Source organism: Pristiophorus japonicus, chromosome 19, assembly GCF_044704955.1.
Source record: "Pristiophorus japonicus isolate sPriJap1 chromosome 19, sPriJap1.hap1, whole genome shotgun sequence".
NCBI lineage: Eukaryota > Metazoa > Chordata > Chondrichthyes > Pristiophoridae > Pristiophorus > Pristiophorus japonicus.
Window position 1 is genome coordinate 1,539,507 of NC_091995.1, and position 71,766 is coordinate 1,611,272.

The 71,766-nt window shown below is 49.4% G+C and overlaps 1 protein-coding gene and 1 non-coding gene across 2 annotated transcripts; one reads left to right on the plus strand and one right to left on the minus strand.

Moving 5' to 3' along the window:
- Positions 1-2,372: 2,372 nt before the first annotated feature.
- LOC139230327 (zinc-binding protein A33-like) lies at positions 2,373-32,297 on the minus strand. Its single transcript, XM_070862156.1, has 6 exons — positions 31,809-32,297; positions 28,180-28,275; positions 17,461-17,694; positions 16,673-16,695; positions 16,461-16,576; positions 2,373-3,795 (listed from the first exon to the last, which is right to left on the minus strand). The coding sequence occupies exons 1-6, from the start codon at positions 32,211-32,213 to the stop codon at positions 3,242-3,244; spliced, it is 1,428 nt and encodes a 475-aa protein (XP_070718257.1). The 5' UTR covers positions 32,214-32,297; the 3' UTR covers positions 2,373-3,241.
- Positions 30,196-30,395, plus strand: LOC139230701 (U2 spliceosomal RNA). The gene has a single exon (XR_011587961.1). It is a non-coding gene; the product is annotated as a U2 spliceosomal RNA (small nuclear RNA).
- Positions 32,298-71,766: the final 39,469 nt, after the last annotated feature.

Here is a 71,766-nt window from a genome sequence, read left to right on the forward strand (position 1 = left end):
ACACACACACACACAGTGTTGGTAATTACACACACACACAATGGTGTAATTACACACACACACAATGGTGTAATTACACACACACACACACACACAGTGCTGGTAATTACACACACACACAATGGTGTAATTACACACACACACAATGGTGTAATTGCACACACACACACACACACAATGCTGGTAATTACACACACACACAATGGTGTAATTACACACACACACACACTGTGCTGGTAATTACACACACACACAATGCTGTAATTACACACACACACACACAGTGTTGGTAATTACACACACACACAATGGTGTAATTACACACACACACAATGGTGTAATTACACACACACACACACACACAGTGCTGGTAATTACACACACACAATGGTGTAATTACACACACACACAGTGCTGGTAATTACACACACACACAATGATGTAATTACACACACACACAATGGTGTAATTACACACACACACACACACACACACACAATGCTGGTAATTACACACACACACACAATGTGTAATTACACACACACACACACTGTGCTGGTAATTACACACACACACAATGCTGTAATTACACACACACACACACAGTGCTGGTAATTACACACACACAATGGTGTAATTACACACACACACACACACACAGTGCTGGTAATTACACACACACACAATGGTGTAATTACACACACACACACAGTGCTGGTAATTACACACACACACAATGGTGTAATTACACACACACACACACACAGTGCTGGTAATTACACACACACACAATGGTGTAATTACACACACACACACAGTGTTGGTAATTACACACACACACACACACACAATGGTGTAATTACACACACACACACGCAGTGCTGGTAATTACACACACACAATGGTGTAATTACACACACACACAGTGCTGGTAATTACACACACACACAATGGTGTAATTACACACACACACAATGGTGTAATTACACACACACACACACACAGTGCTGGTAATTACACACACACACAATGGTGTAATTACACACACACACACACAGTGCTGGTAATTACACACACACACTGTGCTGGTAATTACACATACACAATACTGTAATTGCAGATATAGCCAAGGCCCATTACACAGATGACAAAAAAAAGCAACTTATATTTATATCGCGCTTTTACCAGTAAAACATCCCAAGGTGATTCACAGGGGTGTTATAAGACAAAAAAACTAGACACCAAGCCATACAAGGAGAAATTAGGGCAGGTGACCAAAGCCTTGGTCAAAGAGCTAGGTTTTTGATAGAGAATTCAAACAGGCTGCATTTAGACAGGCTGTGAAAATTCACAGACACCAAGTCAAAGATGCTACGTGAGTGGGAGCATATTGCATTAAGTCATCAATCAACTTGACATTTTAGGACCTTTGGGTAGCGAGCCAATTAAAAGGTTAAAAGACTATTAATTGAGCCAATAAGGTCAAAGAAGGCGAGTTCTTTTCTGTAAATTGATCCAGGTATAAGTACAGTCATGTTGACCATGTGGTCTCAGAAGGACAAAGATCTGGCTTAAAGCCAAGAGCTTCTTACTGCTGCCAAAAATAAAGTGACACTAAAACTACAATCGGAGTTCATATTTCATTGGAAATTAAGAGATCTAACAGTTTTAAGGAGCATCTTAGGCAGACAGTTCTGTCAGCGAGGGAGTTCCAGGATTGTGACCCAGCGACGATGAAGGAACGGCCGATATATTTCCCAGTCAGGATGGTGTGTGACTGGGAGGGGAACGTGGAGGTGGTGGTGTTCCCATGTGCCTGCTGTTCACAGGAGACATCACACAGAGCAGATAATCATCAGCAGAATTTATCATAATACTTATCTGCAAAATACAATCCAGCTGCATTGATACTGGATATCAACCCTTTCACACACTGCACGGAGGGGCCATGCTTGACCTCCAAGAGGGTGAGGAGAGTCTAGAGGTGGAACCAGATTGTCATGACTGCAGCCCTATGAAACAATGCAAGGCATAACTCCAGAGTCATGCCTTGATCACTTCCTATGCAGGTCACATAGTCCGCATGCCAGACACGAGACTCCCAAAGCAAGCGCCCTCCTCAGAACTCCTTCACGTCAAGCGAGCCAAAGGTGGGCAGAGGAAACGTTACAGGGACCACCCTCAAAGCCTCCCTGATAAAGTGCAACATCCCCACCGACACCTGGGAGTCCCTGGCCAAAGACCAGTTCGCCCTAAGTGGAGGAAGTGCATCTGGGAGGGCGCTGAGCACCTCGAGTCTCGTCGCCGAGAGCATGCAGAAACCAAGCGCAGGCAGCGGAAGGAACGTGCGACAAACCAGTCCCACCCTCCCCTTCCCTCAACCACTGTCTGTCCCACCTGTGACAGGGACTGTGGTTCTCGTTCAGTCACCTAAGAACTCATTTTACGAGTGGAAGCAAGTCTTCCTCGATTCCGAGGGACTGCGTATGGTGATGTTAGGGACCTTAAATTACACCCAATTATTATCAGTCGAAATATAGGAGTGTGTTACCAAACTCAGTTTGAAAAGTGCCGAAGGAGCTTCATAAACTTAAGCTGCGGCTTAATGCTTTAAAAAAAAATGATTTGAGGCAGACGGTCCCAATCGTGGCATTGACACATTTGCCGGCTGGGAATGTAATTCACAACCCGCAGGTACCGCTGACTACTGTCAGTCTGGGCCTGGGTAACCATGAGACTTGGTTGGGGGCAGACACTGGGAGGGTCAGTGGCCCACTGGGGTTCAGAGTGGAAGGTCGGGGGGAGAGAGGGGGTCACAGCCATGGCGCGCACCATGATGGTACCATCAAGAGCACCACTCAACACCGAGCCTGCGGCCAACATCTCGCCGTAGGCAACTTGGTCCATACAGCAGTGCCTGGTCTTCAGTCGCCCTGGACCCCCCCCTTGTCACTGGACCAAGACCTTGCTCGGCTAAGCCCGTGTGGTAGCTGGTGTTCAACGGCCACCCCTTGTTAAATGAACTCACGCACAGGCATCTTCCACCCCTCTAACATGACTCATGTTAAGAGTGGAAGCAAGTCTTCCTTGAATCCTTGAGGGATTTCCTACGACGATGAAGATGAGGTTAACCACAGCCTACAGCTGCCCAGATGGGGCAAGTTGGGGATGAAGGACAAAAGGAGGCAGGGGGGGGGAGGGGGGAGGAAACACACACACACACACACACACAAACAGACCCCTATTTCTGCGGGTGCCTTTTAATTGAGCAGATTTTGAGATCCGCACCATTTCTGCCTCCTTCGTTCAAACAGGGGCTGAGATTGAGGTACAGCTTCTCGGTGAAGGTGTGGGTGAAGGTGTGGAGATGGGACATGTTGTCCGCATTGTAAAACGACACCTGTCCGCCCTCGTAGTCCAGGTACACCCCGATCTTCCAGGGCTTCTCACTCGGGGCGAGGTGGGTCGGAGGTCGAGTGTAAGCCTCGTACTGGTCGTTCCTGAGGCCCAGAAGCCAGTATCCCGTCGCCGGTCCTGGTCTGATGATGCCCTTCCTGTTGATGGACCCGTTCACCACGCCGATATCCCACTTGATTTTGTCGGCCACTTTCACCTCCCAGTAGTGCCGGCCCGACGCGAAGGCCTGAGCCCCGAGCACACTGACGCACTGGTCAAACCTCTCCGGGGTGTCCGGCCTCTCGTGCCAGCGGTCACTGTGCCTCACGCTGGTCAGGTCTTCGGACAGGGTGAGTTCAGGGTGAGCCGTGTTCGGGTCCAAGGCCAGGGAGGCTGGAGCTTTTGGGAAACACAGAAATGGAACACAGAAAAAAAAAATTATTGTTTCTGAGAGCGGTTACACAAAAGTAAAATATTACATAGAAACATAGAAAATAGGTGCAGGAGTAGGCCATTCGGCCTTTCGAGCCTACTCCACCATTCAATAAGATCATGGCTGATCATTCACCTCAGTACCCCTTTCCTGCTTTCTCTCCATACCCCTTGATCCCTTTAGCCGTAAGGACCACATCTAACTCCCTCTTGAATATATCTAACGAACTGGCCTCAACAACGTTCTGTGGTATAGAATTCCACAGGTTCACAATTCTCTGAGTGAAGAAGTTTCTCCTCATCTCGGTCCTAAATGGCTTACCCCTTATCCTTAGACTGTGACCCCTGGTTCTGGACTTCCCCAACATCGGGAATATAGAAACTTAGAAACACAGAAAATAGGTGCAGGAGTAGGCCATTCGGCCCTTCGAGTCTGCACCGCCATTCAATATGATCATGGCTGATCATGCAACTTCAGTACCCCACTCCTGCTTTCTCTCCATACCCCTTGATTCCTTTAGCCACAAGGGCCACATTTAACTCCCTTTTGAATATATATCTAGCGAGCTAGCCTCAACAACTTTCTGTGGTAGAGAATTCCACAGGCTCACAGTTCTCTGAGAGAAGAAGTTTCTCCTCATCTCGGTCCTAAATGGCTTACCCCTTCTCCTTGGACTGTGACCCCTGGTTCTAGACTTCCCCAACATCGGGAACATTCTTCCTGCATCAAAACTGTCCAATCCTGTCAGAATTTTATATGTTTCTCTGAGATCCCCTCTCATTCTTCTAAATTCCAGTGAATATAAGCCCAGTCGATCCAATCTTTCTTCATATGTCAGTCCAGCCATCCCGGGAATCAGTCTGGTGAATCTTCGCTGCACTCCCTCAATAGCAAGAACATCCTTCCTCAGATTAGGAGAATAAAACTGAACACAATATTCCAGGTGAGGTACAACTGCAGTAACACCTCCCTGCTCCTATACTCAAAACCCCTCGCTATGAAGGCCAGCATACCATTTGCTTTCTTTACTGCCTGCTGTACCTGCATGCCAACCTTCAATGACTGATGTACTATGACACCCACGAAGGTCAGTGTAAAATATTGATTCTGAATATAACAAGGAACCCATGATGATTAGCTGTGTCCCAACCTCTTGTCGAGCTACAGTACGCGGACGATGCCTGCGTCTGCGCACATACAGAGGCTGAACTCCAAGTCATAGTCAACATCTTCACCGAGGCGTATGAAAGCATTGGCTATACACAAAACATCAGTAAGACAAAGGTTCTCCACCAGCCTTTCCCCGCCGCACAGCACTGCCCCCCAGTCATCAAGATCCACTGCGCGGCCCTGGACAACGTGGACCATTTCCCATACCTCGGGAGCCTCTTAACAAAAGCAGACATTGATGACAAGATTCAACACCGCCTCCAGTGAGCCAGTGCAGCCTTCGGCCACCTGAGGAAAAGAGTGTTCGAAGACCAGGCCCTCAAATCTGCCACCAAAGTCATGGTCTACAGGGCTGTAGTAATATCCGCCCTCCTGTATGGCTCAGAGACGTGGACCATGTACAGTAGACACCTCAAGTCGCTGGGGAAATACCACCAGCGATGTCTCCGCAAGATCCCGCAAATCCCCTGGGAGGACAGACGCACCAACGTTAGCGTCCTCGCCCAGGCCCAACATCCCCAGCATCGAAGCACTGACCACACTCGACCAGCTCCGCTGGGCGGGCCACATTGTCCGCATGCCAGACACGAGACTCCCAAAGCAAGTGCTCTACTCGGAACTCCTTCACGGCAAGCGAGCCCAAGGTGGGCAGAGGAAACGTTACAAGGGACACCCTCAAAGCCTCCCTGATAAAGTGCAACATCCCCACCGACACCTGGGAGTCCCTGGCCAAAGACCAGACTACCCTAAGTGGAGGAAGTGCATCCGGGAGGGTGCTGAGCACCTCGAGTCTCGTCGCTGAGAGCATGTAGAAACCAAGCGCAGGCAGCGGAAGGAGCGTGCGGCAAACCAGTCCCACCCTCCCTTTCCCTCAACGACTATCTGTCCCACCTGTGACAGGGACTGTGGCTCTCGTATTGGACTGTTCAGTCACCTAAGGACTCATTTTTAGAGTGGAAGCAAGCTCCCACAAACAGCAGTGTGACAATGACCAGATTTTGGTTATGTTGATTGAGGGATAAATAATGTCCAGGATATCCCCACTACTCCTCTTCGAAATAGTGCCGTGGGATCTTTTACGTCCACATGAGTGAGCAGACAGGCCCTCGGTTTAACGTCTCGCCTCCGACAGTGCCACACTCCCTCAGCACTGCACTGGGAGTGTGGCACTGTCTAGATTTTTGTGGTCAAGTCCCTGGAGTGGGTCTGGAACCCACGACCTCCTGACTCAGAGTGGCGTGTGCCACCTACTGAGCCACAGCAATTAGTACAACTAACAACTAGTAATTATAACTAACAACTAGTAATTATAACTAACAACTAGTACTTACAAGAAGAACATAAGAAATAGGAGCAGGAGTCGGCCATTCGGCCCCTCGAGCCTGCTCCGCCATTTAATACGATCATGGCTGATCTTCGATCTCAACTCCACTTTTCCTCTCCATCCTCATAACCCCTGATTCTCAATAAAGAATATTGCGATAGATGTCCTGTTTTTCTGCACTTGATTTATCCTATTTTTGTCAGAAAGTAAGTTGTATGTGTTTTTTACTTTTTGTGTTTATTATTACAAGAGGATTTGAGTATAAGAGCAAAGATGTCTTACTGTAATTATATAGGGCCCTGGTGAGACCGCACCTGGAGTATTGTGCACAGTTTTGGTCTCATAGAAACATAGAGAATAGGTGCAGGAGTAGGCCATTCGGCTCTTTGAGCCTGCACCACCATTCAATATGATCATGGCTGATCATGCAACTTCAGTACCCCATTCCTGCCTTCTCTCCATACCCCTTGATCCCTTTAGCCGTAAGGGCCACATCTAACTCCCTTTTGAATATATCTAACGAACTGGCCTCAACAACTCTCTGCGGCAGGGAATTTCACAGGTTCACAATTCTCTGAGTGAAGAAGTTTCTCCTCATCTTGGTCCTAAATGTTTTATCCTTAGACTGTGACCCCTGGTTCTGGACTTCCCCAACATCGGGAACATTCTTCCTGCATCTAACCTGTCCAGTCCCGTAAGAATTTTATATGCTTCTGTGAGATCCCCTCCCAAAGCGAGCGCTCTACTCGGAACTCCTTCACGGCAAACGAGCCAAAGGTGGGCAGAGGAAACGTTACAGGGACACCCTCAAAGCCTCCCTGATAAAGTGCAACATCCCCACCGACACCTGGAAGTCCCTGGTGAGACCGCACCTGGAGTATTGTGTACAGTTTTGGTCTCCTTACCCAAGGAAGGATATACTTGCCATAGAGGGAATGCAACGAAGGTTCACCAGACTGATTCCTGGGATGGGAGGGATTGTCCTATGAGGAGAGATTGAGTAAACTAGGTGTATATTCTCTAGAGTTTAGAAGAATGAGAGAGGATCTCATTGAAACATACAACATTCTTACAGGGCTTGACAGGGTAGATGCAGGGAGGATGCTTCCCCCGGGCTGGGGAGTCTAGAACCAGGGGTCACAGTCTCAGACTCAGGGGTCGGCCATTTAGGACTGAGATGAGAAATTTCTTCAGAGGCTGTTGAAACGTTGGAATGCTGTACCCCTGAGGGCTGTGGAGGCTCAGTCGTTGAGTATATTCAAGACAGGGATCGATAGATTTTTGGATATTAAGGGAATCAAGGGATATGGGGAAAGTGGAGTTGAGGTTGAAGATCAGCCATGATCTCACTGAATGGCGGAGCAGGCTCGAGGGGCCGAACGGCCTACTCCTGCTCCTATTTCTTATACTGGAATGACTTATATAGGCACGTACTTGGTGAACGTTTGTGTGTTGTCTGATAAGCTGGTCAAGTGGCGTTAGTTACTCAAACAGAGCATCTAAGAAACAGACATTGCAAGGAGGAAAGTGATTAATTCTGCTGCGTTTCTGCTGCCCTTCTATTCAGTGCTTCCTTTTAATCTGATTTTCAGTGAATTTAGTGCCACCAAGACTCTGGGCTGGATTTTTGGCCTTGCTCATTTTGGGGCGGGGCGGTAACGTTTGCGCCCGGGAACAGTTTGCGTCTCAGTCAGCAAAATTGGTCGGCTGGGCCCCGAGTGTGGGGCGCTAAGGGAGGCTTTGCACACCTCTCTTAGGGCGCTAGGCCAGCTGAGCATGGGAAGATCCCAAGCCTGAGCGCGCTCTGAGGGAGACCTCGGTGAGAGAAAAAAAAACCTGAAACCCCCCCACTCCCCACCAAAAATCATCATCATAGGCAGGCCCTCGGAATCGAGGAAGACTTGCTTCCACTCCTGAAGTGAGTCCTTTGGTGACTGAACAGTCTGATACGAGAACCACAGTCCCTGTCACAGGTGGGACAGACAGTGGTTGAGGGAAGGGGAGGGTGGGACTGGTTTGCCGCACGCTCCTTCCGCTGCCTGCGCTTGGTTTCTGCATGCTCTCGGCGACGAGACTCGAGATGCTCAGCGCCCTCCCGGATGCACTTCCTCCACTTAGGGCGGACTGGTCTTTGGCCAGGGTTATCCCAGGTGTCGGTGGGGATGTTGCACTTTATCAGGGAGGCTTTGAGGGTGTCCCTTGTAACGTTTCCTCTGCCCACCTTTGGCTCGTTTGCCACGAAGGAGTTCCGAGTAGAGCTGTAGAATTTGCCAATATTTCGCAAAGATTCCTGGTACCTTTCCCCTGCAGAGGAGAAGAATCCCTTTCTGGACTTTTAAAATGGAAGGAAAAACTTCGGAACACAAATGAGTTTTAAAGGGGCAGACAAAGTCTGCAGGGGATAAAAGGGGATGCATTCATGGAGACTCTCCCCAGTGTTTGGACTTTTTGAAAAGAGAATTCAAAATGGACCTAAATTACAGAAGCCTGAGTTCCCCTAAACATCTATGGGAAGGAGCATAGCAATTTTAAGATTCTACAACATTTTGGCTGCGAAAAAGAGTTACCGAATACAGGAGGTGGGGCCAACCTCTGTGAAGCAAGTTCGTGTATTAAGGATCCCAGACTGTCTGGGGGAACTGTGCAACACCAATTCACCCCCTAAGAGATAATGAAATTACCCAATCAAGCACAATGAAAATCATGGGCCCAACTCGATGGTCAGGAAACTGGACAATCCTAAAACAATGCAAAACCGGTAATAGCACATTCTCACACCCTCATCGAGTTACTAGCCCACCAAAAAACACTGACAAAGGAGACATTTGAAAATCAATGGACAGAACAGTTTAAACAAAGCCCAAGAACTGATTTGGCGTAAAAGGTAAGGAAGCCTGTTTTAGTATAATTGAAGGCCTGTTCTGGCAGTTAGGTGTGCTTCTAGAGACACTATTAAGTTAGCAGTCTTGTTGCTAAGTTCTACACCAGCCTCGAAAAATGGGACCCCGAAACATCGGCGAAAGAGAATCTCTAAACTCAGAAGGACAGCACCACGACAGATAACAGGCTGTCAAATCGACTATCGGAAAGTTGCGGGCCATCGCGACCAAACAAACAGTCAACCGGAACCAACCCGACAAAACCGAAGAAAAACCGAAGATTTTCCACTCTACAAGCTGGTCCTACGCTACCAAGGGGTACAGACTACAGAACGTGGACAACTAAGGCGAACCCCGAAGTTGGAACTGTCTAAAGGGGATTGGTGAGCATGGCCCCTGAAACCTCAGAACTATAACTTAGTTAGTTAGGGGAATTGGGAGTGGGGAGGCTGGGATAACTTGTGTAAATGTATCTACATTCTCCTCTTTACCCCATTTAGAGTTTAAGCTGTATTCTTTTCCCCACAGGCTGTAATCTGACACTTTATTCAATGTGTTGTACCCCTCAGTGTGTATTGGTCTGTGTGTGTTATTAAAGGTGTGCCTTTTACTTCTTTTTAAACACAATAAAGCCATACCTGCTTCCTACCTTGAAACCGATTGTCTGTCCAAGTCTGTCACAGTCCCTTCATAATCCCAGTGTCTAGAACCAAGGGTGTGGGAGCGATTCGGAACCGCTCATATAAGGTCAGAAGGGAAAGCTGACCCCCTGAAAATAACCCCTTACAGAGCGCTTGCTTTAGGAGTCTCGTGTCGGGACATGTGGACAATGTGGCCCGCCCAGCGGAGCTGATCGAGTGTGGTCAGTGCTTCGATGCTGGGGATGTTGGGCCTGGTCGAGGACGCTAACGTTGATGCGTCTGTCCTCCCAGGGGATTTGTCGGATCTTGCGGAGACATCGTTGGCGATGTCATTCCCAATAAATACCCTACGCCAGCACAACATAAATTGCAACAGAAAACAATCACACTTCCCTGAGGCCCGGCATCACTTAACTCACTGCGACCACTACAGGCCTTCCCACCGGGGGGGCGCTGCGGGGCGCTATGGATCGGGCGGGAGGCAAAGGTCAAGCTGGTGTCGCGACCAGGGGCGTTGCACGCCGACTCGCCTCTCCCGGGCGGTAATGCCCTGCCGAATCCGGCCCTGAAAACCCCAGCGGGGCGCTGGAAACTGGCCGCCCGCCCGGAAGAGTTCACTGTCAACATTGACGCCCCTCCGGGGCGAAAACAAGAGACAACAACAAGTGGAAAATCGAGTCCCAGGTTAGTAAAGAGTGGAATACTTTCCAATCACAGACCCCGGCATGTCAGCACCAAGTGCGTGTCGGTCAGATGTGGCACTGCTTCGCTAGTAAGTGGCTTGGCATTGTCCCGCTCATTCCTGCTCATCCCCAGCAGAGAGAGGGGGGAGAACACTTATCCCTTCGGCCTCGACTGGATTAGAAACTATGCCCCAGAACTGAAAGGAAAAGATGCCAACCTACTGTGCCGTCCAGTGCAACATTACCCAGGAGCGAAGGGGTCGTGACCCAGGAGTGAAGGGGTCAGAGCCCAGGAGCGAAGGGGTCGTGACCCAGGAGTGAAGGGGTCAGAGCCCAGGAGCGAAGGGGTCGGGGCCCAGGAGCGAAGGGGTCAGAGTCCAGGAGTGAAGGGGTCAGGGCCCAGGAGTGAAGGGGTCAGGGCCCAGGAGTGAAGGGGTCAGGGCCCAGGAGTGAAGGGGTCAGGGCCCAGGAGTGAAGGGGTCAGGGCCCAGGAGTGAAGGGGTCAGGGCCCAGGAGTGAAGGGGTCAGGGCCCAGGAGTGAAGGGGTCATGGCCCAGGAGCGAAGGGGTCGTGACCCAGGAGTGAAGGGGTCGGGGCCCAGGAGCGAAGGGGTCGGGGCCCAGGAGTGAAGGGGTCAGAGCCCAGGAGTGAAGGGGTCGGAGCCCAGGAGCGAAGGGGTCGGGGCCCAGGAGTGAAGGGGTCATGGCCCAGGAGCGAAGGGGTCATGGCCCAGGAGTGAAGGGGTCAGAGCCCAGGAGTGAAGGGGTCAGGGCCCAGGAGTGAAGGGGTCATGGCCCAGGAGCGAAGGGGTCATGGCCCAGGAGTGAAGGGGTCAGAGCCCAGGAGTGAAGGGGTCGGGTACCAGGAGCGAAGGGGTCGTGGCCCAGGAGTGAAGGGGTCAGGGCCCAGGAGTGAAGGGGTCGTGGCCCAGGAGTGAAAGGGTCATGGCCCAGGAGCGAAGGGGTCATGGCCCAGGAGTGAAGGGGTCATGGCCCAGGAGTGAAGGGGTCGTGGCCCAGGAGTGAAAGGGTCGTGGCCCAGGAGTGAAGGGGTCGGGGCCCAGGAGTGAAGGGGTCGAGGCCCAGGAGTGAAAGGGTCGTGGCCCAGGAGTGAAGGGGTCGGGGCCCAGGAGTGAAAGGGTCGTGGCCCAGGAGTGAAGGGGTCGGGGCCCAGGAGTGAAGGGGTCGAGGCCCAGGAGCGAAGGGGTCGGGGCCCAGGAGTGAAGGGTTCGGGGCCCAGGAGTGAAGGGGTCGGGGCCCAGGAGCGAAGGGGTCGTGACCCAGGAGTGAAGGGGTCGGGGCCCAGGAGCGAAGGGGTCGTGACCCAGGAGCGAAGGGGTCGTGACCCAGGAGAGAAGGGGTCGAGGCCCAGGAGAGAAGGGGTCGAGGCCCAGGAGCGAAGGGGTCGAGGCCCAGGAGCGAAGGGGTCGAGGCCCAGGAGCGAAGGGGTCGGGGCCCAGGAGCGAAGGGGTCAGAGCCCAGGAGTGAAGGGGTCGTGACCCAGGAGCGAAGGGGTCGGGGCCCAGGAGCGAAGGGGTCGTGACCCAGGAGTGAAGGGGTCGTGACCCAGGAGAGAAGGGGTCGAGGCCCAGGAGTGAAGGGGTCGTGACCCAGGAGAGAAGGGGTCGAGGCCCAGGAGAGAAGGGGTCGAGGCCCAGGAGTGAAGGGGTCGTGACCCAGGAGAGAAGGGGTCGAGGCCCAGGAGAGAAGGGGTCGAGGCCCAGGAGAGAAGGGGTCGGGGCCCAGGAGCGAAGGGGTCAGGGCCCAGGAGCGAAGGGGTCAGAGCCCAGGAGTGAAGGGGTCGAGGCCCAGGAGTGAAGGGGTCGTGGCCCAGGAGCGAAGGGGTCGTGGCCCAGGAGCGAAGGGGTCGAGGCCCAGGAGCGAAGGGGTCGTGGCCCAGGAGCGAAGGGGTCGTGGCCCAGGAGCGAAGGGGTCGAGGCCCAGGAGCGAAGGGGTCGGGGCCCAGGAGCGAAGGGGTCGGGGCCCAGGAGCGAAGGGGTCAGGGCCCAGGAGTGAAGGGGTCGGGGCCCAGGAGTGAAGGGGTCAGGGCCCAGGAGTGAAGGGGTCGGGGCCCAGGAGTGAAGGGGTCAGGGCCCAGGAGCGAAGGGGTCGGGGCCCAGGAGCGAAGGGGTCGAGGCCCAGGAGCGAAGGGGTCGGGGCCCAGGAGCGAAGGGGTCGGGGCCCAGGAGCGAAGGGGTCAGGGCCCAGGAGTGAAGGGGTCGGGGCCCAGGAGTGAAGGGGTCAGGGCCCAGGAGTGAAGGGGTCGGGGCCCAGGAGCGAAGGGGTCGAGGCCCAGGAGTGAAGGGGTCGAGGCCCAGGAGCGAAGGGGTCGAGGCCCAGGAGTGAAGGGGTCGAGGCCCAGGAGCGAAGGGGTCGTGGCCCAGGAGTGAAAGGGTCGAGGCCCAGGAGTGAAAGGGTCAGGGCCCAGGAGTGAAGGGGTCGAGGCCCAGGAGTGAAGGGGTCGAGGCCCAGGAGCGAAGGGGTCGGGGCCCAGGAGCGAAGGGGTCGGGGCCCAGGAGCGAAGGGGTCGTGGCCCAGGAGTGAAGGGGTCGAGGCCCAGGTGCGAAGGGGTCGTGGCCCAGGAGTGAAGGGGTCGAGGCCCAGGTGCGAAGGGGTCGTGGCCCAGGAGTGAAGGGGTCATGACACAGGAGAGGTGCAGCATATAACAACAGTGGGGTCGTGGTCCAGGGATGGTGCAGCAGAGCAGGTCTCCAGTCGTTTGGTTAACCCTTACCACTGGACCAAGACCTCGCTCTGTCAAGCCCCGGGTGGTGGCTGGTGTGCAACGGTCACCACACGTTAAATAAATCCACCCACAGGCATCTTCCACCCTTCAGGATGCAGCTTATTGAAACACCTGTGAACTCATCTTTTTTTGGTGTTGAAGTGGGTCATCGACATGAGGGACTGCCTCATACTATCCCAGTGCAACAACGTTATATACCGCAATTCTCCTTTCTTGCTGAATTCAGTGCAAGCCACAGTGAAGATGTATCTCGCAGTATAACTCTGGTCTGGTGGCTGTACAATGCACTACATAGATACCAATTTTACTCTGAGAGCGGAGGTGGGTTCCCACACCTTCTGGCTTCTGGCTCCAATGACATTGTTAACCTGACTCCTGGAGTACGCTGGAGCATTTGCTTCGAGATGTACCTGAAGCCATGCTCTGTGGGCAAGAGATCACTGCAATAATGGCTTGGTTTATAAAAATAAAACCCACCTGACCATGAGCCGGTAGGAACAGCCAAAGAACATTAGAGTGAGTATTCAGGAGTCTTTTCCAAATTGTAAAACAACAGCCACTCATCATGTGCACGGAATTGTTGTCGAACAGCCATCATATTTTGGTCGTAAAACTGTAATAGCTCTCAGGATTGGCGTAGGTTGAACACTTTCCATTCATGTCAATGCTTTGAGTTCGCTAAAGTGTCAGACTGCTTGTCCGACATTCAGTACGGGATGAGCAGAAATTTTCTCCAATTGAATATTGGGAAAACCGAAGCCATTGTTATCGGTCCCCGCCACAAACTGCGTTCCCTAACCTCCGACTCCATCCCTCTCCCCAACTCCTGTCCGAGGCTGAACCAGACTGTTCACAACCTCGCTGTCATATCTGACCCTGAAATTAGCATTTGACCACATATCTGCGGCATAACTAAAACCGCCTATTTCCACCTCCGTAACATCGCCCGTCTCCGCCCCTTGCCTCAGCTCATCCGCTGCTGAAACCCTCATCCACGCCTTTGTTACCTCTAGACTTGTCTATTCCAACGCACTCCTGGCTGGCCTCCCACATTCTACCCGACGTAAACTAGAGGTGATCCAAAACTCGGCAGCCCGTGTCCTAACACGCACCAAGTCCCGCTCACCCATCACCCTCTGTGCTCGCTGACCTACATTGGCTCCCGGTTACACAACACCTCAATTTCAAAACTCTCATCCTGGTTTACAAATCCCTCCATGGCCCTCGCCCCTCCCTATCTCTGTAACCTCCTCCAGCCCCACAACCCCCCGAGATGTCTGCACTCCTCTAATTCTGCCCTCCTGACCATCCCTGATAATAATCGCTCCACCATCGGTGGCCGTGCCTTCAGCTACCTGGGCCCCAAGCTCTGGAACACCCTCCCTAAACCTCTCCGCCTCTCCACCTCACTTTCCTCCTTCAAGATGCTCCTTAAACCCTCCCTCTACGTGGAGCGGGCGGGTAAGTGGAGCTGAGTCCACGGCCAGATCAGCCATGATCTTGTTGAATGGTGGAGCAGGCTCGAGGGGCTAGATGGCCTACTCCTGTTCCTAATTCTTATGTTCTTATGTTCTCTTTGACCAAGATTATCTGCCGTAATTTCTTCTTATGTGGCTCGGTGTCAAATTTTTGTCTTATAAAACTGCTGTTGGATATGTTACCCGATGTTAAAGGCGCTATATAAATACAAGTTGTTGTTGTTTTTGAACACAATAAAGAATTTCCAAGTTCAAGCGAAAATATGCAAGAGAGTGTAACTACTGGGTGAGAGATTCACATTTATATAGCATTCTTAACATCATGAAAATTCCCAGACATTTCACAGGAGCGTTATCAGACAAAATTTATCACCCAGCCAAAGGAGGCATTAGGAGAGATGAGCAAACATTTGGTCAAAGAGGTCAATTTAAGTAGAATCATAAAGGCAGAGAGAAAGAGGTGCAGAGGCAAAGCAGTTTGGGGAGGGATTACCAGGCCTTAGGGCCAAGACAGTTGAAGGCACGGCCACCAACAGCAAGGCAAAGGGGGTGGGTGATGCACAAGAGGCCAGAACTGGAGTAAAATTGGAGTGCAGAGATATCAGAGATAGGGAGGGTTGTAGGGCTGGAGGTTACAGACTTAGGGAGGGATGTAGGGGCTGGAGGAGGTTACAGAGATAGGGAGGGGTGTAGGGGCTGGAGGAGGTTACGGAGATAGGGTGGGGTGTAGGGGCTGGAGGAGGTTACAGAGATAGGGAGGGGTGTAGGGGCTGGAGGAGGTTACAGAGATAGGGAGGGTTGTAGGGGCTGGAGGAGGTTACAGAGATAGGGAGGGGTGCAGGGGCTGGAGGAGATTACAGAGATAGGGAGGGGTATCGGGGCTGGAGGAGGTTACAGAGATAGGGAGGGGTGTAGGGCTGGAGGAGGTTACAGAGATAGGGAGGGGTGTAGGGCTGGATGAGGTTACAGAGATAGGGAGGGGTGTAGGGCTTGAGGAGGTTACAGAGAAAGGGAGGGTTGTAGGGGCTGGAGGAGGTTACAGAGATAGGGAGGGTTGTAGGGGCTGGAGGAGGTTACAGATAGGAAGGGGTTTGGGGCTGGAGGAGGTTACAGAGATAGGGAGGGGTGTAGAGGCTGGAGGAGGTTACAGAGATAGGGAGGGGTGTAGGGCTGGATGAGGTTACAGAGATAGGGAGGGGTGTAGAGGCTGGAGGAGGTTACAGAGATAGGGAGGGGTGTAGGGGCTGGAGGAGGTTACAGAGATAGGGAGGGGTGTAGGGGCTGGAGGAGGTTACGGAGATAGGGAGGGATGTAGGGGCTGGAGGAGGGTACAGAGATAGGGAGGGGTGTAGGGGCTGGAGGAGGTTACGGAGATAGGGAGGGGTGTAGGGGCTGGAGGAGGTTACGGAGATAGTGAGGGGTGTAGGGGCTGGAGGAGGCTACGGAGATAGGGAGGGGCGAGGCCATGGAGGGATTTGAACACAAGAATTAGAATTTGTAAATGGAGTGGTTGGCAATGTCGGTCAGCGAGCTCCTGGCTGATGGGCAAACAGGACTTGGGGTGAGTTAGGACATGGGCAGCCGATAGATAGATCCCGAGGCAGGTTCCATTGTCAATGTGGTTTAAAGTTATAATGGCATAAGTTGATAATGTGACAAGACATGAAATGCATGCAGACATAAGATTTTCGTTATGGGTAATATTGCTTACCTGGACTAATTTGATATATCATCTCTTTCCACACTTTATACTGTAACGGTCCTTTGAAATCTCCCAGAGGTAGATGTCCATGTACCAAATCCAGCGATTTATACTCTTGCATTTTTCTGTAATGCCAAAATACAGATTTAAAAAGAGATCGAAAACTATGCCAGGCGACTTCAGTGATACCAGACAAGCTTATTGTAAAGTGGAAGTCATACCTGCTCACCTCACTGCTTTCCTCCTAGAAAAGAAACACAGTCAGGGTCAGTCTTGAAATGACAGCTAGACTCAGAAGTACAAGATCCAATTGTAAAGGCAAAAGGTTTGCGGATTAAACTGCCCTGGTCTGGGTGAATGCAGGTCTATGGAGATAAGGGGGATGGAGTATAAAAGCAGGGAAGTCCTGCTACAACTGCACAGGGTATTGTTGAGACCACACCTGGAGTACTGCGTACAGTTTTAGTCTCCTTATTTAAGGAGGGATATCGTTGCTTTGGAGGCAGTTCACGAGGTTGATTCCTGAGATGAAGGGGTTGACTTATGAAGAAGGGTTGAGCAGGTTGGGCCTATACTCATTGGAGTTTAGAAGAATGAGAGGTGATCTTATTGAAGCGTGTAAGATTCTGAGGGCGGCTCTACAGGGTAGATGCAGAGAGGATGTTTCCCCTCGTGGGGGAATCTAGAACTAGGGGGCATAGTTTAAGAATAAGGGGTGGCCCATTTAAAACTGAGATGAGGAGGAAACTGAGAGCATCGTAAATCTGTGGAATTTCTGCCCCAGAGAGCTGTGGAGGCTGGGTCATTGAATATATTTAAGGCGGAGATAGACAGACTTTTGAGCAATAAGGGAGTGAAGGGTTATGGGGAGCGGGCGGGGAAGTGGAGCTGAGTCCATGATCAGATCGGCCATGATCTTATTGAATGGCGGGGCAGGCTCGAGGGGCCGTATGGCCTACTCCTGCTCCTATTTCTTATGTTCTTACAAACTAATATCTCGGAGCCTTACCTTCAGAAAAGTGAGTGGGTCCTTTTCGTCGAGTCGTCTTTGCAATTGCAACATTTCGAGCTTTATGGAGTCCAGATCACATTGAACTTGCTGAAGGTTCTTATGTATTGTCTGTAAAATGTTCTCTTCTCTCTCTTTCAAATCGTGGATTAAATTGTTCTCTTTATCATTGAGAATCAGTCGCAGTTGTGTAAACTCCGACATAATGTGGCTCAGGAGACTACTTGACTGATCCTGCAAATATCATTTTTATAGGAGTTAAAATACTGGAAACACACAGCAGGGAAGGTCAGTGCCTGAAAGCAACCATGACTTGAGATCTTTGGGATTCCTACATTGGGTCAGGAGGGGGACAGGACTTACCTGTGGAAGTGTCGATGTACAGAGGGACCTGGGTGTCCTTGTACACCAGTCATTGAAAGCAAACCTGCAGGTGCAGCAAGCAGTTAGGGGCAAATGGTATGTTGGCCTTCATTGCAAGAGGGTTTGAGTACAGGAGCAAGGATGTCTCACTACAGTTATACAGGGCCTGGGTGAGACCACACCTGGAGTATTGTGTGCAGTTTTGGTCTCCTTACCTAAGAAAGGATACACTTGTCACAGAGGGAGTGCAGCGAAGGTTCACCAGACTGATTCCTGGGACGGCAGGACTGTCGTATGAGGAGATGTTGGGTTGACTGGGCCTGTATTCATTAGAGTTTAGGAGAATGAGAGGGGATCTCATTGAAAGGTATAAAATTCTGACGGGGTTGGACAGACTGGATGCGGGGAGGATGTTTCCCCGGGGCTGGGAAGTCTAGAACAAGGGGTCACAGTCTCAGGATACGGGGTAGGAAATTTAGGACCGAGATGAGGAGAAATGTTCTCACTCAGAGGATGGTGAACCTGTGGAATTCTCTACCACAGAAGGCTGTGGAGGCCAAGTCACTGAATATATTTAAGAGGGAGATAGATAGATTTCTAGACACAAAAAGCATCAAGGGGTATGGGGAGAAAGCGGGAATATGGTGTTGAGATAGAGGATCAGCCATGATCATATTGAATGGTGGTGCAGGCTCGAAGGGCCGAATGGCCGACTACTGCTCCTATTTTCTATGTTTCTATGATACTGATAAGAAGCAACAGAGAGGACACACAAGATGCTACATTCAAAGAGAGGTATGCATTAGGCTTTTGAAATCAGCTGCTTTTTATCAGCGCTGGGACCCTAACTATTTACAATCTATATTAACAACTTGGAAGAAGGGACTGAGTGTAACGTAGCTAAGTTTGCTGACAATACAAAGATGGGAGGAAAAGCAATGTGTAAGGAGGAGACAAAAAATCTGCAAAAGGACATAGGCAGGCTAAGTGAGTGGGCAAAAAGTTGGCCGATAGAGTATAATGTTGGAAAGTGTGAGGTCATGTACTTTGGCAGAAAAAAATCTATGGTAGGAGCAGGAGTAGGCCATACGGCCCCTCGAGCCTGCTCTACCATTCAATACAATCATGGCTGATCTGATCATGGACTCAGCTCCACTTCCCTGCCCGCTCCCCATAACCCCTTATTCCCTTATCAGTTAAGAAACTGTCTATCTCTGTCTGAAATTTATTCAATGTCCCAGCTTTCACAGCTCTCTGAGGCAGCGAATTCCACAGATTTACAACCCTCTGAGAGAAGAAATTCCTCCTCTTCTCAGTTTTAAATGGACGGCCCCTTATTCTAAGATTATGTCCCCCTAGTTCTAGTCTTCCCCATCAGTGGAAACATCCTCTCTGCATCCACCTTGTCAAGCCCCCTCATAATCTTATTCGTTTCGATAAGATCACCTCTCATTCTTCTGAATTCCAATGAGTAGAGGCCCAACCTCCTCAACCTTTCCTCATAAGTCAACCCCCTCATCTCTGGAATCAACTTAGTGAACCTTCTCTGAACTGCCTCCAAAGCAAGTATATCCTTTCGTAAATATTGCCATCGATGCATTACGTGCGCGCAATATAATCCAGGCAGGCTCATTAAAATTAAAATGGGACACCAGCCCCTTCCACGGGGGCCATGGGAACATTTACAAATTGATTTCACAGGTCCTTTGCCCCCATCCCATGGACAAAGATATTGCCTAATGATTATAGATCAATTTACCCGGTGGGTGGAAGATTTCCCCACACGTGATTGCACTGCCTCAACAGTGGCGAGGATATTGACTGAGCAGGTGATTCCCCGATGGGGAGTGCCTCAACAGTGGCAAGGATATTGACCGAGCAGGTGATTCCCCGATGGGGAGTGCCTCAACAGTGGCAAGGATATTGACCAAGCAGGTGATTCCCCGATGGGGAGTGCCTCAACAGTGGCAAGGATATTGACTGAGCAGGTGATTCCCCGATGGGGAGTGCCTCAACAGTGGCAAGGATATTGACCGAGCAGGTGATTCCCCGATGGGGAGTGCCTCAACAGTGGCAAGGATATTGACCAAGCAGGTGATTCCCCGATGGGGAGTGCCTCTTCAGATAGATTCCGACCAAGGCACCCACTTCACTGGGAAGATTGTAAAAACAGTATGCCAGCTGATGGGCATAAAACAAAAATTCCACACCCTCTACCACCCGCAGAGTTCTGGGATGGTAGAGCACATGAACCGTACCCTTAAGAACGCCCTGGCAAAGGCCATGCAAACATCAGGAAGAACGTGGACAGAAGTATGACCTATTATATTAATGAAGTTAAGAGCCACGGTAAACTGGACAACCGGATTAACCCCTTATGAACTAATGACAGGAAGGGCGATGCAATTACCAGACAGCATCATAACAGGTGGGGCCGACGTAAGCCCATTAAAAGACAAAATTAAACGGTATGTTTTGGAACTAAGCACTCAACTCAAAGGGATGCGTAAATTAGTAAGAGACAATCAGGAAGAGAGGGACACTCAGAAAGAGCTTGAAAGGCTCCCTGACGTCCCGATGACCTATTATATTAATGAAGTTAAGAGCCACGGTAAACTGGACAACCGGATTAACCCCTTATGAACTAATGACAGGAAGGGCGATGCAATTACCAGACATTACCTGAAAAACCAGGGTTTGCACCAAAATGGAATGGCCCATATGTAGGACTAGAAGATAACTTGTTTTTCAAGACCCATATGCGTTTACACGGCAATCGAACCGTGTGTTACCCACCAGCCCAATCAGTAGAGGCCCTGTTCGTGGCCACCCCTGGGTGGACCCCCTGTGACTTATATACAGCGGATACCTCGGATGCACTCTAGGGACAAACGGGTGAATATAGAAGGGGTATACAGGGAAGATGCGTGGAATTAATAAATCCCACAGATCCTGTGTGCAGGGGGTCCTGGGGAAAGGACGAAACAGTATGCTCAGACAATGCAAGCTACCCGCTTTGCTCTCGGGGCAAGGATGGGGGTGTGCATATGCCCTGGTCCCCGAGAACGCCACCTGTATGCAGACGCAGTGTGCCCGTCAGCACTGTCGAGTGTATAGAGGCCAGTTTACTTGCACCTGTAACGAGCAAAGATGCCTGAACGTGACCGCAGGGAGGCAAGTTATCTGCGGTCAGTGCAACGGAACTCATGTCAGCTCAGAAACATGGGCATACCCGTTTGATGCTTACCAATTGGTAGGATCGGGCTCAAAGACAAAGCAGATAAATTTGAGCCACAAGAGAAGAAATTAAGGCAGAGAGGGAGGTTTTAAGGAGCGTCTTGAAGGAGGAAAGTGAGGTGGAGAGGTTTAGGGAGGGAGATCCAGAGCTTGGGGCCCAGGCAGCTGAAGGCACGGCCACCGATGGTGGAGCGATTATAATCAGGGACGGTCAACAGGGCAGAATTTGAGGAGCACAGACATCCTGTGGAGTTGTGAGGCTGAAAAAGATTACAGAGATAGGGAGGGGCGAGGGCCATGGAGGGATCTGTCAACAACGATGAGAATTTTGAAATCGAGGCGTTGTTTAACCGGGAGACAAAGTAGGTCAGAAAGCACAGGGGGTGATCGTGATGGTACGAGTTAGGACACGGGCTGCCAAGTTTTGGATGACCTCAAGTTTACATAGGGTAGAATGTGGGAAACCAGCCAGGAGTGAGTTGAAGAAGTCAAGTCCAGAGGTCATCATCATCGTAGGCAGTCCCTCGGAATCGAGGAAGACTTGCTTCCACTCTTAACATGAGTCCTTAGGTGACTGAACAGTCCAATATGAGAACCACAGACCCTGTCACAGGTGGGACAGACAGTGGTTGAGGGAAGGGGAGGGTGGGACTGGTTTGCCGCACGCTCCTTCCGCTGCCTGCGCTTGCTTTCTGCATGCTCTCGGCGACGATAATCAAGGAGCTCAGCGCCCTCCCGGATGCACTTCCTCCACTTAGGGCGGTCTTTGGCCTGGGACTCCCAGGTGTCAGTGGGGATGTTGCACTTTATCAGGGAGGCTTTGAGGGTGTCCCTTGTAACGTTTCCTCTGCCCACCTTTGGCTCGTTTGCCGTGGACGAGTTCTGAGTAGAGCGCTTGCTTTGGGAGTCTCGTGTCTGGCATGTGGACAATGTGGCCTGCCCAACGGAGCTGATCGAGTGTGGTCAGTGCTTCGATGCTGGGGATGTTGGGCCTGGTCGAGGACACTAATGTTGGTGCGTCTGTCCTCCCAGGGGATTTGCAGGGTCTTGCGGAGACATCGTTGGTGGTATATTTCTCCAGCGACTTGAGGTGTCTACTGTACATGGTCCATGTCTCTGAGCCACACAGGAGGGCGGGTATTACTACAGCCCTGTAGACCATGAGCTCGGTGGCAGATTTGAGGGCCTGGTCTTCAAACACTCTTTTCCTCAGGCAGCCGAAGGCTGCACTGGCGCACTGGAGGCGGTGTTGGATCTTATCATCAATGTCTGCTCTTGTTGATAAGAGGCTCCGGAGCTAGGGGAAGTGATCCATGTTGTCCAGGGCCGTGCTATGGATCTTGATGACTGGGGAGCAGTGCTGTGCGGTGTGGACAGGCTGGTGGAGGATCTTTGTCTTACTAATGTTTAGCGTAAAGCCCATGCTTTCATACGCCTCGGTAAATACATCGACTATGTCCTGGAGTTCAGCCTCTGTGTGTGCACAGACACAGGCGTCATCCGCATACTGTAGCTTGATGACAGAGGTTGGGGTGATCTTGGACCTGGCCTGGAGGCGGCGAAGGTTGAACAGCTTCCCACTGGTTCTGTAGTTCAGTTCCACTCCAGCGGGGAGCTTAAGGAAAGCTAACTTTGACGGCATGAGGCGTGAATTGGCTAAAATAGACTGGCAAATGATACTTAAAGGGTTGACAGTGGATAGGCAATGGCTAACATTTAAAGATCACACCGATGAACTTCAACAAGTGTACATCTGTGTCTGGAGTAAAAATAAAACGGGGAAGGTGGCTCAACTGTGGCTAACAAGGGAAATTAAGGATAGTGTTAGATCCAAGGAAGAGGCATATAAATTGGCCAGAAAAAGCAGCAAACCTGAGGACTGGGAGAAATTTAGAATTCAGCAGAGGAGGACAAAGGGTTTAATTAGGAGAGGGGAAATAGAGTAAGAGAGGAAGTTTGCCGGGATCATAAAAACCAACAGCAAAAGCTTCTATAGATATGTGAAGAGAAAAAGATTAGTGAAGACAAACGTGGGTCCCTTGCAGTCGGACTCAGGTGAAATTATAATGGGGAACAAAGAAATGGCAGACCTATTGAACAAATACTTTGTTCTGACTTCACGAAGGAAGACACAAATAACCTTCCGGAGGTACTAGGGGGCCGAGGGTCTCGTGAGAAGGAGGAACTGAAGGATATCCTTATTAGGCGGGAAATTGATGGGATTGAAGGCTGATAAATCCCCGGCCTGATTGTCTGCATCCCAGAGTACTTAGGGAAGTGGCCCTAGAAATAGTGGATGCATTGGTGATCATTTTCCAACAGTCTTATCGACTCTATAGAGCAGTTCCTATGGACTGGAGGGTAGCTAATGTAACACCACTTTTTAAAAAAGGAGGGAGAGAGAAAACGGGTAATTATAGACCGGTTAGCCTGACATCAGTAGTGGGGAAAATGTTGGAAACAATTATTAAGGATGAAATAGCAGCGCATTTGCAGAGCAGTGACAGGATTGGTCCAAGTCAGCATGGATTTATGAAGGGGAAATCATGCTTGACAAATCTTCTGAATTTTTTGAGGATGTAACTAGTAGTGTGGATAAGGGAGAACCAGTGGATGTGGTGTATTTGGACTTTCAAAAGGCCTTTGACAAGGTCCCACATAAGAGATTGGTGTGCAAAATCAAAGTAGATGGGATTGGGTGTAATGTACTGGTATGGAGAGAGAATTGGTTGGCAGACAGGAAGCAGAGAGTCGGGATAAATGGGTCCTTTTCGGAATGGCAGGCAGTGACTAGTGGGGTGCCGCAGGGCTCAGTGCTGGGACCCCAGCTATTTACAATATACATTAATGATGTAGATGAAGGAATTGAGTGTAATATCTCCAAGTTTGCAGATGACACTAAACTGGGTGGTGGTGTGAGCTGCGAGGAGGATGCTAAGAGGCTGCAGGGTGACTTGCACAGGTTAGGTGAGTGGGCAAATGCATGGCAGATGCAGTATAATGTGGATAAATGTGAGGTTATCCACTTTGGTGGCAAAAACATGGAGGCAGAATATTATCTGAATGGCAGCAGATTAGGAAAAGGGGAGGTGCAACGAGACCTGGGTGTCATGGTACATCAGTCATTGAAAGTTGTCATGCAGGTACAGCAGGCGGTGAAGAAGGCAAATAGCTTGTTGGCCTTCATGGCGAGAGGATTTGAGTATAGGAGCAGGGAGGTCTTACTGCAATTGTACAGAGCCTTGGTGAGGCCCCACCTGGAATATTGTGTTCAGTTTTGGTCTCATAATCTGAGGAAGGATGTTCTTGCTATAGAGGGAGTGCAGCGAAGGTTCACCAGACTGATTCCAGGGATGGCTGGACTGACAAATGAGGAGAGACTGTAGATCAACTGGGCATTTATACACTGGAGTTTAGAAGGATGAGAGGGGATCTCACAGAAACGTATAAGATTCTGACGGGACGGGACAGGTTAGATGCGGGAAGAATGTTCCCGATGTTGAGGAAGTCCAGAACCAGGAGTCACAGTCTAAGGATAAGGGCTAGGCCATTTAGGACTGCGATGAGGAGAAACTTCTTCACTCAGAGAATTATGAACCTGTGGAATTCTCTACCGTAGAGAGTTGTTGATGCCAGTTCATTGGATATATTCAAGAGGAAGTTAGATATGGCCCTTATGGCTAAAGGGATCAAGGGGTAGGGAGAGAAAGCAGGAAAGGGGTACTGAGGGAATGATCAGCCATGATCATATTGAATGGCGGTGCAGGCTCCAAGGGCCGAATGGCCTACTCCTGCACCTATTTTCTATGTTTCTATGTTTCTCTGTAACTGTGAGGTGGAGCATGGCAGCGAGGAAGATTGAGAAGAGAAAGATTACAGCCAGCGCCTCACAGCTAACCTGGCGTGCCTTGATGACCCCGAGACGCAGAATGCCTACAACGCTTGGTCTGCCCTCCAGGCCTCCATAACCAGTGCCTGCAAGGAAATGCTCGGTCACTCAACCAGGAACACCAGGACTGGTTTGATGAGAATGATCAGGAGATTCAAGAACTAATAGACTGCAAACACAGGGCATTTCTGATCCTTAAACAGTCCAGAGGTAACAAAGGCATGGATGAGGGTTTCAGCCGCAGAAAACTGAGGCAGAGCGGAGGTGGGCAATGTTACGGAGGTGGAAAAAGGTGGTTTTAGTTATGCCGTGGGTATGTGATCGGAAACTCATTTCAGGGTCAAATATGACACCTAGGTTGCGAACAGTCTGGTTCACCCTCAGACAGATGCTCGGGAGAGGGATGGAGTCAGTGGTTAGGGAACGCAGTTTGTGGCGGGGATCAAAGATAATGGCTTCGGTCTTCCCAATATTTAATTGGAGAACATTTCTCCTCATCCAGTACTGGATGTCGGACAAGCAATCGGACAATTTAGATACCAAGCAGGGGTCGAGAGAAGTGGTGGAGAGGTAGAGCTGGGTGTCATCAGCGTAGATGTGGAAACTGACCCTGTGTTTTCGGATGATATCGCCAAGGGGCAGCATGTAGATGAGAAATAAGAGGGGGCCAAGGATAGATCCTTGGCGGGCACCAGAGGTAACGGTGCAGAAGTGGGAAGAGAAGATATTGCAAAAGATGTTCTGGCTACGATTAGATGGATAAGATTGGAACCAGGCGAGTGCAGTCCCACCCAGCTGGACATTGGTTCAGAGGCGTTGGAGGAGGGTGGAGTGGTCAACCGTGTCAAAGGCTGCAGACAGGTCCGCAGAAGGACGAGGAGCGATAGCTTACCTTTGTCACAGTCACAAAGGATGTCACTTGTGACTTTGATGAGAGCCGTTTCTGTAATGTGGCAGGGGCGAAAACCGGATTGAAGGGATTATACCCATTTGGGAGGTGATAATACGTTCAAGTACTTTGGACAGGAAAGGGAAGTTGGAGATGGGGAGATAGCTAGCAAGCAAAGTGGGGTCAAGGGTTGTTTTATTTGAGGAGAGGGGTGATGACGGCAGATTTGAGGGAGTGGGGGACAGTACCCGAGGAGAGAGAACCATTAACAATGGCGGCCAACATGGGAGCCAGAAAAGGAAGTTGGGTGGTCAGCTGTTAGGTGGGAATAGGGCCAAGGGAGCAGGAAGTGGGCCTCAGGGATAAGATAACCTTGGAGAGATCAAGATGGGAGATCAAGGAGAAACGAGAGAAGGAGGTGAGTGTAGGGCGAGGACAGGTGGGAGCCTCAGAGGAAGTTTGGTCCGGTGGGCGAGGGGAAGGAAGGGAGCTCACAGAGGCAGCTGATTGGATGGCCTCAATCTTCGAAACAAAGAAGTCCATGAGGTCCTCACCCTTGTTGTTGGAGGTGAGTGCGGTGGAGGCAGGGGAGAGGGGTTTAAGGAGACGGTTAGCAGTAGAGAATCGTAGCCGGCGGTTATTTTTGCAACCCAGAATGATCCTGGAATAGTGAGCAGTTTTTGTAGCCAAGAGTAGGACCCGATAATGTTCTATGTGTTCGAGCCAGATCTGGCGGTGAATGGCTAAAGCAGTTGTCCGCCACATCCGTTCAACTCTGCGCTCCTTGGACTTGAGGGAGTGAAGACGAGGGCTATAACAGGGGAAACGGCCAGCATTGGAGAAAGAGCAATGGTTTTAATAGGGACTAGGGCATCAAAGGTGGTGGTGAGGGTGTGGTTGAGCAGACTGGTGGCTGCAGAAATGTCATTGTTAAAAGAGGGCCAAAGGTTGGACAGTTATGAGTTGATAAATGCAGTTTTAAGAGAGTTTGGAGAGAATTTTTCCAGGGGCGGATGCAGAAGGAAGTAGTTTCGGATTGAGGAAGGGGGATGTGGGTCGAGAGCGACACAAGGAAATGGTCAGAGATGGCTTCACCTTTAATTGATACGGTCGGAACAGCAAGACCACGAGAGGTGGCAAGGTCGAGGGGCTGGCCGTGAATATGGGTTGAAGAATTTACATGGAGGGAGAGATTAAGGGAGGATAGGAGGGTAGTGAGCTCAGAGGAGAGCGAGCGCATGATGAATTGAGATGGAGGTTGAAGTCACTGGGGATGAGAAGTCGCTTGGTGCAGAGGCTGAGGGAGGAAAGCAGTGAAGATATATCCGTGATAAAGTTTTTATCATACTTGGCGAGGCAATCGAGAACAAGAATTTTGAATGAGAGGTGAGAGGGGTGGAATAAGGTGAGATTTACAAAAGGATATACTGGCTTTGGAGACAGTTCAGAGAAGGTTCACTCGGTTGATTCCGGAGATGAGGGGGTTGACTTATGAGGAAAGGTTGAGTAGGTTGGGCCTCTACTCATTGGAATTCAGAAGAATGAGAGGGGATCTTATCGAAATGTATAAGATTATGAGGGGGCTTGACAAGGTGGATGCAGAGAGGATGTTTCCACTGATGGGGGAGACTGGAACTTGGGGGCATAGTCTTAGAATAAGGGGTCGCCCATTTAAAACTGAGATGAGGAGGAATTTCTTCTCTCAGAGGGTTGTAAATCTGTGGAATTCGCTGCCTCAGAGAGCTGTGGAAGCCGGGACATTGAATAAATTTAAGACACAGAGATAGACAGTTTCTTAACCGATAAGGGGATAAGAGGTTATGCGGAGCGGGCAGGGAAGTGGACCTGAGTCCATGATCGGATCAGCCATGATAGTATTAAATGGCGGAGCAGGCTCGAGGGGCCGTATGGCCTACTCCTGCTCCTATTTCTTATGTTCTTTTGGTCAAAAGAGGAGAAAGTGCCGGAGCAGTAGGGGGACAGACCACGGTATGATTTGGTGATGAGAGTCACACCGCCACCACCGCGGTCTGGACGGAGCAAGTGGTGGAAGGTATGGCCGGGAGGGGAGGCTTCGATTAAACGTAGTGTGTCATTATCCCTTAGCCACGTTTCCGTTTGTGCCATGATGTAGATGCAGTCTTGCACGATAAGGTCATGCAAGACAAGGGCCTTATTTGGGTCGTAATTCAACAGTAAGCTTTCAAAGTCCAACAAACTTAAGAGAGCAGTGCATTTGCGTGCATGACTCAAACAGGTAGTTGGCGTGTAACTGCGCCCAGAGTGAAACTTGGAGCTGGGGGAAGAGGAACAGCTCCCAGTGTCAGCGACATTAACTCACCTTTAATGCTGAAATATTTTGCTTGTGCTTAAGTTCAACTTCCAGAATAGCTGCTTTTTTCTCAGAGAGAAATTCCAAGGACGATTTCAGTAGATCCTGAAATTGAAGAGAAAGAAGAAATTAGCAGGTGTACAGGGACCCACACTATCCACACTTCTACTGTCTGTGTATCACTTTGTACGTGCGCACTGACCAAGATATCACAGCCAGTTTGCACGTGCGTAGACTGGCTGCTCTCCCGCCCCCCCCAACAAACAGTACAAAAATGAAAGACTTGCATTCAAATAGTGCTTTTCACAACCATCGGCTGTCCCAAAGCGCTTTATAGCAGTACTTTTTGAAGTGTGGTCACTGTTGTAATATAGGAAACCACCAGCCTGTCCCCACCGTACAGCACTCTCCCCACCCCCACAGTCATCAAGATCCACGGAGCGGCCCTGGACAACGTGGACCATTTCCCATACCTCGGGAGCCTCTTATCAACAAGAGCAGACATTGACGATGAGATTTAACACCGCCTCCAGTGCGCCAGTGCAGCCTTCGGCCACCTGAGGAAAAGAGTGTTTGAAGACCAGGCCCTCAAAACCACTGCCAAGCTCATGGTCTACAGGGCTGTAGTAATACCCGCCCTCCTGTATGGCTCAGAGACATGGACCGTGTACAGTAGACACCTCAAGTCGCTGGAGAAATACCACCAACGATGTCTCCGCAAGATCCTACAAATCCCCTGGGGGGACAGACGCAACAATGTTAGCGTCCTCGACCAGACCCAACATCCCCAGCATCGAAGCACTGACCACACTCGACCAGCTCCGCTGGGCAGGGCCACATTGTCCGCATGCCCCGACACGAGACTCCCAAAGCGAGCGCTCTACTCGGAACTCCTTCACGGCAAACGAGCCCCAGGTGGGCAGAGGAAACGTTACAAGGGACCACCCTCAAAGCCTCCCTGATAAAGTGCAACATCCCCACCGACACCTGGGAGTCCCTGGCCAAAGACCAGTCCGCCCTAAGTGGAGGAAGTGCATCCGGGAGGGCACTGAGCACCTCGAGTCTCGTCGCCGAGAGCATGCAGAAATCAAGCGCTTTTGGCTAAGATCATGCGTAACTGACCTGACAGGGGAGTAGCCACCATGACCTCCGGGTGGTTCTCCCTGGATCAGGAAGGTATATGCTTGCTTTTTTGGAAACAGGAGGTGGGTGGGGTGGCTTGACCCATCCACCTCCACGGAGGTGTGTGGGGGACCTGACCCATCCACCTCCATAGCACGAACCTGGTATTGCAGTACTTCCAGGAACGGTGCAGTGGCTCTAGGCCTTTTGGCTAAGAGCATTGGCGCAGAGTGATCCTTGGCGTGTGCAAGGTGACCTCTGGCGTTTGTGATTTGACAAAGAATTGGAACGATTGGCTACGAATTTCAAAAAAAAAAATGCAGAAATCAAGCGCAGGCAGCGGAAGGAGCGTGCGGCAAACCAGTCCGACCCTCCCCTTTACTCAACCACTGTCTGTCCCACCTGTGACAGGGACTGTTCAGCCACCTAAGGACTCATTTTTAGAGTGGAAGCAAATCTTCCTTGATTCCGAGGGACTGCCTATGATGATGATATAGGAAATGTGGCAGCCAAATTGCACACAGCAAACTCCTACAAACAGCAATCTGATAACGACAAGATGTTTTTTTTAAGTGATGTTGATTGGGAGATAAATATCGGCCCCGGGACACCAGGGATATCTCCCCTGCTCCCCTTCGAAATAGTGGCCAGGAGATCTTTTATGTCTACCTGAGAGAGCAGGCGCGACCTCAGGTTAAAAGTCTCATCCAAAAGACACCACCTCCACAAATGCGGTGCTCCCTTACAGTGCCAACCTAGAATTTTTACGTTCAATTCTCTGGAGTGGGACTATGAATCCACACCGTTCTGACTCAGAGGCGAGGATGTTACCCACTAAGCCACAGCTGACATCAAAGCAGGTCATACACCCTACAACATAAGAATTAGGAGCTGGAGTAGGCCATTGGCTCGGCCTTTTGGCTAAGATCATGCGTAACTGACCTGACAGGGGAGTAACCACCATAACCCCAAGGTGGTTCTCCCTGGATCAGGAAGGTATATGCTTGCTTTTTTGGAAATAGGAGGTGTGTGGGGGACCTGACCCATCCACCTCCATGGCACGAACCTGGTATTGCAGTACTTCCAGGAACGGTGCAGTGGCTCTAGGCCTTTTGGCTAAGAGCATTGGCGCAGAGTGATCCTTGATGTGTGCAAGGTGACCTCTGGTGTTTGTGATTTGACAAAGAATTGGAAAGACTGGCTACGAATTTCAAAAAAAAAAATTTGCCCTTCAATAAGATCATGGCTGATCTTCTTGCTGAACTCCTTTCCCACACTATCCCCATATCCCTTAATTCCCTTAATATCCAAAAACCTAGCGATCTCAGTCTTGAATATATTTAATGACCCAGCCTCCACAGCCCTCTGGCTGATCCACCACCCTCTGAGTGAAGACATTTCTACTCACCTCAGTCCTAAATTGTGGCTCAGTGGGCAGCACACTTGCCTCTGAGTCAGAAGATTGTGGGTTCAAGTCCCACTCCAGGAACTTGAGCACAAAAAAATAATCGCGGCTGACACTCCCAGTGCACTGTCTTTCGGATGAGACGTTAAACCGAGGCCCCGTCTGCCCTCTCAAGTGCGCGTAAAAGATTCCAGGGCATTATTTCAAAGAAGAGCAGGGGAGTATATCTCTGGTGCCCCGGCCAATATTAATCCCTCAATCAACATAACGAAACAACAGATTATCTGGTCATTATCACAGTGCTGTTTGTGGGAGCTTGCTGTGTGCAAATTGGCTGCTGCATTTCCTACATTACAACAGTGACTACACCCCAAAATCATTTCATTGGCTGTAAAGTGATTTGAGATGCCAAGTTGTTGTAAAATTCCAAGTCTTTCTTTATTATAAATGGCTGACCCTTTATTCTGAGACTGTGACCCCCTGGTTCTGGACGCCCCAGCCAGGGGAAACATCTACCCTGTCAAGACCTGTAAGAATTGTGTATGTTTCAATGAGATCACCTCTCATTCTTCTAAACTGTAAGGAGTATAGGCCCAGCCTGCACACTGGTTCTGTAGTTCAGTTCAGAGGAAACGTTACAAGGGACACTCTCCAAGCCTCCCTGATAAAGTGCAATATCCCCACCGACACCTGGGAGTCCCTGGCCAAAGACCAGTCCGCCCCAAGTGGAGGAAGTGCATCCGGGAGGGCGCTGAGCACCTCGAGTCTCGTCGCCGAGAGCATGCAGTAACCAAGCGCAGGCAGCGGAAGGAGCGTGCGGCAAACCTGTCCCACCCTCCCCTTACCCTCAACCACTGTCTGTCCCACCTGTGACAGGGACTGTAATTCCCCTATTGGACTGTTCAGCCACCTGAGAACTCACTTTTAGAGTGGGAAGCAAGTCTTCCTCGATTTCCAGGGACTGGCTGTGACAATGAAAGAGTGTAGGCCTCGTCTGCACAATCTGTCCTCGCCGGGCAATGCAAAGAAATACATGTTGCTGGCCAAAAAAAAAAACTTGCGAGATGAAACCAGCACGTTATGTTATGCACATCGAAAAACAAATTGTCACCTTGTAGTTCTCAACTGCGTCCTTTAACGGCCTGCATCTGTGCTCCCTGTGCTCGCTGCTCTCTCGGCAGACAACACAGATGAGTTGGATGTCGGTCTCACAGAAGAGCTTGAGCTCCTCCCGATGGTGCTGGCAGTAGCGCGACTCTCCCTGCGCTGGGTCGCCCAGGCTCAGGGTGCGAGCCACTTCAGCTAGGCTGCACAGAACCTGGTTGACGCGGAGACATCGCTTGGGGAACACCTCCCGGCAGTCGGGGCACTCCTGTCTCTCCTGCTCCTGCTCCCACAGCCCAGCGATGCAAGGCGTGCAGAAGCTGTGGCCGCACTCCAGGGTCACCGGCTTGTGGAAGAGCCCTCGGCAGAGCGGGCACAGGAGCTCCTTTCCAAAATCTGTCCTTGCAGCCATGCGGGAAGCTGGAGCCCTCAAAACCTTCCCTCTCCTTTCTCTCTCCCTCTCCTTTCTCTCTCCCTCTCTCTCTCTCACACACACACAAACCCTCGTTTTCAGCAGTGACCTTTCAACTGGTTTCATTTTCACAAACTGTGCAGATCTTTAAGCCACTGGGAGTCGCTCGCGTCTCCGGGTTGTGGGTCCAGGCTTTGGGATCGCCTCTCATTCTTCTAAACTGTAAAGAGTATAGGCCTCGTCTGCACACTGCTTCTGTCGTTTAGTTCAGAGGAAACGTTACAAGGGACCACCCTCAAAGCCTCCCTGATATAAAGTGCAACATCCCCACCGACACCTGGGAGTCCCTGGGCCAAAGACCAGACCGCCCTAAGTGGAGGAAGTGCATCCGGGAGGGCGCTGAGCACCTCGAGTCTCGTCGCCGAGAGCACGCAGAGAACAAGCGCAGGCAGCGGAAGGAGCGTGCGGCAAACCACTTCCTTCAACCAAATCATGCTTGACGAATCTAGAATTTTTTGAGGATGTAACTATGATAATATGAAACCACACGAGGCACATTCTGGGGACAAGGTCACTCTGTGACCTCTTTATTCACAGGACTCCAAAAACGATGACCCTGCTGTCATGTATCTTACATTATTATATATAACTGTATCCCAACATGCTATACATGACTGTAATAAGATATGACCTGTAACCACCAGCATACCTTACCACCAGGGGTGCACTTGCAAGAGACAGGTATATAAGAACAGGCCTCAGGGAAGTGCAGCATTCCAGAGCTGTGAAATAAAGGTGCAGGTCCAGAGTCACCTTGACTTCACTACATGCCTCGTGTGAATCTGTACTGCAGGGTCAGGACTTTACAGTGGCGACGCGTTACGGGATTACAGAATCCACAGAATGGCGAACAACGGATCAGATGAAAAGTACAATGCGGGAGACAATTGGGAGGACTTTATAGAAAGGCTCCAGCAAAGCTTTGTAACCAAAGACTGGTTAGGCGACGATAAGGCAGACAAGAGAAGAGCCCATCTCTTGACCAGCTGTGGCTCGAAAACATACGCTTTAATGAAGGATCTGTTGGCACCTGAGAAACCAGCAAGCAAGTCGTTTGAAGAGTTGAGCACACTGGTGAGAGACCACCTGAAGCCAGCGAGCAGCCTACACATGGCCCGACACAGGTTCTATAACTACAGACGCTGTGTGGGCCAGAGCATACCCGACTGCGTGGCGGAACTTTGGAGGTTGGCTAGTTTATGTGAGTTCTCTGATGAACTGAGGAGAGAAATGCTGAGAGACTTTTTCATTGAAGGAATAGGCTACGCAGGCATATTCCGAAAGCTCATAGAGACCAATAACCTGACCTTAGAGGCAGCAGCACTGGTTGCACAGACATTCTTGGTAGGGTAAGAAGAAACGAGGTTGATTTACAATGCAGGTACGACAACTAACGAAATATCGGAACAAGGAGTTCACAGCATTAGAAAAGCTGCTACCCCCACACACAGACAAAACCGGCAGAACAGGCTTTCGACAGCAAGCAGTGGCAACAGAAGCCATCAAGGGCCACAGGAACGGCCGTTCACACCTCATCAACCCACAATGCGAGCAATCAACTACAAACTGAGAGAAGCTCAAGAGAGATCAGCCAGACGCAGCTCATTCTTTGCAAGCAGTCTGTGTTGGAGGTGTGGGGGTGGGCACTCATCAAGGGAATGTTGATTTCAGCAGGCTGTTTGCAGGAACTGTGAATATACAGGGCATTTGGCCCGCATGTGCAAAGAAACGGCAGCTCGGCTGGTATATGAATCGGATGGGTCGGAAAGCGGACCAGAAGACGGTGGGGACAGTACCCGGGACACCGATGTACAGCGGGTCAACACGATCAATGGCCGCTGCTCCTACAACAGGACGCCTCATATAATGATGAGGGTCCTACTCAACGGGACATCTGTCAACATGGAGCTGGAAACAGGAGCGAGTCAATCTCTCATGGGCGCTCAACAATTTGAACAACTGTGGCCGCATAAAAGAGACAGACCAAAACTCACAAGGGTCGACACCAAACTAAGGACCTATACCAAAGAAATCGTACCAGTCCTCGGCAGCACCATGCTCTCTGTCACACACAAAGGGACAGTGAACTGACTTCCCCTGTGGATTGTCCCCGGAGACCCCCCAGCACTGCTGGGGAGAAGCTGGCTGGCAAAACTAAACTGGAAATGGGATGATGTCCATGCCATGTCATTAGAGGAATGGACCTCCTGCTCAACAGTTATAAAGCGATTTGAACATCTCTTTCAGCCAGGGGCCAAAGTCAAAATCTACATCGCACAGGATGCTAGACCGGTCCATCACAAGGCCAGAGCTGTACCCTATGTGATGAGGGAAAAGATTGAACACGAACTAGACAGGCTTCTGCGGGACGGCATTATATCACCTGTGGAATTTAGCGACTGGGCAAGTCCCATCGTCCCAGTCATGAAGCCTGATAGATCCGTACGAATCTGTGGGGACTACAAATCTACCATAAACATAGTCTCCCTACAGGCCCAGTACCCGGTGCCCAGAGCGGAGGACTTATTTGCCACATTGGCTGGAGGTAAACTTTTCTCAAAATTAGACCTCACATCTGCGTATATGACGCAAGAATTGACCGAGGAATCCAAGCTACTCACCACCATCAACACACATCGAGGCCTTTTCATGTACAATCGATGCCCATTCGGCATCAGGTCAGCAGCTGCCATATTCCAGCGCAACATGGAGAGTCTGCTCAAGTCCATCCCGGGGACGGTTGTATTTCAAGACGACATACTTATCACTGGCAGGGACACCGACTCCCATCTCCGTAATTTGGAGGAAGTACTAAAGCGGTTGGATCGGGTAGGCCTACGAGTCAAGAAATCCAAGTGCCTGTTTCTCGCACCCGAGGTTGAATTTTTGGGCAGAAGGATTGCCGCTGATGGAATCCGCCCAACAGAGTCCAAAACAGAAGCAATTCGCCTGGCACCCAGGCCCCGGAATGTCTCAGAACTGCGCGCCTTTTGCGGGCTACTCAATTACTTTGGGAACTTTATGTAGAACTTAAGCACGCTGCTGGAGCCTCTCCACGTGCTACTCAGGAAGGGGTGCGATTGGTTTTGGGGAGACGCCCAGGAACGCACCTTCAATAAGGCACGCAACCTTCTATGTTCAAACAGTGTTTTGACTTTCTTTGACCCAGGTAAAATGCTAGTTCTCACATGCGATGCGTCAGCCTATGGGGTCGGGTGCGTTTTGCAACATGTCAATAGTGCGGGCAAATTACAACCCATAGCTTATGCCTCCAGGTCACTTTCGCAGGCGGAGCGCGGGTACGGAATGGTAGAGAAGGAGGCGCTCGCGTGCATGTATGGTGTCAAAAAGATGCACCAATACCTTTTCGGGGCCAAGTTCGCGTTAGAAACCAACCACAAACGCCTCACGTCCCTCCTGTCCGAGAGCAAGGCAATAAACGCCAACGCCTCAGCGCGAATTCAACGGTGGGCACTCATGCTGGCGTCCTACGACTATACCATAAGGCACAGACCAGGCACAGACAACTGTGCCGACGCGCTCAGCAGGCTATCCCTGGCGACCACGGAAGGGTCTGACGAACAGGACTGTGAGATAGTCATAGCAATCAATGCCTTTAAGTCCACAGGTTCGCCCATGACGGCTCGCCAAATCAGAGCCTGGTCGGCCAGCGACCCCACGTTATCCTTAGTAAAAAGATGTGTCCTAATCGGTGACTGGGCAGAGGCTCGCGATGCCTGCCCCGAGGAATTAAAACCCTTTCACAGGCGCATGCATGAGCTATCACGACAAGCAGACTGCCTGATGTGGGGCAGCCGAGTAGTCATGCCTCTGCGAGGCAGAGAGGTATTTGTCCGGGAGCTCCACCACGAGCACCCAAGGATCGTTCTCATGAAGGCCATAGCCAGATCCCACGTCTGGTGGCCTGATATTGACACGGACTTGGAGCTCTGCGTCAGAAGGTGCCCCCAGGGAGGCTCCACTGAGCCCCTGGCCCTGGCCTACCAAACCGTGGTCGCGGGTGCACGTAGACTATGCGGGCCCATTCATGGGCAAAATGTTCCTCGTAGTTGTAGATGCATTTTCAAAGTGGATCGAATGCACCATTTTAAACTCGAGCACAACCGCCACCACTGTGGAGAGCCTCGCAACCATGTTTGCAACGCACGGAATCCCTGACATATTGGTCAGTGACAATGGTCCGTGCTTCACCAGCGCAGAATTCCAAGACTTTATAATTGACCACGGCATAAATCACGTCAAGACGGCACCGTTCAAGCCGGCCTCCAACGGCCAGGCGGAGAGAGCAGTGCAAATCATTAAACAAGGCATGCTTAAAATCCAAGATCCCACCTGTCGCGACTGCTGTTGGCATACAGATCTCGTCCGCACTCATTGACTGGGATCCCCCCCGCGCAACTGTTGATGAAAAGGACTTTAAAAACAAGGCTCTCATTAATCCTCCCAGACATGCATGACATTGTTGAGGCAAAGCGCCGTAACCTGACTGAGTACCATGACAGAAATTCGAGAGGGAGATGGAATGAGATAGGGGACAAAGTGTTTGTACTAAACTATGGCATGGCTCCCAAATGGCTTGCAGGGACAGTAACGGGCAAGGAAGGAAACAGGCTACTGGTAGTACAAATGGACAATGGCAAAACGTGCCGGAGGCATGTAGACCAAGTCAAAAGCAGATTTACCAACAACACTGCGGAACCAGAGGCAGTCTACAATGTGGAACTCGCACCACACCTGGTGGACAGACAGAGAAAACAACCTGAGGAAAGGGCAATCCCAACAGACAGCCCAGGCGAGTCAACAACAATCACACCAATCGAAACAGACAGCCCAGGCGAGATACCAGCAACCACACCCAAAGAAAAACAGACACCAAGGCAAACAACTGAACCACAACTCAGACGCTCCACGCGAGAGCGTAGACCACCTGAGAGACTGAACTTATAAAGACAATAAGACTTTGGGGGAGGGTGATGTCATGTATCTTAATTATTATATATAACTGTATCCCAACATGCTATACATGATTGTAATAAGATATGACCTGTAACCACCAGCATACCTTACCACCAGGAGTGCACTTGCAAGAGACAGGTATATAAGGACAGGTCTCAGGCAAGTGCAGCACTCCAGAGCTGTGAAATAAAGGTGCAGGTCCAGAGTGACTTTGACTTCACTACATGCCTCGTGTACATCTGTACTGAGGGGACAGGACTTTACACCTGCGTGGGACCTCCCTCTTTATACCTGTGTGATCATGTAAGGAGTGTCTCCCACAAGTTCACCCCTTGTGGTCAAGGTGTGCATCTAGGTTGAGTGTATACAGTAATACAGTGATGTTACATTGTGGTTACATACATGACATCACCTCCCCCCCCCCCCCAAAGTCTTATTGGGATCATAGGTTTAGTCTTTCAGGTGGTCTTCGCTCTCTCGTGGAGCGCCGCAGTTGGGGCTCTGATTGTTGGACACTGCCGTGAGTGTCTGTCACCTGTGGTGATTCCGGCCTGTCCGGGCTGACCGCAGGGACTGTGCATTCTTCTGATTGCTCTTGTTGCTCATTCACTGGCGGTGTTGTGAGCTCCATCTCATGGTCTTCTTCAGGTTCCTCCGTGTCCGTGCTGAACCTTTTTTTTACTTGGTCCAGATGCTTACGGCATATCTGACCATTGTTGAGTTTTACCACGATGACCCTATTCCCCTCTTTGTCAATTACAGTGCCCTCAAGCCATTTGGGCCCCATGGCGTGATTGAGGACGAATACAGGATCATTTATTTCTATACATCTCCCCCTCGAATTACGGTCATGATAGGGAGGGGTTTGGGGCTGGGAAGAGATTACAGAGATAGGGAAGGTTGTAGGGGCTGGAGGAGATTACAGAGATAGGGAGGGGTGTAGGGGCTGGAGGAGATTACAGAGATAGGGAGGGGTTTGGGGCTGGGAAGAGATTACAGAGATAGGGAAGGTTGTAGGGGCTGGAGGAGATTACAGAGATAGGGAGGGGTGTAGGGGCTGGAGGAGATTACAGAGATAGGGAGTGTGTCGGGGCTGGAGGAGATTACAGAGATAGGGAGGGGTGTAGGGGCTGGAGGAGATTACAGAGCTAGGGAGGGGTGTCGGGGCTGGAGGAGATTATAGAGATAGGGAAGGGTGTAGGGGCTGGAGGAGATTACAGAGATAGGGAGGGGTGTAGGGGCTGGAGGAGATTACAGAGCTAGGGAGGGGTGTCGGGGCTGGAGGAGATTATAGAGATAGGGAAGGGTGTAGGGGCTGGAGGAGATTACAGAACTAGGGAGGGGTGTAGGGGCTGGAGGAGATTACAGAGCTAGGGAGGGGTGTCGGGGCTGGAGGAGATTATAGAGATAGGGAAGGGTGTAGGGGCTGGAGGAGATTCCAGAGATAGGGAGGGGTGTAGGGGCTGGAGGAGATTACAGAGCTAGGGAGGGGTGTAGGGGCTGGAGGAGATTATAGAGATAGGGAAGGGTGTAGGGGCTGGAGGAGATTACAGAGATAGGGAGGGGTGTAGGGGCTGGAGGAGATTACAGAGCTAGGGAGGGGTGTAGGGGCTGGAGGAGATTATAGAGATAGGGAGGGGTGTAGGGGCTGGAGGAGGTTACAGAGATAGGGAGAGGTGTAGGGGCTGGAGGAGATTACAGAGATAGGGAGGGGTGTAGGGGCTGGAGGAGATTACAGAGATAGGGAGGGGTGTTGGGGCTGGAGGAGATTACAGAGATAGGGAGGGGTGTAGGGGCTGGAGGAGATTACAGAGATAGGGAGGGGTGTAGGGGCTGGAGGAGATTACAGAGATAGGGAGGGGTGTAGGGGCTGGAGGAGATTATAGAGATAGGGAGGGGTGTAGGGGCTGGAGGAGATTATAGAGATAGGGAAGGGTGTAGGGGCTGGAGGAGATTATAGAGATAGGGAAGGGTGTAGGGGCTGGAGGAGATTACAGAGATAGGGAGGGGTGAGGCCATGGAGGGATTTGTAAACAAAGGATGAGAATTTTGAAATAGAGGCGTTACTTAACCGCGAGCCAATGTAGATTGGCGAGTACAGAGGGTCATGGGTGAGCGGGATTCGGTGCGAGTTAGGACACGGGGCAGCCGAGTTTTGGGTCACCTCTAGTTTACGTAGGGAGGAATGTAGGAGGCCAGCCAGGAGTGCGTTGGAATAGTCAAGTCTAGAGGTAACAAAGGCGTGGATGAGGGTTTCAGCAGCGGATGAGCTCAGTAACATAACCACTATGCCATGGTTTCGCATGGCACAGCTGAGAGAGCAGCAAGCCTATTTTCCAGGGCAGTTAGGAGTTAACTACGTTGGTTGTGGGAGGAAGGTCACACCTTGGCCAGACTGCGTAGGGACGGGAAGGTTCCTTCCCTGAAAGACATTAGAAACAATAAAGAGAACTTGCTTTCAACTCTTTTAAATAATACAATTCAACCATGCCCGCTTGTTAAAGGGAGTACAGCTACTAGAATCCGCAAATTAATAAATAAACGCTAAAGGGAACCTTAACAAATCAAATTAAAACTCCTCCCCTTTTTTTATTTTTATTTTGTTTCTCTCTGTTTCACAAGGCAGCTGGTAATTCATAGGCAATCCCTCGTATCAAAGGTGACTTGCTTCCATGCCAAAAAGGGATGAGTTCACAGGGGTTTCAGTGAAGGACCTAATATTCCAGATTCCGAACTACATCCTGAAGGGTGGAAGATGCCTGTGGGTGGATTTGTTTAATGTGGGGTGACCGTTGCACACCAGCCACCACACGGGCTTGACAGAGCTAGGTCTTGGTCCAGTGGCAAGGGTTAACCAAGACGGCTGGAGACCTGCTCTGCTGCACGGACCCAGTGCGCTCACATATTGCAGTGTGGGCTGGGCCCGTGCTGCCCCTGGGCCCTCGGCTCTTCTGGGCCCCGATCACGTCCCTCTACACTCTCTCGCCGCTCCTTCGCCCCGCCCTCACCATTCCTGCTGTACCTGCCCACGCTCCAATCACCGACCTGGATCTTGATCAAGGTGGTAATTATCTCGCCATTCACACCCCTATCGAGACTCATCTTTTGTTTCCTAACTTGTGCCATTACCATCTCAATTTCCTGATGTTGGAGAAGTCCACAACCAGGGGTCACAGTCTCAGGATAAGCCATAAAGGACCGAGATGAGGAGAAACTTCTTCACTCAGAGAATTGTGAACCTGTGGAATTCTCTACCACAGAAAGTTGTTGAGGCCAGTTCGTTGGATATATTCAAAAGGGAGTTAGATGTGGCCCTTACGGCTAAAGGGATCAAGGGGTATGGAGAGAAAGCAGGAATGGGGTACTGAGGTGAATGATCAGCCATGATCTTATTGAATGGTGGTGCAGGCTCGAAGGGCTGAATGGCCTACTCCTGCACCTATTTTCTATGTTTCTATGTTTCATTTCAGCCCATCATCCCCTTTGTCTCTCAAATCTCTTCTGCCTTCCATCTATCACAGACCTTCCCTTTTGTTCTTTCCCCTCCCCCTTCCCTACCCCTTTCAGGGTCCCAACACTTCCTTAATAATCTGTCACATGTCGAAGTATTGCCAGTTCTGACAAAGGGTCATTGACCTGAAACGTTAACTCTGTTTCTCTCTCTACAGATGCTGCCTGACCCGCTGAGATTTCCAGCATTATCTGTTTTTATTTCAGATTCCAGCGTCCGCAGCATTTTTTGCTTTTGTAAAATTCTGTTCCCGGGGGGTGGGTGATGCACTCCAGTCCCTCCGGCGCCCACCTCTCGTGGAAGGCCGCGAGCGTACCGGTGGACACCGCGTGCTCCATCTCCAGGGACACCCTGGACCGGATGTAACCGCGGAAGAGAGTCAGGCAGTCGGGCTGAACGACCCCCTCGACCCGCCCGCTGCCCGGACTGGTTAATGGCCAACTTGGCCAGGCCCAGGAGCAGTCCCCACGAGGAGGCCTTCCCGACCTGCCCGCTCCCACCTCTGCACAGGGTGCCCAAAGATCAGGAGCGTGGAGAACTTGCTTCCATGAGGAAGTCCCAAAGCACCAAACAATGACGTATTTTTAAATTGTAGTCACTGTTGTAATGTGGGAAACGCGGCAGCCAATGTGCGCACAGCAAGCTCCCACAAACAGCGAAGTGATCATAGAATCTATGGGCCAGACTTTCGCCTTCATTGGCGGCGATTTTCTTGGCGGTACAGCTGTTTTTCCGCCCGGCGGGAGTTTCCATGTAAGTTTTTTCGTGGTGTCGGCCACATCTGAAGTCGTCCGCCGGGACCAAACCGCCCACGTGCAACGCCAAGAACAACCGCCACGGCGTAAGTTTGGGCCTCAACCGCCGACAACCAGGTCACCGAGAGACCCGCCCTGTAAAAGCTGCTTAAACGGGGCGGTGAGGGGGGACTCTGCAAAAAAAAGGTAAGTTAAAGGGTCTTTAATTATTTTTTTAAAGTTTTAACACGACGATTAGGGTTAAAACTGCCTTGGGAATGTTTTGTACATGTTTTTTTTAATGAAAATTTTTTTTAAAGTCCCCCCCCCCCCCCCCCCGCTCCTAGGCCCAACCGCAGCCTTGGACTAAATTTTACTACTTACCGTCCAGTCCGGTAACGACTGCCCATTTTGGCTAGCTTTGCACTTACCCGCCAAGAAAACCGCCAAGAATGAGTGTGCAACTGCGCGATTAGTTTTAATTACTTTTACCTTTAAAATGCAAATTCTCGCCAGCTTTTATCGTCGAACCTTAGAAGGCGCATCTCAGCGGGCAATCGGGCGTTGAGGGGCCTTTCGGGAAAGTCTGGCCCATAGGAAATGACAACACTCAAGGAGGCCATTTGGCCCATCATGTCTGTGCTGCTGGTAATGACCAGATAATCTGTTGTTGGTTGAAGGATAAATATTGGCCCAGGACACCAGGTAGAACTCCCTCTGCTCTTCTTCAAAATAGTGCCCTGGGATCTTTTCCATCCACCTGAGAGGGCAGACGGGGCTTCGGTTTAACATCTCATTCAAAAGACGGCATCTCCAACACTGCACAGCTCCCTCACCACTCATCATCATCATCTTCATCATAGGCAGTCCCTCGAAGCGAGGAAGACTTGCTTCCACGCAACATGGATTCAGGAAGGGGAAATCATGTTTAACTAATTTACTGGAATTCTTTGAGGATATAACGAGCATGGTGGATAGAGGTGTACCGATGGATGTGGTGTATTTAGATTTCCAAAAGGCGTTCGATAAGGTGCCACACAAAAGATTACTGCAGAAGATAAAGGTACGCAGAGTCAGAGGAAATGTATTAGCATGGATAGAGAATTGGCTGGCTAACAGAAAGCAGAGAGTCGGGATAGATGGATCCTTTTCGGGTTGGAAATTGGTGGTTAGTGGTGTGCCACAGGGATCGGTGCTGGGACCACAACTGTTTACAATATACACAGATGACCTGGAAGAGGGGACAGAGTGTAGTGTAACAAAATTTGCAGATGACACAAAGATTAGTGGGAAAGCGGGTTGTGTAGAGGACACAGAGAGGCTGCAAGGAGATTTGGATAGGTTAAGCGATTGGGCTAAGGTTTGGCAAATGGAATACAATGTCGGAAAGTGTGAGGTCATCCACCATGGGAAAAAAAACAGTAAAAGGGAATATTATTTGAATGGGGAGAAATTACAACATGCTGCGGTGCAGAGGGACCTGGGGGTCCTTGTGCATGAAACTCTTTTAGAGTCTACCTGCAAAACATAAAACATTAAACCGTGCCACCCGACCTGGGTGACACACCAGACATTTACAAGGCCCTTTTTTTTCCTTTTTTTTTTGTGTTTTTCTTTTTTTTGGGTTTTTTTTTTGGGCACTAAAATCACAATTTTTCCCCAGTGCCCCCTATAAAAGGGAAGGGGACACTAAAAGCAGCGGCACTTAAAACAAATTAAACTTTAAAACATAAAATCAAATTAAAATTTGGTTGCCGGGCGTGAATCCTAAAAAGTTAGTTTGCAGGTGCAGCAGGTAATCAGGAAGGCGAATGGAATGTTGGCCTTCATTGCGAGAGGGATGGAGTACAAAAGCAGGGAGGTCCTGCTGCAACTGTACAGGGTATTGGTGAGGCCGCACCTGGAGTACTGCGTGCAGTTTTGGTCACCTTACTTAAGGAAGGATATACTAGCTTTGGAGGGGGTACAGAGACGATTCACTAGGCTGATTCCGGAGATGAGGGGGTTACCTTATGATGATAGATTGAGTAGACTGGGTCTTTACTCGTTGGAGTTCAGAAGGATGAGGGGTGATCTTATAGAAACATTTAAAATAATGAAAGGGATAGACAAGATAGAGGCAGAGAGGTTGTTTCCACTGGTCGGGGAGACTAGAACTAGGGGGCACAGCCTCAAAATACGGGGGAGCCAATTTAAAACCCAGTTGAGAAGGAATTTCTTCTCCCAGAGGGTTATGAATCTGTGGAATTCTCTGCCCAAAGAAGCAGTTGAGGCTAGCTCATTGAATGTATTCAAGTCACAGATAGATAGATTTTTACCCAATAAGGGAATTAAGGGTTACGGGGAGCGGGCGGGTAAGTGGAGCTGAGTCCACGGCCAGATCAGCCATGATCTTGTTGAATGGCGGAGCAGGCTCGAGGGGTTAGATGGCCTACTCCTGTTCCTAATTTTTATGTTCTTATGTTCTGATGTTATGTTCAAAAAGGGATGAGTTCACGGGTGTTTCAATGAAGGACCTAATATTCCAGATCCCGAACTGCATCCTGAAGGGTGGAAGATGCCTGTGCGTGGATTTGTTTAACATGGGGTGGCCGTTGCACACCAGCCACCACACGGGGCTTGACAGAGCTAGGTCTTGGTCCAGTGGCAAGGATTAACCAAGACTAACTGGAGACCAGCTCTGCTGCACGGACCCAGTGCGCACACATATCGCAGTGTGGGCTGGGCCCGTGCTGCCCCTGGGCCCTCGCCTCTCCTGGGCCCCGATCACTTCCTTCTACAAACTCTTGCTCCTTCGCCCCTCCTGCTGTGCCTGCCCGCACTGCAATGAGCGACCTGGCTTCGCAGCCGTCGCTCCCCTGCAGCAGTACGCTGCTCCCTCTAATGCAGCCTTTCAATCACAGTAAAATCTTCTTTAATTGAATAATTAATAGCATGCCTACGATGGCGACAGTGTGATTTAAAAAAAGCAGAAGTGCTTTTGCTCCTACACATGAGCCAATACAGTCTGAACCCCATACGTTCCGAAATATAATGATTTAGTTCATATAATATAAAATATAATAATAAAAAGTAATTTAGCACTGCACTGGGAGTGACATAGGATCATAGAATGGTTGCAGCACAGAAGGGGGCCATTCCTCCCGTCAAGCCCGTGCCGGCTCTCTGCAAGAGCACTTTTGCTCGTCTCACTCCCCTGCCCTTTCCCCATAGCCCTGCAATTTATTCTACAATTTGTTTTCCTTCAGATACTTATTCAACTCCTTTTTGAAGGCCACGAATGAATCTGCCTCCGCCACCCTTTCAGGCAGTGAAGTCCAGATCCTAACCACTCGCTGCCTAAACAAGGTTTTTCTTACGTGGCCTTTTTGCCAATCACCTTCAATCCGAGTCCTCTGGTTCACGACCCCCCTGCCAATGGGAACTGTTTCTCTCTAGCTGCTCCGTCTGGGATTACGGAGACGTGGCTCCAAGATGATCAGGGCTGGGAACTCAACATTCAGGGGTATTCAACATTCAGGAAGGATAGAATAAAAGGAAAAGGAGGTGGGGTAGCATTGCTGGTTAAAGAGGAGATTAATGCAATAGTTAGGAAAGACATTAGCTTGGATGATGTGGAATCTATATGGGTAGAGCTGCAGAACATCAAAGGGCAAAAAACGTTAGTAGGAGTTGTGTACAGACCTCCAAACAGTAATAGGGATGTTGGGGAGGGCATCAAACAGGAAATTAGGGGTGCATGCAATAAAGGTGCAGCAGTTATAATGGGTGACTTTAATATGCACATAGATTGGGCTAGCCAAACTGGAAGCAATACGGTGGAGGAGGATTTCCTGGAGTGCATAAGGGATGGTTTTCTAGACCAATATGTTGAGGAACCAACTAGGGGGGAGGCCATCTTAGACTGGGTGTTGTGTAATGAGAGAGGATTAATTAGCAATCTCATTGTGCGAGGCTCCTTGGGGAAGAGTGACCATAATATGGTGGAATTCTGCATTAGGATGGAGAATGAAACAGTAATTTCAGAGACCATGGTCCAGAACTTAAAGAAGGGTAACTTTGAAGGTATGAGGCGTGAATTGGCTAGGATAGATTGGCGAATGATACTTAGGGGGTTGACTGTGGATGGGCAATGGCAGACATTTAGAGACCGCATGGATGAAGTACAACAATTGTACATTCCTGTCTGGCGTAAAAATAAAAAGGGGAAGGTGGCTCAACCGTGGCTATCTAGGGAAATCAGGGATAGTATTAAAGCCAAGGAAGTGGCATACAAATTGGCCAGAAATAGCAGCGAACCTGGGGACTGGGAGAAATTTAGAACTCAGCAGAGGAGGACAAAGGGTTTGATTAGGACAGGGAAAATGGAGTACGAGAAGAAGCTTGCAGGGAACATTAAGGCGGATTGCAAAAGTTTCTATAGGTATGTAAAGAGAAAAAGGTTGGTGAAGACAAACGTAGGTCCCCTGCAGTCAGAATCAGGGGAAGTCATAACGGGGAACAAAGAAATGGCGGATCAATTGAACAAGTACTTTGGTTCGGTATTCACTAAGGAGGATACAAACAACCTTCCGGATATAAAAGGGGTCAGAGGGTCTAGTAAGGAAGAGGAACTGAGGGAAATCTTTATTAGTCGGGAAATTGTGTTGGGGAAATTGATGGGATTGAAGGCCGATAAATCCCCAGGGCCTGATGGACTGCATCCTAGAGTACTTAAGGAGGTGGCCTTGGAAATAGCGGATGCATTGACAGTCATTTTCCAACATTCCATTGACTCTGGATCAGTTCCTATGGAGTGGAGGGTAGCCAATGTAACCCCACTTTTTAAAAAAGGAGGGAGAGAGAAAACAGGGAATTATAGACCGGTCAGCCTGACCTCAGTAGTGGGTAAAGTGATGGAATCAATTATTAAGGATGTCATAGCAGTGCATCTGGAAAATGGTGACATGATAGGTCCAAGTCAGCATGGATTTGTGAAAGGGAAATCATGCTTGACAAATCTTCTGGAATTTTTTGAGGATGTTTCCAGTAAAGTGGACAAGGGAGAACCAGTTGATGTGGTATATTTGGACTTTCAGAAGGCTTTCGACAAGGTCCCACACAAGAGATTAATGTGCAAAGTTAAAGCACATGGGATTGGGGGTAGTGTGCTGACGTGGATTGAGAACTGGTTGTCAGACAGGAAGCAAAGAGTAGGAGTAAACGGGTACTTTTCAGAATGGCAGGCAGTGACTAGTGGAGTGCCGCAAGGTTCTGTGCTGGGGCCCCAGCTGTTTACATTGTACATTAATGATTTAGACGAGGGGATTAAATGCAGTATCTCCAAATTTGCGGATGATACGAAGTTGGGTGGCAGTGTGAGCTGCGAGGAGGATGCTATTAGGCTGCAGAGTGACTTGGATAGGTTAGGTGAGTGGGCAAATGCATGGCAGATGAAGTATAATGTGGATAAATGTGAGGTTATCCACTTTGGTGGTAAAAACAGAGAGACAGACTATTATCTGAATGGTGACAGATTAGGAAAAGGGAAGGTGCAACGAGACCTGGGTGTCATGGTACATCAGTCATTGAAGGTTGGCATGCAGGTACAGCAGGCGGTTAAGAAAGCAAATGGCATGTTGGCCTTCATAGCGAGGGGATTTGAATACAGGGGCAGGGAGGTGTTGCTGCAGTTGTACAGGGCCTTGGTGAGGCCACACCTGGAGTATTGTGTACAGTTTTGGTCTCCTAACTTGAGGAAGGACATTCTTGCTATTGAGGGAGTGCAGCGAAGGTTCACCAGACTGATTCCCGGGATGGCGGGACTGACCTATCAAGAAAGATTGGATCAATTGGGATTGTATTCACTGGAGTTCAGAAGAATGAGAGGGGACCTCATAGAAACGTTTAAAATTCTGACGGGTTTAGACAGGTTAGATGCAGAAAGAATGTTCCCAATGTTGGGGAAGTCCAGAACCAGGGGTCACAGTCTGAGGATAAGGGGTAAGCCATTTAGGACCGAGATGAGGAGAAACTTCTTCACCCAGAGAGTGGTGAACCTGTGGAATTCTCTACCACAGAAAGTAGTTGAGGCCAATTCACTAAATATATTCAAAAGGGAGTTAGATGAAGTCCTTACTACTCGGGGGATCAAGGGTTATGGCGAGAAAGCAGGAAGGGGGTACTGAAGTTTCATGTTCAGCCATGAACTCATTGAATGGCGGTGCAGGCTAGAAGGGCTGAATGGCCTGCTCCTGCACCTATTTTCTATGTTTCTATGTTTCTATGACCCCTCATGATTCAGAACACAACTATCAAATCTCCTCTGCTCCAAGGAGAGCAACCCCAGCATCTCCAGTCTATCCACACAACTGAAGTCGCTCATCCCTGGAACTATTCCTGTAAATCTTTTCCACACCCTCTCAAAGGCCTTCGTATAGGAGCAGGGAGGTCTTGCTGCAGTTGTAATGGGCCTTGGTGAGGCCACATCTAGAATATTGTGTTCAGTTTTGGTCTCCTAATCTGAGGAAGGATGTTCTTGCTATTGAGGGAGTGCAGCGAAGGTTCAGCAGACTGATTCCCGGGATGGCAGGACTGACATATGAAGAAAGACTGGATCGACTAGGCTTATATACACTGGAATTGAGAAGAATGAGAGGGGATCTCATAGAAGCAGATAAAATTCTGACAGGACTGGACAGGTTAGAAGCAGGAAGAATGTTCCCGATGTTGGGGAAGTCCAGAACCAAGGGTCACAGTCCAAGGATAAGGGGTAAGCCATTTAGGACTGAGATGAGGAGAAACTTCTTCACCCAGAGAGTGGTGAACCTGTGGAATTCTCTACCACAGAAAGTTGTTGAGGCCAGTTCGTTGGATATATTCAAAAGGGAGTTAGATGTGGCCCTTATGGCTAAAGGGGTCAGGGGGTATGGCGAGAAAGCAGGAGTGGGGTACTGAAGTTGCATGATCAGCCATGATCATATTGAATGGTGGTGCAGACTCGAAGGGCCGAATGGCCTGCTCCTGCACCTATTTTCTATGTTTCTATCTCCTTCCTAAAGTGTGGTGCCCAGAATTAGACACAATACTCCAGTTGAGGCCAGACCAATTGCTGGAGAACACCACCGCAGGCCGGGGCTATAAAGAGTTGGGAGCGTGCCACTGCAGTTTCCAGCTCGAGCCACTCCAAGTGTGCAATGGCTTCGAGGTGACGTCATCAGGACCCAGGTCGTCGTTTGGAGTGTGGGCAGGAGCACCGGCGGGGCCCTGGTAAAGCGGAGGAGCGGGAAGGCCGTGGCAGACTTGCAACGAGTGATCGGAGCGGAGTCGTGATGAGGGATCGTGGCTGAGCTTTGGTGGGTGATGGTGACGGAGGGGCGGCGAGTGTTTTTGTGGTGGAGGAGGGGCAAGAGATCGTGACGGAGGGGCGGCGAGTGTTTTTGTGGTGGAGGAGGGGCAAGAGATCGTGACGGAGGGGCGGCGAGTGTTTTTGTGGTGGAGGAGGGGCAAGAGATCGTGACGGAGGGGCGGCGAGTGTTTTTGTGGTGGAGGAGGGGCTAGAGATCGGGGCGGAGAGTGTTTTTGTGGTGGAGGAGGGGCAAGAGATCGTGACAGAGGGGCGGCGAGTGTTTTTGTGGTGGAGGAGGGGCTAGAGATCGGGGCGGAGGGGCGGCGAGTGTTTTTGTGGTGGAGGAGGGGCTAGAGATCGGGGCGGAGGTGCGGCGAGTGTTTTTGTGGTGGAGGAGGGGCAAGAGATCGGGGCGGAGGGGCGGCGAGTGTTTTTGTGGTGGAGGAGGGGCTAGAGATCGGGGCGGAGGTGCGGCGAGTGTTTTTGTGGTGGAGGAGGGGCAAGAGATCGGGGCGGAGGGGCGGCGAGTGTTTTTGTGGTGGAGGAGGGGCAAGAGATCGTGGCGGAGGGGCGGCGAGTGTTTTTGTGGTGGAGGAGGGGCTAGAGATCGGGGCGGAGGGACGGCGAATGTTTTTGTGGTGGAGGAGGGGCAAGAGATCGTGCCGGAGTGGCGGCGAGTGTTTTTGTGGTGGAGGAGGGGCTAGAGATCGGGGCGGAGGGACGGCGAATGTTTTTGTGGTGGAGGAGGGGCAAGAGATCGGGGCGGAGGTGCGGCGAATGAGAGTACGGAGCCCAGAAGAGCCGAGGGCCCAGGGACAGCACGGGCCAGCCCACACTGCGATATGTGTGCGCAGTAGGTCCGTGCAGCAGAGTAGGTCTCCAGTGACAAGGGTTGTGGTTGACCCTTGCCACTGGACCAAGACCGAGCTCTGTCAAGCCCGTGTGGTGGCTGGTGTGCAATGGTCACCACACGTTAAAACAATCCACACACAGGCATCTTCCACCCCCTCAATTGGAGGACTGGAAGATTGGGTCCTTCATTGAAACGTCTGTGAACTCATGTGGAAGCAAGTCATCCGTGTTCCAGGGACCACCTATGATGACGGTGTTATACAGGTTCATCAGCCTAGATTTTTGTGCTAAAGTCTCTCGAGTGGGACTTGAATGGTGATAGATTAGGAAAAGGGGAGGTGCAGCGAGACCTGGGTGTCATGGTACATCAGTCATTGAAAGTTGGCATGCAGGTACAGCAGGCGGTGAAGAAGGCAAATGGCATGTTGGCCTTCATAGCTAGAGGATTTGAGTATAGGAGCAGGGAGGTCTTACTGCAGTTGTACAGGGCCTTAGCGAGGCCTCACCTGGAATATTGTGTTCAGTTTTAGTCTCCTAATCTGAGGAAGGATGTTCTTGCTATTGAGGGAGTGCAGCGAAGGTTCACCAGACTGATTCCCAGGATGGCAGGACTAACATACGAGGAGAGACTGGATCAACTGGGCCTTTATATATTGGAGTTTAGAAGGATGAGAGGGGATCTCATAGAAACATATAAAATTCTGACGGGACGGGACAGGTTAGATGCAGGTAGATTGTTCCCGATGTTGGAGAAGTCCAGAACCAGGGGACACAGTCTTAGGGTAAGGGGTAGGCTATTTAGGACTGAGATGAGGAGAAACTTCTTCATTCAAGATACCAACTTTTAATTTCTAAATTTTTTGTAATAAGCTGAATTCAAATTCTGTCAGGGCCCATGATGAACTCACCCTCCCTGGATCAGTAGTCCAGGCCTCTGAACTACTAGTTCAGTAACTACAACAACAAACTCACTAAGATTTCTGCTCAACAACATAAATTTGAGACAGACTTAAAAACAAACTGTATCCAGGTCCGAACTCAGAACTCTTTTGTGGTCAATATCATCGACCTAACTCGCACCAAGTCCCGTTCACCCATCACCCCCTGTGCTCACTGCCCCCGTGTCCTAACTCGCACCAAGTCCCGTTCACCCATCACCCCCTGTGCTCGCTGACCTACATTGGCTTCTGGTTAAGCAACGCCTCGATTTCAAAATTCTCATCCTTGTTTTCAAATCCCTCCATGGCCCTCGCCCTTCCCTATCTCTGTAATCTCCTCCAGCCCCACAACCCCCCCCCCCCCCGAGATGTCTGCGCTCCTCTAATTCTGCCCTCCTGACCATCTCTGATTATAATGGCTCCACCATCGGTGGCCGTTCCTTCAGCTGCCTGGGCCCCAAGCTCTGGAACTCCCTCCTTAAATCTCTCCACCGCTTTACATAAGAACATTAGAAATAGGAACAGGAGTCGGCCATTTAGCCCCTTGAGCCTGTTCTGCCATTCAATAAGATCATGGCTGATCTGATCATGGACTCAGCTCCACTTCCCTGCCCACTCCCCATAACCCTTTACTCCCTTATCGCTCAAAAATCTGTCTATCTCCGCCTTAAATATATTCAATGACCCAGCCTCCACAGCTCTCTGGGGCAGTGAACTCCACAGATTTACAACCCTCAGAGAAGAAATTCTTCCTCATCTCAGTATTAAATAGGCGGCCCCTTATTCTAAGACTATGTCCCCTAGTTTTAGTTTCCCCTATGAGTGGAACTATCCTCTCTGCATCCACCTTGTCGAGCCCCCTCATTATCTTACGTTTCAATAAGATCACCTCTCATTCTTCTCAACCCCAATGTGTAGAGGCCCAACCTTTCCTCGTAAGTCAACCCCCTCATCTCCGGAATCAACCTAGTAAACCTTCGCTGAACAGCCTCAAATACAAGTATATTCCTTCCTTAAATACGGAGACCAAAACTGCACGCAGTACTCCAGGTGTGGCCTCACCAATACCCTGTACAACTGTAGCAAGACTTCCCTGCTTTTATACTCCATCCCCTTTGCAATAAAGGCCAAGATACCATTGGCCTTCCTGATCACTTGCTGTACCTGCATACTAACCTTTTGTGTTTCATGCACAAGTACCCCCAGGTCTCTCTGTACTGCAGCACTTTGCAATCTTTCTCCACTTAAATTATAATTTGCTTTTCTATTATTTCTGCCAAAGCTCTACCGGTCTTTCCTCCTGCAAGACGCTCCTTAAAACATACCTCCTTTTTGGTCGCCTGCGCTAATTTCTACTTATGGGCCTCGCTGCCAAATATTTTGTCTCATAATGCTCCTGTGAAGTACTTTGGAACGTTTCACTACATTGATGTATAAATGCAAGGTGGCGTTGTTTTCTGTCATGTCTCAGATTGTTAACAAATATTCCTGAAGGCCGCGTGTGCTAAAATGAGTGCATGTGGTTGAAATGGTATCGCTATAGCTTCCAGTGAGCGGATATCAGCTAACTCATGCCTGACACAGGACTGAAGCTGGCACCTACTGCTCCATGAGGTTGAATGCCATGGCATTGGCAGGGTCACAGAGAGCAATTTGAATAGTTAAGTCAATGCACCGAGGGCCTTTAGCCGGCTGCCAGCAAGCCTGAAAGAATTTGGAACCAGCACACTCCATTGGGTCTCATTTCACCTTTAATTTACATTGAAAATACAAAGAAAGATAGACTTGGATTTATATAGCGCCTTTCACGACCTCGGGGCGCCTCAAAGCACTTTACAGCCAACTAAGTACTTTCAGAGTGCAGTCACTGTTGTAATGTGGGTGATGTGGCAGCCAATTTGCGCACAGCAAGCTCCCACAAACAGCAATGTGTTTGCCACCAGATAATCTGTATTTGTTATGTTGATTGAGGGATAAATATCAGCCAGGACACCAGGGATAACCCCCCTGCTCTTCTTCCAAATAGTGCCGTGGGATCTTTTACGTCCACCTGAGAGAGCAGGCGGGGCCTCGGTTTAATATCTCATCGGAAGTATCAGCCCGGGTTATGTGCTCAAGTTCCTGGAGTGGGACTTGAACCCAGAACCTTCTGACTCAGGGGTGAGAGTGCTGCCCACTGACCCACCCCAGACACTGTCGTGCAAAACACAACTTTATATATATGTAAGAGCTACATCCGATACAAGTAAACTGGTCCATTATTGCAGTGACCATCACGATCCAGAGATTTGTATAGAATATGAACAGCTGTGTGTTTCAATCCAGATTCCCAGATTCCAGCATCTGGGAGCAGCTCCCTGCAAGTGAGGCAGTTAAATTACAATTTCCTGAGGGCCAATGAGAGACTTGTAGATTGAGAAACCCGCGTCAACATTTGTGTCACGCGGCTACAGACAAGGCCAGGAGCCACTCGTGGATATCCCAGAATCTGAAAGGGAACAAGGATCAAGCACAACTTTAATCCCAAATGACCCCTCTTCCCACTTATCATTTGGTCATCAAGCCCACCCTGAGTTTGAAGAGACCGTACACCCAGTCCCCTATTATTGCACAAATTGCTACTGCACGCACTCAGGGTTTGATATTTGCGTATAATGTTAATTGTCTAATCGTCACAATCAACCAGAAAGCATCTTAAAGTAACAGGACGAAGAGATATATGAAATGGTCGTGGAAGTGATGAAACGGCCCTCAGTGGCCCTGGGTTAAGGATGGGGTTAGAGAGCGAGAGCGAGGCCTGATCGCCACTTGATGACTCTGTTGGAGAACAGTCATGGATGATGGCCAGTGGGGACAGGACCAGGCTTTGCAGTGAGCCTCCCCATCAAATAGCTGTCTAGGTTCGGTGAGATACTAGAGGGCAGTCAGCTTCGAGAGACAGTGCGTGTTCAGGGAGAAAGAAATGGAAGGAGAAGGGGTAATAACTGGAGAACTTTATTCATTGACCTCTTGAGTGTGTGTGTGTATAACATATATGTGTGCGCGCGTGTATGTGTATGTGTATGTGCGCGCGTGTATGTGTATGTGTATGTGTGCGCGCGTGTATGTGTGTGTGCGCGCATATGTGCATGTGTATGTGTGCGCATGCGTATATGCATGTGTGTGTATATGTGTGCGTGTATATGTATTATCATCCGACAGGATTGGCTGACCTGTAGTGCCAATGCACACTTTTGAGTTTTACTTTTGCTCCAGGAAAAGTATTGGCCGCATTGTGCCATTTCCCGACAGTAATTGGCAATCGGACATTTTTATCACAAATCGATTGTGACGGTCACAAAAAGTGCAAAATACCGCCACCCGCTGGCAACAAAACACATTTACCTGACGTGACAAACCCATTTGCCGCATAACAGAAGCACATGTGAGCGAGCCTCCAGCCACTCAAAGACGAGAACAAAATAAACCCACCCAGCACCATCCCAACTCCTGACTGTGGACAGTGGTGGAAAACACACACTGCCATCGCTCGTCTCCTCCCTGGCTCAGAGGCTGAACACCTTGGTAGCTGACGGGTGCAAGAATGGGCTTCACGCTCGGAACTGAGCAAGGTACTAAATAAAAATAGGCTGCAAGGAACAAAAATCTACACCAAAGTTCTTTACAATTTAAAAGAAAAAAAAAAGAAGAGAATGTGTTCAGTTGAACCCGGTTTCAGAATCAGCCCTCTGTAGTTGAATAGTCTGGGCTACAATTACAGGCAAAAAACGACCGGATTCAACTCATTGCACTAACCCGAATCCCTGGTCACAAGTTTAATCACGTTACCCAATAAAACACTCTCAATTTTGACCCCCACGTCCAGGACTTGCACCCATCCCATAATTACACTTGCTCCCAATGCTGCAATGCATGGCCATGGACCACAAGAAGGCAGCACATCTTTGGTATAACCTTTGGAAAAATAGAATATGCAATTCTGTCTTGTGGTCACTTTCTTCTCTTCCTCCCCAGATAAGTCCCCTAAAGTAAACACCCAACAAAACCACAAAAATTGTAGCTTTATATAAAAAAAAAGAGGGTAAATCCCCCCACCGTTTCCTGGATATCCAGATTTCGCTTCAAGTGCACCGTATTTTTAAAACTTCCAACTGTAGAATGCAAAGAGTCTGTGGTTTGATTTGATTGAAGCAGTGTGTCGTAGTCGGTCGTCACATTTGCACAGTCTTGCTCAGAGTTAAGAGGGAGGCTGGCTCCAGTTCAAAGCGGGTTGTCTACTGATATAAGCAGGGCGCCGGGCAGCAAGATCTGCATGGCAGCGGAGACATAAAACGGCCCTGCCCGACACCGCACGAGGGTATCTGCAGCAGCCGATCGGAAAATCCGAGGATTTCACCATACAGATCCCCTTTGTAACAGGCACTAAAGCAAAGACAGGACCATTACTGCACTCAGGGTGACTACTCACGACAGTTCAACAAAAGGTTCCCTGAACAACCTACATAGTGCAAACATAGAAAAGGTGATGGGCAGTACTGTGCGCTACTGGTTCGAAAAACCCATAAACTAGTTATTTATACTGTGCTTACAAATGCAATAGAAAATTTAAAGTGGGGGGAATCCTCCCCTCCCTCAGGTTCTCTCGGGCTCCAGCGTGACTGGTAAGCAAAGGATTACTTTAAATTCTCTGCTTATTCAACCCCTCTCCTCTTGCTGAAACTGACTCTTGGCACATTGTACTCCGGATCCATGGAACGTCCTTGAAAAGAAAAAAGAAACACGGTGCATGTTTTAGACTTTGAAATCACGATATTCCGAGCAGGTTCACCTGTAGCTGAAGGACAGGGAGGCAGACAGATCAATGTTTCAAGGGCAGACCCTTCAAGCGGAAGTGGTCAATCAGCCCAAATCCTTAGTCCGCCCTTTCCTTTTTCAGACACCTTGGTCTGTTTCCCTTGGAACAGAGGAGGCTGAGGGGAGACCTTATTGAGGTGTATAAAATTGTGTGAAGAGAACACAAAAAACCTGCAACAAGGACAGAGACAGGCTAAGTGAGTGGGCAGGAATTTGGCAGATGGAGTATAATGTTGGAAAGTGTGAGGTCATGCACTTTGGCGGGAAAAAAAAATCAAAGAGCAAGTTATTATTTAAATGGAGAAAGATTGCAAAGTGCTGCAGTACAGCGGGACCTGGGGGTACTTGTGCATGAAACACAAAAGGTTAGTATGCAGGTACAGCAAGTGATCAGGAAGGCCAATGGAATCTTGGCCTTTATTGCAAAGGGGATGGAATACAAAAGCAGGGAAGTCTTGCTACAGCTGTACAGGGTATTGGTGAGGCCACACCTGGAATACTGCGTGCAGTTTTTCCATATTTATGAAAGGATATACTTGCTTTGGAGGCAGTTCAGAGAAGGTTCACTCGGTTGATTCCAGGGATGAGAGGGTTGACTTATGAGGAAAGGTTGAGTAGGTTGGGCCTCTACTCATTGGAATTCAGCAGAATGAGGTGTGATCTTATCGAAACGTATAAAATTATGAGGAGCCTTGACAAAGTGGATGCAGAGAGGATGTTTCCACTGATGGGGGAGACTAGAACTAGGGGGCATGGTCTTAGAATAAGGGGCCGCCCATTTAAAACTGAGATGAGGAGAAATTTCTTCTCAGAGGGTTGTAAATCTGTGGAATTCACTGCCTCAGAGAGCTGTGGAAGCCGGGATATTGAATAAATTTAAGACAGAGATAGACAGTTTCTTAACCAATAAGGGGTTATGGGGAGCGGGCAGGGAAGTGGACCGGAGTCCATGATCAGATCAGCCATGATCGTATTAAATGGTGGAGCAGGCTCGAGGGGCCATATGGCTGACTCCTGCTCCTATTTCTTATGTTATATAAAATTATGAGCGGCCTGGATAGGACGGACCTATTTCCCTTAGCAGAGAGGTCAACAACCAGGGGGCATAGATTTGAAGTAATTGGTAGGAGGTTTAGAGGGAATTTGAGGGGAAAGCTTTTCACCCAGAGGGTGGTGGGAGTGTAGAACTCACTGCCTGAAAGGGTGATAGAAGCAAAAACCCTCATATTTAAAAAGTACTTGGATGTGCTCTTGAAGTGCCGTAACCCACAGGGCTACGGACCGAGAGCTGGAAACATAACATAAGAAATAGGAGTGGGAGTAGGCCCCATGGCCCCTCGATCCTGCTCCGCCATTCAATACGATCACAGCTGATCATCGAACTCAACTCCACGTTCCCGCCCGATCCCCATATCCCTTGATTCCCCTAGACTCCAAAAATGTAGCGATCTCAGCCTTGAATATATTCGGAGACTCAGTCTCTGGGGCAGAGAATTCCAAAGATTCACACCCCTCCGAGTATAGAAAGTGAGATTAGGCTGGATCATCATCACAGGCATTCCCTCGAAATCGAGGAAGACTTGCTTCCACTCTAAAAGTGAGTTCTCAGGTGGCTGAACAGTCCAATACGAGAACCACAGTCCCTGTCACAGGTGGGACAGACAGTGGTTGAGGGAAGGGGAGGGTGGGACTGGTTTGCCGCACGCTCCTTCCGCTTGGTTTCTGCATGCTCTCGGTGACGAGACTCGAGGTGCTCAGTGCCCTCCCGGATGCACTTCCTCCACTGAAGGCGGCCTTGGGCCAGGGACTCCCAGGTGTCAATAGGGATGTTGCATTTTTATCAGGGAGGTTTTGAGGGTGTCCTTGTAACGTTTCCTCTGCCCACCTTTGGCTCGTTTGCCATGCAGGAGTTCCGAGTAGACCGCTTGCTTTGGGAGTCTCGTGTCGGGCATGCGGACAATGTGGCCCTGCCCAGCGGAGCTGGATAGCCCCTTGTTGGCCTGCCCGGACATGATGGGCCAAACTGGGCTCTTCCGTGCTGTAAGTTTCTCTGATTCTATGATTCCTGCTGTGTTGAAATTTGAAAAACATGAAAAGTTGTCTGGGGGCATTGTTGGACGTTACAGGTGAGGACGCTGCTCAGCGCAACGTGTGCTTTAAGAGGTTAATCCGGGTGTGGAGTACTTGGCTTTCCGCCCAATACGGGCAGTTCAGCTTTTGAAACTTCACGTCATGAAGGTATTGCAACAGGGAAAACATAGAAACATAGAAAATAGGTGCAGGAGTAGGCCATTCGGCCCTTCTAGCCTGCACCGCCATTCAATGAGTTCATGGCTGAACATTCAACTTCAGTACCCCATTCCTGTTTTCTCGCCATACCCCTTGATCCCCCTAGTAGTAAGGACCTCATCTAACTAAGCACGAGGCGGCTTGTTGCATAATTCCAGGTGGGTGAGGGGCACGAGCGAGTGTGGGCACCTGGCGATTGACCCGAGCTCACCTTTAACCTCCAACCTCAAAGGGTCTGCGACATGTTGACCTTGAGCAATGTGCCGTCACGTAGCTGCACCTGAAGGGAGGAGAGTACGCGATCTTTCGCTCGTCCATCTTCCAGCAAATTCTGCTCCAGGGAGGAAGAGAAAAAAAAAGACATGATTCATTTTAGCGCTGTGTTAATCAAATACTTTACATCTGAAGATGAAAAAGAACAACTTATGTTTATATAGTGCCTTTATCATATAATACTCCTTGGAATGTTTTATTAAGATAAAAAAATGGACACTGAACCACACAAGGAAAAATTAGGGCAGATGACCAAAAGCTTGGACAGAGTTAAGTTTTGAAAGGAGTGTCCCAAAGGAAACATAGAAACATAGAAAATAGGTGCAGGAGTAGGCCATTCAGCCCTTCGATCCTGCACCACCATTCAATAAGATCATGGCTGATCATTCCTTCAGTACCCTTTTCCTGCTTTCTCTCCATACCCCTTGATCCCTTTAGCCGTAAGGGCCGTATCTAACTCCCTCTTGAATATATCCAGTGAACTGGCCTCAACAACTCTCTGCGGCAGGGAATTCCACAGGTTAACAACTCTCTGAGTGAAGAAGTTTCTCCTCATCTCGGTCCTAAATGACCTACCCCTTATCCTTAGACTGTGTCCCCTGGTTCTGGACTTCCCCAACATCGGGAACATTCTTCCTGCATCTAACCTGTCCCGTCCCCTCAGAATTTTATACATTTCTATGAGATGCCCTCTCATCCTTCTAAACTCCAGTGAATAAAGGCCCAGTTGATCCAGTCTCTCCTCATATGTCAGTCCAGCCATCCCAGGAATCAGTCTGGTGAACCTTCACTGCACTCCCTCAATAGCAAGAACGCCCTTCCTCAGATTAGACGACCAAAACTGAACACAATATTAAAAAATGAGGCCTCACCAAAGCCCTGTGCAACTGCAGTAAGACCTCCCTGCTCCTATACTCAAATCCCCTAGCTATGATGGCCAACATACCATTTGCCTTCTTCACCGCCTGCTGTACCTGTATGCTAACTTTCAATGACTGATGAACCATGACACCCAGGTCTCGTTGCACCTCCCCTTTTCCTAAAGAGAGGGAGAGAGGCGGAGAGGTTTAGGGAGGGAGTTCCAGAGCTTGGGGCCCAGGCAGCTGAAGGCACGGCCACCGACGGTGGAGAGATGATAATCAGGGATGGTCAGGAGGGCAGAATTAGAGGAGCACAGACATCTCAGGGGGTTTGTGGGGCTGGAGGAGATTACAGAGATAGGGAGGGGCGAGGCCATGGAGGGATTTATAAACCAGGATGAGAATTTTGAACTCAAAGCGTTGCTTAACCAGCTCCAGTAAAAGCAACAACCTGGGAGTTTCAAAAGAGAGGAGGACCCTCAAAATTGCACCATCAGTTTTTTTACGGTAAGGACTTCTGCTTGTTAGAATTGTGAGCACCGATAACATTGGGGTGTTGGCTTGAAGGTACTGCACCTAACACCGTGAAGCAAGATTTCACGGTCATAACGAGGTTATGCACCCTCACTGCACTATTCCCACTGCATGCTACTCATGGGCCGAGCGAAATATGGCCCTCACCTTTCTGCCAAACCTGATTCACTGCTTTAGTTTTTGTTTTGTGTGTCAGCTGTGCCTCAGTGGGTTGCACTCTTGCCTCAGAGTCAGAAGGCGGTGGGTTCAATTGCCACTCCGGAGACTTGAGCACAAAATTCTAGGCCGACACTCCAGTGCAGTGCTGAGGGAGTGCCGCACTGTCGGGGGTGTTGTCTTTCAGACGAAACGTTAAACCGAGGCCCTGTCTGCTCTCTCAAGTGGACGTAAAAGATCCCACGACACTATTTCGAAGAAGAGCAGCGAACTTATCCCCGGTGTCCTGGCCAATATTTATCCCTCAATCAACACAATACAAAAAGAATTATCTGCCCATTATCACATTGCTGTTTGTGGGAGCTTGCTGTGCACAAATTGGCTGCCGCGTTTCCTTACAGTACAACAGCGACTACACTTCATTGGCTGTAAAGCGCTTTGGGACGTCCGGTGGTCGTGAAAGGCGCTATATAAATGCAAGTCTTTATTTTTAATCTCCCTCAGTTCATAGCCATGCCAGCCCAACCCTGCCAAGCTCCTGAGACCAGAGACTTCCCAACATAATGGGCACGAGGCAAATATTGATTACCAAGACAAAGGAGGCAGACAAAAAGCAGGAAACTATAGACCAGTTAGCCTAACATCTGTCGTTGGGAAAATGCTGGAGTCCATTATTAAGGAAGCAATAGAAGGACATTTGGAAAAGCATGATTTAATCAAGCAGGGTCAGCATGGTTTTAGGAAAGGGAAATCATGTTTGACAAATTTGCTGGAGTTCTTTGAGGATGTTACAAGCAGGGTGGATAAGGGGGAACCAGTGGATGTGGTGTATTTGGATTTCCAGAAGGCATTTGACAAGGTAGAAACATAGAAACATAGAAAATAGGTGCAGGAGCAGGCCATTCGGCCCTTCGAGCCTGCACCACCATTCAATGAGTTCATGGCTGATCATGCAACTTCAGTACCCCATTCCTGCTTTCTCTCCGTTCCCCTTGATCGCTTTAGCCGTAAGGGCCACATAAGAGGTTACTGCATAAGATTCAAGCTCACGGAATTGGGGGTAATATATTAGCATGGAGAGAGCATTGATTAACTAACAGAAAACAGAGAGTCGGGATAAATGAGTCATTTTCCAGTTGGCAAACAGTGTCTAGTGAGGTGCAGCAGGGATCGGTGCTGGGACCCCAACTATTTACAAAGTGAGTGGGCAAAATTTGGCAGATGGTGTACAATGTGGGAAAATGTGAGGTTATCCACTTTGGCAGAAATAATAGAAAAGCAAATTATAATTTAAATGGAGAAAAATTGCAAAGCGCTACTATACAGAAAGACCTGGGGGTCCTTGTGCAGGAAACACAAAAAGTTAGTATGCAGGTACAGCAATTAATCAGGAAGGCAAAAGGAATGTTGGCCTTTATTGCATGGCGGGATAGAGTATTAAGCAGGGAAATCCTTCGACAACGGTACAGGGTATTGGTGAGATCACACCTGGAGTACTGCGTAGAGTTTTGGTCTCCGTATTTCCGAAAGGATATACTTGCTTTGGAGGCAGTTCAGAGAAGGTTCACTCGGTTGATTCCGGGGATGAGGGGGGTTGACTCATGAGGAAATGTTGAGTAGGTTGGGCCTCTACTCATTGGAGTTTTGAAGAATGAGACGTGATCTTATTGAATCTTGCAAGATAATGAGGGGTCTCGACAAGGTGGATGCAGAGAGGATGTTTCCACTCATAGGGGAAACTAAAACTAGGGGACATAGTCTCAGAATAAGGGGCCGCCCATTTAAAACTGAGATGAGGAGGAATTTCTTCTCTCGGGTTGTAAATCTGTGGAATTCGCTGCCCCAGAGAGCTGTGGAGGCTGGGACATTGAATATATTTAAGGTGGAGATCGACATATTTTTGAGCAATAAGGGAGTAAAGTGTTATGGAGAGCGGGCGGGGAAGTGGAGCTGAGTCCATGATCAGATCAGCCATGATCTTATTGAATGGCGGAGCAGGCTCGAGGGGCCAAATGGCCAACTCCTGCTCCTATTTCTTACGTTCTTATGTAGGATAACAATTGATTTATTGTTCACAAACTTATTTGAAAGCTTGGCTCACTTGCATATAAACCCATTTCCCAAATCTTCAGCGTGCTCATTCAGCTCAATGGCACAGGAATTCACAAAACGTTTGTCAAGGCTACGCAATAAAACCAAACGCTCTCCTCCATCCCCTCCTGAAGGTACCGATTCCACAGACACCAGCTAGCCTCTGGGGCTCCAATCAAACCTCCATTGTCGAGGAGTCAGCCTCAACAGTTGTGTGTTGTCAGGCTATTGATCAGGGCCCAGGAGAGGCGAGAGTTCAGGGCCCAGAAGAGCAGAGGGCCCAGGGGCAGCACGGGCCCAGCCCACACTGCGGTATGTGAGCGCACTGGGTCCGTGCAGCAGAGCTGGTCTCCAGCCGTCCTGGTTAACCCTTGCCACTGGACAAAGGCCTAGCTCGGTCAAGCCCGTGTGGTGGCTGGTGTGCAACGGTAACCATACGTTAAAAAAAATTCACGCAAAGGCGTTGTCCGCCCTTTTACAACTATTTACAATCTATATTAACGACTTGGAAGAAGGGACTGAGTGTAACGTAGCCAAGTTTGCTGACGATACAAAGATGGGAGGAAAAGCAATGTGTGAGGAGGACACAAAAAATCTGCAAAAGGACATAGACAGGCTAAGTGAGTGGGCAAAAATTTGGCAGATGCAGTATAATGTTGGAAAGTGTGAGGTCATGCACTGTGGCAGAAAAAAAAAAATCAAAGAGCAAGTTATTATCTAAATGGAGAAAGATTGCAAAGTACAGTGGGACCCAGGGGTACTTGTGCATGAAACACAAAAGGTTAGTATGCAGGTACAGCAATTGATCAGGAAGGCCAATGGAATCTTGGTCTTTATTGCAAAGGGGATGGAGTATAAAAGCAGGGAAGTCTTGCTCCAGTTATACAGGGTATTGGTGAGGCCACACCTGGAATACTGCGTGCAGTTTTGGTTTCCATATTTACAAAAGGATTATACTTGCTTTGGAGGCAGTTCAGAGAAGGTTCACTCGGTTGATTCCAGAGATGAGGGGGTTGATTTAGGAGGAATGGTTGAGGAGGTTGGGCTTCTACTCATTGGAATTCAGAAGAATGAAAGGTGATCTTATCGAAACGTATAAGATTATGAAGGGGCTTGACAAGGTGGATGCAGAGAGGATGTTTCCACTGATGGGGGAGACTAGAACTAGAGGGCATAATCTTAGAATAAGGGGCTGCCCATTTAAAACAGAGGTGAGGAGAAATTTCTTCTCCAAGGGTTGTAAATCTGTGGAACTCACTGCCTGAGAGAGCTGTGGAAGCTGGGACACTGAATAAATTTAAGACAGAAATAGACGGTTTGTTAAACGATAAGGGGATAAGGGGTTATGGGGAGCGGGCAGGGAAGTGGACCCGAGTTCATGATTGGATCAGCCATGATCTTATTGAATGGTGGAGCAGGCTCGAGGGGCCGTATGACCTACTCCTGCTCCTATTTCTTATGTTCAAGGATGTAGTTCGGGATCTGAAATATTAGGTCCTTCAATTGAAACACCTGTGAACTCATCCCTTTTTGGCATGGAAGGAAGTCGTCCTTGTTTCGAGAGACTGCCTATGATGATGATATGCAGCAATGAAGGAAGCCTCAGACACAGACATACTCTTTCCTGCCGGAGTCACTGGACCACAATCAGGAACGGAAAATTCTGGCTGGTATTTTTTTGGCTCAAACCCAGTTGAATTTAAGCAAATCCATCCTTAAAGGCACACGAGCCATGCCATGCAGCGATAGCTCGAGCAGATAGCGTGTTGGGGTGTATCCATAGGACAACTGAGCACAAGACGAGGCGTACTGTTTTGTCCTTAGTCAGGCCGCACTTGGAATATTGCGTCCAGTTTTGGTCTCCTCAAATGGTGGGTGATATTGGGGCTCTGGAATGGGTACAGAAGGCAGCCACGAGACTAATTTCAAGTCTAAAGCATCTTAGTTATCAATATAGGCTAAAAAGTTGGGACTCTTTACCTTAGAGCAGCGTAGACTTAAGAGGGATATGATTGAGGTTTATGATAATGAATGGAATAGACAGTGTTCCAGCTGACTGTTTATTTCAATGGGCTAGGCAGGACCAGGGGGAACAAAGTTAAGTTGTATAAGGCCAGATCTAGGTTAGATGTCAGGAGGTGGTTCTTTACACAGAGAATAGTAGACCTCCGGAACAAGCTGCCCTCTCATGTGGTGGATGCAGTCACTGAATTCCTTCGAGCAAAAGCTGGATTTTTTTCTGGCTCTGGCAGAGATTAACTCGAACAGAAGGTAGGTACTACAAGGAGTTTAATGGCCAGAGTGATCTCATGGATTAGTTTCATCCGCCCAGATGGGTCGGAGAGGAATTTAACAGATTTTTTCCCCAAATTGGTTTAGGTATTTTATCTGGGTTTTTTTGCCTCTCCCAGGAGATCACATGGTTTTGGGTGGGGTGGACTGTATAAGTTGCGATACACAAGGTATCGCAATTGTGTGGGACAAGCTTGATGGAGCAGACGGTCTTTTACCTGTCCGTCACTGTTCATATGTTCGCAAGTGTGCCATTCCTCACTCTTGCCCAGCTGATCTCTGCTGCCTCCTCGTGGGAACTGCCCGAATTGTTTAACACCCCATTTACCCACTGAACCAGCAGACGGCGACCCCAATCTGCGCGTGGGAACGTGCACGGTTACAGAATCCTTGGGGCCGAACTTGGTGAGGGCCAAGTCCCGCCCAAAAGGCCGCCAAGAGACCGGGCCGCACTTCTGGGCGGGAGATTGATGAAAAATAACGTAAAAGTTGGGCCGGCGGCAAATGAGCGATGTACGCCGTCAAACTGGGCGGGATCTCCCAGTCTCGGCGGCAAAGGCTCTTGCCGCTGACGATGGAGTCGGGCCTACGGAGGGTCGAAGACGTTCAAATAAAAATATGATTGGAAAAAAAAAAATGACCCGGAAGACCTTTAAGGGAACTTGGATAAAGAGTCAGACTAGATACTGCAAGCTCAAAGTACGTGTGACCCTAGTCCTTTATTGCAGATCTCAGAGTGCCTCTCCAACCTGTGAGGCCTCCTTATATACAGGTGCTCCCAAGGGATTGTGGGATCCCTTGGGACTCCAGGGGATAAGCCCTCTAGTGGTTAGACGTGGTAATTACAGGCTTACATGCACAACAGTAACTCATTAAGGTAAGTCACTATGAAAAAAAAAACATTAAAAGTTCACTTAAATTTTTGAAACACAAACTTACCTTGGGGGTTAGACTAGTCTCATTGCAGCGGTTCTTCACCCTGCTGGTGTCGACTCCCGCCCGCAACAATCTGGTATCTCGGCGGACGAGAGGCCACTTGCACCCCTTGGACGCCCGCTGCAGCCCAAGTGCAAACTGGCACAACCTGGAGAGGAGTGTCGGCGGAATTGGGTGGTAAGGCCATCAATTTCAGCCCCCTTGGGTGTTTGGGGAAGGTACGCTTGGGGCACGGTTACACTCAAAAAAAGGTCAAACCCGGTTCCTTAGCCCTCAGATTTAATCGCACCTCACCGAGTTGTAAATATGTCGACAGGAGGACCGTACCAGAATCATTCGATCCTTGTCGTCCAATAGAGCCCTCAGGTGTGCCAGCTCAGTGAAGTGGTCCTGACATTCAGTAGATTCCAGCTTGCTCCATTTATCCAGCTCTTTGTTCCTGGCCTCGAGCTGCTGGCTGACGGCAAGCAGCTCCTCTGCTTGTACTGCAAGCTTTTCCAGGTGCCGATCTGACATTTCCTGGTTGGGGGGTGCCAAGACAAGATTAAAAAAAAGAAGTTTTAGAAATGACATTATTGCCGCAATAGCGAATTTGGGTTGCTGGTTGGAGAGAGCACCGAGCCTGCAATGTATTCGACTGTATTCATAAGAACATAAGAATTAGGAGCAGGAGTAGGCCATCTAGCCCCTCGAGCCTGCTCCGCCATTCAACAAGATCATGGCTGATCTGGCCGTGGACTCAGCTCCACTTACCCGCCCGCTCCCCGTAACCCTTAATTCCCTTATTGGGTAAAAATCTATCTTTCTGTGACTTGATTACATTCAATGAGCTAGCCTCAACTGCTTCCTTGGGCAGAGAATTCCACAGATTCACAACCCTCTGGGAGAAGAAATTCCTTCTCAACTCGGTTTTAAATTGGCTCCCCCGTAGTTTGAGGCTGTGCCCCCTAGTTCTAGTCTCCCCGACCAGTGGAAACAACCTCTCTGCCTCTATCTTGTCTATCCCTTTCATTATTTTAAATGTTTCTATAAGATCACCCCTCATCCTTCTGACCTCTAACGAGTAAAGACCCAGTCTACTCAATCTATCATCATAAGGTAACCCCCTCATCTCCGGAATCAGCCTAGTGAATCGTCTCTGTACCCCCTCCAAAGCCAGTATATCCTTCCTTAAGTAAGGTGACCAAAACTGCACGCAGTACTCCAGGTGCGGCCTCACCAATACCCTGTACAGTTGCAGAGGACCTCCCTGCTTTTGTACTCCATTCCGTTGGGCACCACATATGTCTCAGCCACAGGAGACCAGGGGGCCAAAACTGCACCCCTCTCAAGGAGCTCCATTACCGCCTTTAAGAGCTGGCAATGGAGCAGAGAGGCCTTACCAACCGGAGGCAGACGGATAATAATGGCCCAGAAATCGCGGCCTCCCAGATACCGTACGCAGTTTCTACATGCGCTAAAAAAACCGGCTTTTCCGAACTGTCAAATTTCTGGCTCGACAGATCCTCGCTGCCTCAGAGAGCTGTGGGAGCTGGGACATGGAATACATTTAAGACAGAGATGGACAGTTTCTTAACCGATAAGGGAATAAGGGGTTACGGGGAACGGGCAGGGAAGTGGAGCCGAGTCCATGATCGGATCAGCCATGATGGTATTAAATGGCGGAGCAGGCTCGAGGGGCCGAATGGCCGACTCCTGCTCCTATTTATGTTCTTATTTTCTGTTTTTATTGATGAACCGCAGCAAACGCTGGCCATCGCCTTCGCTGTGCGTCTCTAGCCTGTCGTCATACCTTGATAACTTTGTCTTTGTCCCCGACGTGCTTTAAAAGCTCCTGCGTGACCTTCTCGTGCTCGGCGCACTGGCGCGTTCGATCTGCCAGGACCTCCGACAGAAGCTGCTCCTTCTCCCTGAGCTGGTGGCACAAGCCCACGGACGTGTCGGAGCCGTCGACCAGACCCTGGCTCAGCAGCGAGTCGGAGAGAGCCTGCAAGTGCGGAAGAGGCGAGTCATAGAAACATAGAAACATAGAAAATAGGTGCAGGAGTAGGCCATTCGGCCCTTCGAGCCTGCACCGCCATTCAATGAGTTCATGGCTGAACATGCAACTTCAGTACCCCATTCCTGCTTTCTCGCCATACTCCTTGATCCCCCGAGTAGTAAGGACTTCATCTAACTCCTTTTTGAATATATTTAGTGAATTGGCCTCAACAACTTTCTGTGGTAGAGAATTCCACAGGTTCACCACTCTCTGGGTGAAGATGTTTCTCCTCATCTCGGTCCTAAATGGCTTATCCTTAGACTGTGACCCCTGGTTCTGGACTTCCCCAACATTGGGAACATTCTTCCTGCATCTAACCTGTCTAAACCCATCAGAATTGTAAACGTTTCGATGAGATCCCCTCTCATTCTTCTGAACTCCAGTGAATACAAGCCCAGTTGATCCAGTCTTTCTTGATAGGTCAGTCCCTCCATCCCGGGAATCAGTCTGGTGAACCTTCGCTGCACTCCCTCAATAGCAAGAATGTCCTTCCTCAAGTTAGGAGACCAAAACTGTACACAATACTCCAGGTGTGGCCTCACCAAGGTCCTGTACAACTGTAGTAACACCTCCCTGATCCTGTACTCAAATCCCCTCGCTATGAAGGCCAACATGCCATTTGCTTTCTTAACCGCCTGCTGTACCTGCATGCCAACCTTCAATGACTGATGTACCATGACACCCAGGTCTCGTTGCACCTTCCCTTTTCCTAATCTGTCACCATTCAGATAATAGTCTGTCTCTCTGTTTTTACCACCAAAGTGGATAACCTCACATTTATCCACATTATACTTCATCTGCCATGCATTTGCCCACTCACCTAACCTATCCAAGTCACTCTGCAGCCTCATAGCATCCTCCTCGCAGCTCACACTGCCACCCAACTTAGTGTCATCCGCAAATTTGGAGATACTACATTTAATCCCCTCGTCTAAATCATTAATGTACAGTGTAAACAGCTGGGGCCCCAGCACAGAACCTTGCGGTACCCCAGAACAGCTAGGTGCCGAAGCCAAACCTCGGTCACAATTTGCCGAGCGCCAGACACGGACCCGGCAGGAGCTTGCCGGCATCGGCCGTGGCAGATACAGAGCAGGGCCAAATAGTGAACAATGACAAATCGTGAAATACACAGAAAATGCTGGAGGAACTCAGCGGGTCAGGCAAGCTTCTGTGGTGAGAGAAACAAGATTTAACAGCCCGGAAATCCTGGCCTCGCAGTGTACACGGACCCGTGAAGACTTCGGAAAAGGCAGTCTTCAATGCACAATGCGCATGGATGAACTTCAGCAATTGTACATCCCTGTCTGGAGGAAAAATAAAAAAGGGGAAGGTGGCTCAACCGTGGCTGACAAGGGAAATTAAGAATAGTGTTAAATCCAAGGAAGAGGCATATAAATTGACCAGAAAAAGCAGCCAACCTGAGGACTGGGAGAAATTTAGAATTCAGCAGAGGAGGACAAAGAGTTTAATTAAGAGGGGGAAAATAGAGTATGAGAGGAAGCTTGCCGGGAACATAAAAACTGACTGCAAAAGCTTCTATAGATATGTGAAGAGAAAAAGATTAGTGAAGACAAATGTAGGTCCCTTGCAGTCAGATTCAGGTGAATTTATAATGGGGAACAAAGAAATGGCAGATCAATTGAACAAATACTTCGGTTCTGCCTTCACGAAGGAAAACACAAATAACCTTCCGAAAGTACTCGGGGAACGAGGGTCGAGTGAGAAGGAGGAACTGAAGGATATCCTTATTAGGCAGGAAATTGTGTTAGAGAAATTGATGGGATTGAAGGCCGATAATTCCCTGGGGCCTGATAGTCTGCATCGCGGAGTACGTAAGGAAGTGGCCCTAGAAATAGTGGATGCATTGGTGATCATTTTCCAACAGTCTATCGACTCTGGATCAGTTTCTATGGACTGGAGGGTAGCTAATGTAACACCACTTTTTAAAAAGGGAAGGAGAGAGAAAGCAGGATAGATCGGTTAGCCTGACATCAGTAATGGAGAAAATGTTGGAATCAATTACTAAGGATGAAATAGCAGCGCATTTGGAAAGTAGTGACAGGATCGGTCCAAGTCAGCATAGATTTATGAAAGGGAAATCATGCTTGACAAATTTTCTGCAATTTTTTGAGGATGTAACGAGTAGAGTGGACAAGGGAGAACCAGTGGATGTGGTGTATTTGGACTTTCAAAAGGCTTTTGACAAGGTCCCACACAAGAGATTGGTGTGCAAAATCAAAGCACATGGTATTAGGGTAATATACTGATGTGGATAGAGAACTGGTTGGCAGACAGGAAGCAGAGAGTCGGGATAAATGGGTCCTTTTCAGAAAGGCAGGCAGTGACTAGTGGAGTGCCGCAGGGCTCAGTGCTGGGACCCCAGCTCTTTACAATATACATTAATGATTTGGATGAAGGAATTGAGTGTAATATCTCCAAGTTTGCAGATGACACTAAACTGGGTGGAGGTGTGAGCTGTGAGGGTGACTTGGACAGTAAACAGTAGTAGTGATGTTGGGGAGGGCATCAAACAGGAAATTAGGGGTGCATGCAATAAAGGTGCAGCAGTTATAATGGGTGACTTTAATATGCACATAGATTGGGCTAATCAAACTGGAAGCAATACAGTGGAGGGGGATTTCCTGGAGTGCAGAAGGAATGGTTTTCTAGACCAATATGTCGAGGAACAAACTAGGGGGGAGGCCATCTTAGACTGGGTGTTGTGTAATGAGAGAGGATTAATTAGCAATCTCGTTGTGCGAGGCCCCTTGGGGAAGAGTGACCATAATATGGTGGAATTCTACATTCGGATGGAGAATGAAAGAGTTAATTCAGAGACCATGGTCCAGAACTTAAAGAAGGGTAACTTTGAAGGTATGAGGCGTGAATTGGCTAGGATAGATTGGTGAATGATACTTAAGGGGTTGACTGTGGATGGGCAATGGCAGACATTTAGAGACCGCATGGATGAACTACTACAATTGTACATCCCTGTCTGGCGTAAAAATAAAAAAGGGAAGGTGGCTCAACCGTGGCTATCAAGGGAAATCAGGGATAGTATTAAAGCCAAGCAAGTGGCATACAAATTGGCCAGAAATAGCAGTGAACCCGGGGACTGGGAGAAACTTAGAACTCAGCAAAGGAGGACAAAGGGTTTGATTCGGGCAGGGAAAATAAGAGTATGAGAGGAAGCTTGCAGGGAACATTAAAATGGAGTGCAAAAGCTTCTTTCGATATGTAAAGAGAAAAAGGTTAGTAAAGACAAACGTAGGTCTCCTGCAGTCAGAATCAGGAGAAGTCATAACGGGGAACAAAGAAATGGCAGACTAATTGAACAAGTACTTTGGTTCGGTATTCACTAAGGAGGACACAAACAACCTTCCGGATATAAAAGGGGTCAGAGGGTCTAGTAAGAAGGAGGAACTGAGGGAAATCCTTATTAGTCAGGAAATTGTGTTGGGGAAATTGATGGGATTGAAGGCCGATAAATCCCCAGGGCCTGATGGACTGCATCCCAGAGTACTTAAGGAGGTTGCCTTGGAAATAGCATTGACAGTCATTTTCCAACATTCCATTGACTCTTGATCAGTTCCTATGGAGTGGAGGGTAGCCAATGTAACCCCACTTTTTAAAAAAGGAGGGAGAGAGAAAACAGGGAATTATAGACCGGTCAGCCTGACCTCAGTAGTGGGTAAATTGATGGAATCAATTATTAAGGATGTCATAGCAGCGCATTTGGAAAGAGGTGACATGATAGGTCCAAGTCAGCATGGATTTGTGAAAGGGAAATCATGCTTGACAAAGCTTCTAGAATTTTTTGAGGAAGTTTCCAGTAGAGTGGACAAGGGAGAACCAGTTGATGTGGTGTATTTGGACTTTCAGAAGGCTTTCGACAAAGTCCCACACAAGAGATTAGTGTGCAAAGTTAAAGCACATGAGATTGGGGGTAGTGTGCTGACGTGGATTGAGAACCGGTTGTCAGACAGGAAGCAAAGAGTAGGAATAAATGGGTACTTTTCAGAATGGCAGGCAGTGACTAGTGGGGTACCGCAAGGTTCTGTGCTGGGGCCCCAGCTGTTTACATTGTACATTAATGATTTGGACGAGGGGATTAAATGTAGTATCTCCAAATTTGCGGATGACACCAAGTTGGGTGGCAGTGTGAGCTGCGAGGAGGATGCTATGAGGCTGCAGAGTGACTTGGATAGGTTAGGTGAGTGGGCAAATGCATGGCAGATGAAGTATAATGTGAATAAATGTGAGGTTATCCACTTTGGTGGTAAAAACAGAGAGACAGACTATTATCTGAATGGTGACAGATTAGGAAATGGGGAGGTGCAACGAGACCTGGGTGTCATGGTACATCAGTCATTGAAAGTTGGCATGCAGGTACAGCAGGCGGTTAAGAAAGCAAATGGCATGTTGGCCTTCATAGCGAGGGGATTTGAGTACAGGGGTAGGGAGGTGTTGCTACAGTTGTCCAGAGCCTTGGTGAGGCCACACCTGGAGTATTGTGTACCGTTTTGGTCTCCTAACTTGAGGAAGGACAGTCTTGCTATTGATGGAGTGCAGCGAAGGTTCACCAGACTGATTCCCGGGATGGCAGGACTGACATATCAAGAAAGACTGGATCAACTGGGCTTTTATTCACTGGAGTTCAGAAGAATGAGAGGGAATCTCATAGAAACGTTTAAAATTCTGATGGGTTTAGACAGGTTAGATGCAGCAAGAATGTTCCCAATGTTGGGGAAGTCCAGAACCAGGGGTCATAGTCTAAGGATAAAGGGGTAAGCCATTTAGGACTGAGATGAGGAGAAACTTCTTC

What these genes read in the sequence shown, in the direction of transcription:
- LOC139230327 (XM_070862156.1), bottom strand. Translation starts at nt 32,213, where the DNA reads ATGGCTGCAAGGACAGATTTTGGAAAGGAGCTCCTGTGCCCGCTCTGC. An exon ending in ACGCAGTTGAGAACTACAAG is followed by an intron (nt 28,276 to 31,808) that starts GTGACAATTTGT and finishes CTTCAATTTCAG; the next exon opens with GATCTACTGAAATCGTCCTT. An exon ending in GAAAGCAGTGAGGTGAGCAG is followed by an intron (nt 16,577 to 16,672) that starts GTATGACTTCCA and finishes TTGGCATTACAG; the next exon opens with AAAAATGCAAGAGTATAAAT.